At 44.9% G+C, this 72,089-nt stretch overlaps 6 non-coding genes and 4 pseudogenes across 6 annotated transcripts; all 10 read right to left on the bottom strand.

The window, feature by feature from the left end:
- Positions 1 to 19,461: 19,461 nt before the first annotated feature.
- On the bottom strand, positions 19,462 to 19,652 carry LOC141274516 (U2 spliceosomal RNA). The gene has a single exon (XR_012322790.1). It is a non-coding gene; the product is annotated as a U2 spliceosomal RNA (small nuclear RNA).
- A 1,115-nt stretch (positions 19,653 to 20,767) lies between these two features.
- Positions 20,768 to 20,940, bottom strand: LOC141150561 (U2 spliceosomal RNA; annotated as a pseudogene).
- A 6,842-nt stretch (positions 20,941 to 27,782) lies between these two features.
- LOC141150508 (U2 spliceosomal RNA) lies at positions 27,783 to 27,972 on the bottom strand. Its single transcript, XR_012246696.1, has one exon. It is a non-coding gene; the product is annotated as a U2 spliceosomal RNA (small nuclear RNA).
- A 15,941-nt stretch (positions 27,973 to 43,913) lies between these two features.
- Positions 43,914 to 44,101, bottom strand: LOC141150409 (U2 spliceosomal RNA). Its single transcript, XR_012246619.1, has one exon. It is a non-coding gene; the product is annotated as a U2 spliceosomal RNA (small nuclear RNA).
- A 6,390-nt stretch (positions 44,102 to 50,491) lies between these two features.
- Positions 50,492 to 50,682, bottom strand: LOC141149954 (U2 spliceosomal RNA). The gene has a single exon (XR_012246230.1). It is a non-coding gene; the product is annotated as a U2 spliceosomal RNA (small nuclear RNA).
- A 1,109-nt stretch (positions 50,683 to 51,791) lies between these two features.
- On the bottom strand, positions 51,792 to 51,969 carry LOC141150615 (U2 spliceosomal RNA; annotated as a pseudogene).
- Positions 51,970 to 52,758: 789 nt separating this feature from the next.
- On the bottom strand, positions 52,759 to 52,850 carry LOC141151230 (U2 spliceosomal RNA; annotated as a pseudogene).
- A 1,105-nt stretch (positions 52,851 to 53,955) lies between these two features.
- Positions 53,956 to 54,146, bottom strand: LOC141150564 (U2 spliceosomal RNA). Its single transcript, XR_012246731.1, has one exon. It is a non-coding gene; the product is annotated as a U2 spliceosomal RNA (small nuclear RNA).
- Positions 54,147 to 60,609: 6,463 nt separating this feature from the next.
- On the bottom strand, positions 60,610 to 60,796 carry LOC141150574 (U2 spliceosomal RNA). Its single transcript, XR_012246738.1, has one exon. It is a non-coding gene; the product is annotated as a U2 spliceosomal RNA (small nuclear RNA).
- Positions 60,797 to 69,119: 8,323 nt separating this feature from the next.
- On the bottom strand, positions 69,120 to 69,290 carry LOC141150294 (U2 spliceosomal RNA; annotated as a pseudogene).
- Positions 69,291 to 72,089: the final 2,799 nt, after the last annotated feature.

Raw genomic sequence — 72,089 nt, 5'->3', positions numbered from 1 at the left:
ACAGTCCTTTGTTTATTCTCTGCTCTCCTTGGTATTCTAACTGTAATTTTAACATTTTGTGATCGGAAAATAAATTAGACATTAGATCAAACATCACCGGCTTAAAATCCACAGATAAAAACATAAAATCGATCCTAGAGGCCACTCCCCGACCGGACCATGTAAATCCACGGTCCGTCGGTGAAAGAGACCTCCAGGCATCGCATAGCTTAAAATCAGTTTGAAATTTTTTTAGCAGAAAACATGACTTATCCAACTTACGGAGAGGGTCCCCTCCTACTCGTTGTTCGCCGACACTAAGGCAGCTGAAATCCCCACCTATCAGGAGGGGAGAAGACCCAACACAAAATACAGGCAAAATTTCAAACAATTGGATGCGCTCTTGCTTGTCGGGAGGAGCATACACATTAATTATGCGAAAACTAAAATTATTAATATGCAAATGTACTAACATTGCCCTGCCTGGTGTAATCTCTGTAACAGAGGAAAACACGATGTTATTACCACGACAGAGCAAACCCACTCCAGCAGACCTATTCACATTTGAGCCGGACCACACTGACGGTCCCGACTTCCAATCCTTTTTAAGCTCGTCATAATTAATTGAGAGTTGTAGTCCACATTCCTGCAATAAACACACGTCAAAGTCTAAAGTCTCTAAATATTGAAAAAGAGCAGCCCTGCGAACAGGGCTCTTTAAAGATCTCACATTCAGTGAGAGGCATTTTATGGACGGCATTTAAGTCAAGGTGGGAGGGAGTCATCCAGAATCATCTTGACCTGTTCAGGACTATGATCCAACAGTGCCTCCAAGATCCCTGACTCCGGGGAAAAGGAAATGTTCATTGGATCCGAGGCAGTGACCGGGTATCCAGCTCCTGCTCCCTGCAGCCACAAATCACCGACACCCAAGGAAACATCCGGAGAATCTGGACAGACATCCGCACGCATCTTTTTCCCGCTGGGTTCAGGTAGGTCACTAGTGCAATCTTCTCCCACTACTGCCTCATGGTCTCTCTTCTCGAGGTCGTCACCTAGGGAAAAACACACTGCGTCCTGCTGGCTCGACACTTGAATAGCATCTGGGGCCTTCGCAGCAGGGCCCACCAGTGCCAACATACTGGGGGCACCCTGCTCCAGCACACCAGAAACACACACATCTTCAGGGGCCATCGACACAGAGACACCCTCCCGAACAGAAGAGCGTCCCTGCTCCGGTCCCTGGACGGACCGCCCATAGTCCCCTTTTTGCGGGGGCTTCTTCTTTGCCACCTCCACTACAGAGGGGCCAGTAGAGCTTAGCTCAGTCCTGTCAAGGGGATCCTCCCCGACGGACACTGAGGGGCGAGCTAGAGATTGTCTTCGCCAGGGTCCCCCAGTTGCCTCTGCGTATGTCCGTACCTTGGTTCTCTGGGGGCAACTCCGGAATACATGTCCATCCTCCCCGCACAGATTACACTGTTTCTTGTGAGGACAGTCTTTCGTCAAGTGTCCATACTGGCTGCAATTATTACAACGGGCAGCCCTCCTCTCCTGGCAAGTGTCTTGGGTATGCCCCATTGTGCCACAATTCCTACAATGCAAGGGCATACCTTGATAGAAGAGGTATCCTCGGCTCTTCCCGATTGTGAAGGTGGAGGGAGGGTGCTGTGTTCCTCCGACTCCCGTTGGATCCTTCTTTAATCGTGCCAGGAACCTCCGCTTCCCACACCAAAAATTAACTGCATTTTTAATGTTTCCTAAAAAGGACACGTCATCGCAATTAGTGTTGAGCCACCCCCGTAGTGTTCGAGTTCGGTTCGGTTCGTTGAACACCCGTGTGTTCGCCGAACTGTTCGTCGAACTGTTCGACGAACACCTTCGAACACCGTTAAAACCAATGGCAAGCAAACAAAAACACATAGAAACACATAGAAAACACCTTCAAAGGTGTCCAAAAGCTGACAAACTGCTCAGAAGACATAACTAACACATGGAAAAGTGACAAGTACATATAGTCATGCGAAAATAAAAGAGGTGGAGGAGTAAAAGGAGGGGGAGACACAGATATAGGCATGTCATGCCCTTCTAAAATCCAAAAAGTGAGAAGCCGACACGGCCAGTCTGCTCCTGCCCGTGCCACCTCCATGTCGCCGGGTTTGTGCCAGAGCTGCGGTGAACCCTGATGGCCAGCCCCCCTCTCCCAATACTGGTGCCTGTCCGCTGGTGGGTCGAGCGAGCCCCCCTGTGTTGGAGGCAGCTCTAAGCTTTTTAATTTAAATTGTCTCTCTAATTTGAATAAATACACTTTAAATCCATTTACAAGGATCTATTGGAGGGCAAGTCTCATGCCAGCAGCCGCATAATTCCAGCTCCAGTAGCGTCCACTAAAGCTGCTGCAGTTAAAAAGCTTTTATAAGGATCGAGCTCGGCTGTCCACCGCAAGGCATCCTACTGCCAGTCCCAGCCCCTATGCCTTGGGGTGCCTCCTGATGCTCTTCACTGAGTATCCCATGGTCCCGAAGCATTTCCTTTGAAAAAATTAAGTGTCTAAACTACAGGTGGTGTAGCTTGCTTAACAGCCGGGATAATCCGCTGACTAGCAGACACTGCTACTAGGCACAAAGTATTTCCTGGGCTAGATGCAGTTAAAAATTTGTAATTAGATACTCTCGTTGGATGCTGAGAAAGCATTCCATAGAGTCTCCTGGCACGCCATATATGATTCTCTTAAAAAGCTTGGGGTAGGGGTCTAGGGGACCCTTTTATAGCCAAAATCACGGCCCTGTATCACAATACGTCACCTAGGCTGAAGATAAATGGAACTGTAGCACCCTGAGGGCTCGGTTGCTACAGAGGTATTGCACCTCACCCAGAGGTGTGATATCTCACTCTCAGGTAAGGATGGAGTGTGGATCAGGACCCGACACTAGAGATGAGCGGTGTTCGACTAGAACTGTTCGCCAATCTCAAATTCGAGCTGTTTTGGGCGGTGTTCGAGTTGTTCGACGAACCCGAACGATTTGCAAAAAATTCGGCTGTTCGAGGTTATGTTCGATAACTGTTCGTGCACCAAAAGCGTGTCCTGCATGTCTGGTGCTATTTAGAGCACCAATCATGCAGGGATTGTCTGACACTCACTGTAATGCCACAGCCATGGTGGTTGTGGCATTACAGTGATTGCCCAAATCGATGGGAACAGTGCCAACAGTGAAACATGAAAAGCCGGCAATTCAGCAGCGGCATACACCGGTACCCGACAATTTAGAACCGAAAGAATAGAGCTTCACACATAGATTAGATAGATATAAACATGTCAGCCACATATATACGAAGTACAGTGAAAGTGCTGCTTACTGTACTTGTCATTTAGCGTAAAGGATTTATCAAAAAAAATAATAGTGTTTTCATGCACCGTCTCTTTAAGAAAGCCGGCCGGCAATTCAGCATCTGTACCCGACAATTTAGAATAGAAGGAATAGAGAATCACACATAGATTAGATAGATAGAAACATGTCAGTCACATATATATGAAGTACAGTGATAGTGTTGGTTACTGTACTTGTCATTTAGTATTAAAATAAAGGATTTATTATTAAAAAAATTGGCGTGGGGTTCCCCTTAATTTTAGTCTCTAGCGGAGGTTAAGCAGACGGCTGGGGCAGATGTTTGAAGCCTGGGAAGGGGGTAATACCCACGGAGCTTCCCAGGCTACTAATATGAGCCCCCAGCTGAATACATAGCCTTTACTAGCTATTAAAATGGGGGACCCCCCCAAAAAAATGACGTGGGGTCCCCCCTAATTTAATAGCTAGCAAAGGCTAGGCAGACAGCTGGGGGCTGATATTAATAGCCCAGGAAGGGAGCCATGAATATTGGCCCCCTCCCAGGCTAGAAAAACCAGCCGTCAGCCGCCCCAGAAATGGCGCATTCATAGGATGCGCCAATTCTGGCACTTAGCCTCGCTCTTCCACGCTGCCCTGGTGCGGTGGCAGGGGGTAATAGGGCTGGGGTTGATGTCAGCTTATAATGCCAGCTGACATCAAGCCCAGGTTAGTAATGGAGAGGCGTCTATAAGACACCCCCATTACTAACCCCATAGTCAAAGTTAAAAAAAACACAAACACCCAGAATAAAGTCCTTTAATTGAAATAAAGACACAATTCTTTATTGTTCTAAATTAAACCATACTTACCATCACGCCCATTCCAGCTGAAGCCAACGATCTCCTGTAATAAAAATAAAATAATAAAGCAACCTCATCCTTACCTTTCCATGGTTCCCACGACAGCTTCAGCTCTGCTACATCGAGATGACAGGCTGGACCGCAGCAGAACGCTGCCATCCAGCCTGTCATCCCGCAGACACTGAGAAGAGCAGGCATGCTTGTGCTCCTCAGTGTCTCTCTGTGACGGCATAAAGATGAGCCGAGTTCATGTCCAATGAACTCGGCGCACCTCATGCACGTCACTGACAGCGTGGGAAAATTCTCACGCTGAAGCGCTGAGTGCAGGAGAATTTTCCCACACTGTCAGTGACGTGCATGAGGTGAGCTGAGTTCATTGGACATGACCTCGGCTCATCTTTATGCCGTCACAGCGAGACAGTGAGGAGCGCAAGCATGCCTGCTCTTCTCAGTGTCTGCGGGATGACAGGCTGGATGGCGGCGTTCTGCTGCGCTCCAGCCTGTCATCTCGATGTAGCAGAGCTGAAGCTGTCGTGGGAACCATGGAAAGGTAAGGATGAGGTTGCTTTATTATTTTATTTTTATTACAGGAGATCGTTCGTTTCAGCTGGAATGGGCGTGACGGTAAGTATGGTTTAATTTAGAACAATAAAGGATTGTGTCTTTATTTCAATTAAAGGACTTTATTCTGGGTGTTTGTGTTTTTTTTAAATACTTTACTAGAAATTCATGGCAGTCATGTCTAATACTGGCGTGACCCCATGAATTTTGGGCTTGGGGCCAGCTGATAATACCAAGCTGGCCCTAACCCCTTTATTACCCAGTGAGCCACCGCACCAGGGCCCTGGATGAGTTGGGTACAGCGCCAGAAGATGGCGCTTCTATGAACGCGCCATTTTCCGGGGTGGCTGCGGACTGCAATTTGCAGCGGGGGGGGCCCAGAAAGCTTGGGCCTCCCTGCGCTGCAGATTCCAGCCCCCAGCTGCCTAGTTGTACCTGGCTGGACACAAATATAGTGCGAAGCCCCACTTCAATTTTTTTTAATTATTTCATGAAATTCATGAAATAATTAAGAAAAAAAGGCCTTCCCTATATTGTTGTGTCAGGCCAGGTACAAATAGGCAGCTGGTGGTTGGGGGCAGCCCATTCCTGCCTGCTGTACCTGGCTGGACACAAATATAGTGCGAAGCCCCACTTCAATTTTTTTAAATTATTTCATGAAATTCATGAAATAATTAAGAAAAAAAGGCCTTCCCTATATTGTTGTGTCCGGCCAGGTACAAATAGGCAGCTGGTGGTTGGGGGCAGCCCATTCCTGCCTGCTGTACCTGGCTGGACACAAATATAGTGCGAAGCCCCACTTCAATTTTTTTAAATTATTTCAGGAAATTCATGAAATAATTAAGAAAAAAAGGCCTTCCCTATATTGTTGTGTCCGGCCAGGTACAAATAGGCAGCTGGTGGTTGGGGGCAGCCCATTCCTGCCTGCTGTACCTGGCTGGACACAAATATAGTGCGAAGCCCCACTTCAATTTTTTTAAATTATTTCAGGAAATTAATGAAATTATTAAAAAAAAATTGACGTGGGGCTTCGCACTATATTTGTGTCCAGTCAGGTGCAGCAGGCAGGAACGGGCTGCCCCCAACCACCAGCTGCCTATTTGTACCTGGCCGGACACAACAATATAGGGAAGCCCTTTTTTTCTTAATTATTTCATGAAATAATTTAAAGAAAATTGACGTGGGGCTTCGCCCTGTTTTTGTGTCCAGCCAGGTACAACTAGGCAGCTGGGGGCTGGAATCCGCAGCGCAGGGAGGCCCAAGCTTTCTGGGCCACCCCCGCTGCAAATTGCAGTCCGCTGCCACCCCGGAAAATGGCGCGTTCATAGAAGCGCCATCTTCTGGCGCTGTACCCAACTCATCCAGGGCCCTGATGCGGTGGCTCACTGGGTAATAAAGGGGTTAGGGCCAGCTTGGCATTATCAGCTGGCCCTAAGCCCAAAATTCATGGGGTCACGCCAATATTAGACATGACCACCATGAATTTCTAGTAAAGTATTTAAAAAAAACACAAACACCCAGAAAAAAGTCCTTTAATTGAAATAAACACACAATTCTTTATTGTTCTAAATTAAACCATACTTACCATCACGCCCATTCCAGCTGAAGCCAACGATCTCCTGAAATAAAAGAAAAATAATAAACCAACATCATCCTTACCTTTCCATGGTTCCCATGACAGCTTCAGCTCTGCTACATCGAGATGACAGGATGGACCGCAGCAGAACGCTGCCATCCAGCCTGTCATCCCGCAGACACTGAGAAGCGCAGGCTTGCTTGCGCTCCACAGTGTCTCTCTGTGAGGGCATCCAGATGAGCCGAGTTAATGTCCAATGAACTCAGCTCACCTCATGCACGTCACTGACAGCGTGGGAAAATTCTCCTGCACTCAGCGCTTCAGCGTGGGAGAATTCTCACACTGAAGCGCTGAGTGCAGGAGAATTCTCCCACGCTGTCAGTGACGTGCAGGAGGTGAGCTGAGTTCATTGGACATGAGCTTACCTTATGCACGTCACTGACAGCGTGGGAAAATTCTCCTGCACTCAGCGCTTTAGCGTGGGAGAATTCTCACGCTGAAGCGCTGAGTGCAGGAGAATTCTCCCACGCTGTCAGTGACGTGCAGGAGGTGAGCTGAGTTCATTGGACATGAGCTCACCTTATGCACGTCACTGACAGCGTGGGAGAATTCTCCTGCACTCAGCGCTTCAGCGTGAGAATTTTCCCACGCTGTCAGTGACGTGCATGAGGTGCGCCGAGTTCATTGGACATGAACTTGTCTCATCTTTATGCCGTCACAGAGAGACACTGAGGAGCACAAGCAAGCCTGCGCTTCTCAGTATCTGCGGGATGACAGGCTGGATGGCGGCGTTCTGCTGCGGTCCAGCCTGTCATCTCGATGTAGCAGAGCTGAAGCTGTCGTGGGAACCATGGAAAGGTAAGGATGATGTTGCTTTATTATTTTTCTTTTATGCAGGAGATCGTTGGCTTCAGCTGGAATGGGCGTGATGGTAAGTATGGTTTAATTTAGAACAATAAAGGATTGTGTCTTTATTTCAATTAAAGGACTTTATTCTGGGTGTTTGTGTTCTCTTTTAACTTTGACTATGGGGTTAGTATTGGGGGTGTCTTATAGACGCCTCTCCATTACTAACCTGGGCTTGATGTCAGCTGGCATTATAAGCTGACATCAACCCCAGCCCTATTACCCCCTGCCACCGCTACAGGGCAGCATGGAAGAGCGAGGCTAAGTGCCAGAATTGGCGCATCCTATGAATGCGCCATTTCTGGGGCGGCTGACGGCTGGTGTTTCTAGCCTGGGAGGGGGCCAATATTCATGGCTCCCTTCCTGGGCTATTAATATCAGCCCCCAGCTGTCTGCCTAGCCTTTGCTAGCTATTAAATTAGGGGGGACCCCACGTCATTTTTTTTGGGGGGTCCCCCATTTTAATAGCTAGTAAAGGCTATGTATTCAGCTGGGGGCTCATATTAGTAGCCTGGGAAGCTCCGTGGGTATTACCCCCTTCCCAGGCTTCAAACATCTGCCCCAGCTGTCTGCTTAACCTCCGCTAGAGACTAAAATTAAGGGGAACCCCACGCCAATTTTTTTTAATAATAAATCCTTTATTTTAATACTAAATGACAAGTACAGTAACCAACACTATCACTGTACTTCATATATATGTGACTGACATGTTTCTATCTATCTAATCTATGTGTGAAGCTCTATTCTGTCTGTTATAAATTGTCGGGTACAGATGCTGAATTGCCGGCCGGCTTTTTTAAAGAGACGGTGCATGAAAACACTATTATTTTTTTTAATAAATCCTTTACACTAAATGACAAGTACAGTAAGCAACACTGTCACAGTACTTCATATATATGTGACTGACATGTTTCTATCTATCTAATCTATGTGTGAAGCTCTATTCTGTCTGTTATAAATTGTCGGGTACAGATGCTGAATTGCCGGCCGGCTTTTTTAAAGAGACGGTGCATGAAAACACTATTATTTTTTTTAATAAATCCTTTACACTAAATGACAAGTACAGTAAGCAACACTGTCACAGTACTTCATATATATGTGACTGACATGTTTCTATCTATCTAATCTATGTGTGAAGCTCTATTCTGTCTGTTATAAATTGTCGGGTACAGATGCTGAAATGCCGGCCGGCTTTTTTAAAGAGACGGTGAATGAAAACACTATTATATTTTTTAATAAATCCTTTACGCTAAATGACAAGTACAGTAAGCAACACTGTCACTGTGCTTCATATATATGTGACTGACATGTTTCTATCTATCTAATCTATGTGTGAGGCTCTATTCCTTCTTGTCTAAATTGTCGGGTACCGGTGTATGCCGCTGCTGAATTGCCGGCCGGCTTTTTTAAAGAAAGCGTCTTCTGAGCAGTTTGTCAGCTTTTGGACACCTTTGAAGGTGTTTTCTATGTGTTTCTATGTGTTTTTGTTTGCCTGCCATTGGTTTTAACGGTGTTCGACGGTGTTCTAAGGTGTTCGACGAACAGTTTGACGAACAGTTCCTCGAACATCCCGGTGTTCGACGAACCGAACCGAACCCGAACACTACGGGGGTGGCTCAACACTACCCGACACCTGCATGCATTACACCACATTGCCGTGGGGCAGGGCGACCAATATGCCTCTGAGATGGGCACCACAGTCCCTGTCCCTGGCTGGAGTGGGGGGAGGGAACACTGAGGAAGAGGAACCCTGTAGTGCAGGAGCAGGGAGGAAGCAGTTCCTGGGTGCATTGAGAAGGGAATATAAAAGGTGGGCACCATCTTAGTTCAGTGCAGAGAAGTCTGAGCAGAAGTGGCAAGGAGTAGGGGCTCTGCATGAGCTCTGCTCCGGAGGCGGGCCTAGTAACAGAGGCCCAGGCCTGGAAGAGGGAGAAGGAAGGAAGAGGAGCGGAGAAGGCTCCAGGAACGAGGAATGAAGGGATCCCAGGGGTGCGGACGGGCGAGTCGCCACCGCACGCCCGAATCCACCTGCGTGGAGGGGTCAGGCCAAAGGGGGAGACCGGTCCCCGAAACTATTGGAGGCAGGAAACGACCCTCAGCTAGAAACCGGAGGCTGTGACATTTTATGTGGCGCAGCCCCTCGCTACACCCGCTAGGAAGGCAACACATAGGGTCAGGGAAACTGGCGCCAAGTTTACCAAGAGGAGGCCCGAGGCAGCCGGACAGAAGGGTTGGTAAGAAAGGCCAGACAAAGGACACACAAAGGGGGTCCTGTGAAGCGCTCCAAAGTTATCTGGGAGTTGTCTGAGCCCCTCACCTGGTGAGCACAGTACGACGTGGGCAGCCGTTACCTGCAGACGTGGTCTGGATAATAAGAACTGTGAGTAAAGGCCCTGGACTGCATCACTGACTCCGTGTCGTTACTGCTGCTGCCCTGCACCATCACCCCCATCCTCCGCATACACTGCCCTGAGGCTATACTCCTCCCGTGGGGAGTTATGCTACGCTCTGCTGCACCCACAACACCAGCCTCAGCGGTCTGCCCTGCAGCGGCGGTTCACTCTGACCGCAATCCACGGGTGGCGTAGTCGGACATTTAAACATCAAAACCACATAAATAGTTCCGCCACTGGTTTGAACACCCTGAGCCACGGAACCGGGTCGCCGCCACGAAGACTACAACCACCAGCATCCACCAAAAAGGGTCCGGCTCCGGGTGTCCCAAGGCCCAGGGGGTGCATCAGAACATTTTCATCACCTTTCACAATCACCAATGGGACAAGGCAGGGATGTCCTCTGTCCCCTCTCTTATACATCCTAGTGACGGAGCACCTGCTCTCATCAATTCGCCATAACCCCAATATTAGGTGGATTGAGGTGGGAGGCACCGAGTACAAGTGCTCTCTATTTGCTGATGATGTCCTAGTATATATCACTCAATCACATATATCCATCCATGCTGTTATGGCTGAAATAGATCACTTTGTTACATGGTCAAATTTTAAAATCAATGCAGCGAAGTCTGAGGCCCTCGATGTCTCCCTCCCCAAATCCATATAGGATTCCATCCAGTCCAACTTTCCCTTTCCTGGCCCTCACAGGGTATCAAATACTTAGGAATTCCTATTCATAGAGACCTCTCCCATCTATGTTATCTTAATTTTGGGCCCTTTATTGAACAACTCCATACAGACCACGGTTGGCAAGTTAGAACTGTAAGATTCACTACGTGAACCACTGGTGTTTTGTGGAAAAGCACATGTACACTGCGTTCCAAATTATTATGCAAAAAGTGTTTAGGAGTGATAAGGGAAGAATTTGTTTGTTTGTCAGTTAAACTCATTGATAGTGATGTGTGTCAGGGCTCTTTATATCACTGTAAGCAATTGCAGACACCTGTGCTAATTAGTTTGGCAGGTGTGTCCAATGAAAGGCAAGACTACTTAAGAAGGCTGTCTCACATTATTAAGCAGCCTACATTTTCTGCCAAAATGGGAAAGAAAAAGGATGTGTCGGCTGCTGAGAAGCAACAAATTGTGGAGTGTTTAGGTCAAGGCATGACTACAATCAACATTGTGCGATGATCAGGATGAAGTGTCTTGGCAATCAAGAAGTATGTAGCTGATTCACAGTACACACGTGTGCGTGCTGATAAGGGCAAATTGAGGACTCTTTCCTACAGGCAATTACGTCAGGTTGAAAGAGCAGCGGCAAAAAAGCCTTGTCATAGCAGCAGACAAGTTTTTGAAGCTGCTTGTGCCTCCAACGTCCCCCGAACAACAAGATGCAGGGTCCTTCAGAGGTTTGCAGCTGTGCATACGCCATCCTGTCGACCTCCTCTATCCACTTCACACAAGCAGAAACGGCTCCAGTGGGCCAAACATTACATGAAGACTGATTTCAAAACTGTTTTGTTCACGGATGAGTGCCGTGCAGCGCTCGATGGTCCAGATGGATGGAGTGGAGGATGGCTGGTTGATGGACACCCCACGCAAACACGGCTACAGCGCCAACAAGGAGGAGGTGGAGTAATGTTTTGGGCTGGAATCATGGGGAGAGAGATTGTCGGCCCCTTTAGGATCCCTGAAGGCGCTAAAGATGAACTCCATAATGTATGTGGATTTTCTCAAACAGCACTTCCTGCCATGGTTCAAGAAGAAGAACCATGTATTTCACAGCAAGATCATTTTTCTGCATGATAATGCACCATCTCATGCTGCACATAAAACATCTGCATCTCTGGCTGATATGGGCATAAAAGGGGACAAACTTATGGTGTGACCCCCATGCTCCCCTGACCTCTACCCCATTCAGAACCTTTGGAGCATCATTAAAAGGAGTGTCTATGATGGCGGGAGGCAGTTCACATCTAAGCAACAGCTCTGGGAGGGTATTCTGTCCTCATGCAAAGCAATTGAAGCAGAAACCATCCAAAACCTGACAAATTCAATGGACGAGAGAGTTCAGAAGCTCCTTTCGAACAAGGGGTCCTATGTGAAAATGTAACATCACCTAGAATAAAGTTTTGAGTTGAAAACTCTTTGATTTCAGTTTCTAACAACCTGCTAATGCTTATAATTTCAAAAATGACCATTTTTTTGGTCTTTATTAAAATGAAAAGGTTGATCGAAAAGTTTGGGGGATCTAAGAGTGTGGCAACCCAGTAGTCATGATTACTTCGAATTCTGACAATATGAGGGTCATGCTGCAGGTAGTGCAGCAAGAAGGCACTTATGTGTCTTGCGCATCTCGGAGCCCCAAAATTATTTTCCGGGCTAGATGCAGCTAAAAATTATTATTAATTTTAAATCTGGTGAAGCTTTAGTATAGATGGCCTAATAGGATCAGTGCTGCACACTGCTACAAAGCCCAAATTATTTTCCAGTCAAGATACAGATATACATGATTAGTAATTTTAAATCTGGTGGAGCTTATTATAGATGGCCTAATAGAATCAGTGCTGCACACTGCTACAAAGCCCAAATTATTTTCCAGCCAAGATACAGATAAACATGATTAGTAATTTGAAAGCTTAAAACGGTTGGTAGGGTGATTTTAACCAATCATCAAGCTTTTACTCTCCCCAGGATGACACAGGGGTAGAAAAGTCGTTTCGGATCCATGATTTGTTCATCTTTATGAACTTGAGTCTGTCTACATTATCAGTGGAGAGCCGCGTGCGCTTATCTGTCAGCACACCACCAGCAGCGCTGAACACACGTTCAGACAGAACGCTGGCTGCGGGGCATGACAAGATCTCCAAGGCGTAAGTGGCTAGCTCCGGCCATTTATCCAGATTGGAAGCCCAAAAAGAGCAAGGGTCCAGTGACACAGTCGTGGCTTCAATGTTTACTTGGAGATACTCCTGTACCATCGTCTCTAGGCGTTGACTATGTGTCAGACTTCTTGTCTCCTGTGGCCTTGCAAAGGATGGGCTAAAAAAGTGGTGAAATGATTCCGCAAAATTGATGTTACCAGCAGATACTGTGGTTCTGTTACGGTTTGAGTGCTGAACACTTGACGGTCCCACGGTTGGCAAGTTGGAACTGTGAGATTCACTACGTGCACCACTGGTATTTTGTGGAAAAGCACATGTAAGATTCTGCAACAGTCTCTGCTGATACTCCTGCATGCGTGCATCCCTTTCTATGGCAGGAATAATTTCTGCAAATTTACTTTTGTACCAGGGATCTAACAGTGTGGCAACCCAGTAGTCAGGATTATTTCTAATTCTCACAATTCGAGGGTCATGTTGCAGGTAGTGCAGCAAGAAGGCACTCATGTATGTTGCGCATCCAGGAGCACCAAGTCCCTGTTGTGTTGGTGGCGAGGTAACAATCATGCTTCCTTCCTCTGTCCTCTCCCCCCAACCTCGCACAACAGAAATGTGATCAAGGTCTCCCTCATCTGATGAGTCTTCCATCAGTTCGTCCTCCACTTCTTCCTGGGCTCCTGCACCTTCCTCACTAGTTTGGCTGCTACCATGCGCCCTGGTAAAACCATCTCCCCCACCCTCACATGCCTGCCGCCTTGGTGCTGCCGACCGTCTGGACCTTGCAGATGTTAGCCCTTCCGCATATAACTCCTCCTCCTCTACTTCCTCCACCTCCTCTTGTGCCACCACCTGACTCCGAATTCTGTTTAACATGTGCTCCAGCATGTAAATCACCGGAATAGTCATGCTGATAATGGCATCGTCAGCACTAAACATCTTCGTCGCCATTTCAAAACTGTGCAGAAGGGTGCATAGGTCCCTGATCTGAGACCACTCCTCCAGTGTGATTTGCCCCACCTCTGAATCTCGTTGGCCCAGGCTATACGTCAGAACGTATTGCACCAGGGCTTGTCGGTGCTGCCACAGTCGCTGCAACATGTGCAGAGTTGAATTCCACCAGGTAGGCACATCGCATTTTAGCCGGTGAAGTGGCAGGCCCAACGACTTCTGTAGAGATGTAAGTCGCTGAGCTGCGGGATGCGAACGGCGGAAGTGAGCACACAGCGACCGTGCCCTCTGCAGAAGGCCATCTAGTCTGGGATAGTGGGCTAAAAATTGCTGGACAACCAGGTTCAACACGTGAGCCATACAAGGCACGTGTGTGACATTGCCCCGGCTAAGGGCCGCACCCAGGTTTGCAGCATTGTCGCACACGGCCTTCCCTGGTTTCAGGTCCAGTGGAGACAACCATTCATGAAATTGGTTCTCCAGAGCTGACCACAACTCCTCAGCTGTGTGACTCACATTTCCCAGACATTTCAATGTAAAAACCGCCTGATGACGTTGAGCCCTACTGCCAGCATAGTAAGGAGGTGTGCAGGATCCCTTCTGCGCAGTTAGAAAGCTTGTGGCATGACCAGACAGGCTTTGGGTGCAGGTGGAAGACCGAGAGGAGGTTGAGGAGGCAGAAGCAGTGGAGGAACTTTGACATAAAGAGGATTGACGCACAACTCGTGGGGACGGCAAGACTTGGACAGCAGCCCCTTGTCCTGCTGTCACCATAGTTACCCAGTGCCCAGTCAGCGACATGTAACGCCCCTGTCCATGCCTACTCGTCCAAGTGTCTGTGGTGAAATGCACCCTGTCACACACAGAGTTTCTCAAAGAAGCGGTGATGTTGTGTGCGACATGCTGGTGGAGCGCAGGCACACCTTTCTTTGAGAAGTAGTGCCGACTGGGCATCTGGTACTGGGGCACTGCGACGGACATAAGGTCTCGAAAATCCTCTGTGTCCACCAGGCGGAAAGGCAGCATTTCTGTAGCCAAGAGCTTGCAGATGGTGAAATTCAACCTCTTAGCTTTCTCATGGCTAGGAGGAAATGGTCTTTTACTTGTCCACATCTGAGGGACCGAGGGCTGGCTATTGTGCTTAGACGGGGTTGATAAGGGTGTCCCCGGCAAACTGCCGGTCTGTGAGGAAGATGCAGGCGGACATGTTAGGTTGCCTTGATCCAAAGGTAGTGCTATCGATGTCGGACAGCGCTCAACACCAGCTGGTGTTACCACCTCCAAAGAAAATGATGACCTGCCAATCACGCTGGCTGTTGCGGGTAAAGAGGTGGCAGGTCTGCGCCCCAAAACAGGTGTGACTGCTGTCCCCCCAGTCACAGAGGATGAAGAGGCCGCGGATGCACAAGATATGGCAGACAGTGGTTAGCCCGGCCGGCTAGGCCGCATTGTAGCACACTGAGCTTCCCACTGCAACTTATGCTTCATGTCCATGTGCCGGTTCATGCATGAAGTACTGAAACTATGTATTTTTTGGCCTCTACTTAGCTTTTGCTGACAAATGTTACAGATAACACGAGTTGGGTCATCTTTATCGATCTGAAAAAATGCCCAGGCTATGCAAGGCTTAGCACCCATGCGACCTGAAGAGCCACCATGACTTGTGGTGAGAGGCAGAGTTGTGTTTGAGGATGCAGTTGTTGACGTGCTTCCAGTACTACGTCTCTGTCCAGGAAGGCGCAACCTGACCTCGTCGTCACTAGCATCTTCCTCCACCTCCTCTGCTGACCTCATCTCTTGGCTGACTGTGGGTTGACAGTAAGTGGGATCTCCAACCTCATCATCATCACCCTGTGCGTTATCACACCCGTCGTCCTCAGAGCCAACCTGTTCCTGCCCTGACAAAAAACTAAAGTTGTCGCTCCAATCAGGTATTTGAGTCTTATCATCGTCTTCCTCATTGTCTCCACCAACAGGAGTTACAGTTTGGGAATGAGGGTCTACATTATGGTCAGAACCTTCTGCGTCTGGTCCTGGATCCGACTCATAAAGATTCTGGGCATCAGTGCAGATCATTTCCTCGTCTGGATTCACAGAAGCGCTGGAGTCGACCTCTGATTCCCAGGCTATAGTATGAGTAAACAGCTCTGCAGACTCAACCATCTGTTCTACCTCATACTCAGACGGGCAGCTGGAGATTTGGGAGCTGTGAGGAAGCAAGTGCGATTGGGGTGACACCTTTGAGGACTGGAGTATTTGTGATGTTGAAGTTGATGTGGAGGAGAGCCCACTTAAAGGAGCACTTGATATCCGTTGAAGCACCTGCTGTTTTTGTGCCTCATCTGGAATTCGTAGCGATTGGCGTGGCCGTAAGAAAGGGATCTTATCACATTGTCCGCTAAAAGAAGTAGACATTTTAGTTTGGCTGGAAGATGGTCTTTCTTCTGCAGATGTTACTGTTGCTTTAACACCTACCCCACGGACACAACCTTTTTTCCCCTTCCCAACACGCCTATTCCCCTTTCCACCAGCAGCAGGCCTTTTTCCACTCATTTTGGTGGTTAACTAATTCACAACTCTGGAGTTGTTTGCACAAAAAAACAATGGATGGGAACCGAGCAGAGCTGAGTGGCCAAACTGTGGTATTAGGCCAAAACTATTGGCTGGGTTAGATGCAGAAAAAAATTATATTCAATTTGCAACCTGATGGAGGTCTGTATAGATGGATTAATAGAACAAGTCCCACACACAGCTAGAAGCCCAATATTTTTTCAGAGGTAGATGCAGAAAAAAATATATTCAGTTTGCAACCTGATGGAGGTCTGTATAGATGGATTAATAGAACAAGTCCCACACACAGCTAGAAGCCCAATATTTTTTCAGAGGTAGATGCAGAAAAAAATATATTCAGTTTGCCACCTGATGGAGGTCTGTATAGATGGATTAATAGAACAAGTCCCACACACAGCTAGAAGCCCAATATTTTTTCAGAGGTAGATGCAGAAAAAAATATATTCAGTTTGCAACCTGATGGAGGTCTGTATAGATGGATTAATAGAACAAGTCCCACACACAGCTAGAAGCCCAATATTTTTTCAGAGGTAGATGCAGAAAAAAATATATTCAGTTTGCAACCTGATGGAGGTCTGTATAGATGGATTAATAGAACAAGTCCCACACACAGCTAGAAGCCCAATATTTTTTCAGAGGTAGATGCAGAAAAAAATATATTCAGTTTGCAACCTGATGGAGGTCTGTATAGATGGATTAATAGAACAAGTCCCACACACAGCTAGAAGCCCAATATTTTTTCAGAGCTAGATGCAGAAAAAAATTATATTCAATTTGCAACCTGATGGAGGTCAGTATAGATGGACTAATAGAATGATGCTATGCCCAAAAGATTTTACTTCACTAGGTGCAGTAAAAAAATTAGTATTCTATACACAGGTGGTATATCTTGCAACACAGATAGGCTACTCCACTGACTAACACACTCTGCAATAGGCCAAAAAAAAATAGCTTTGCTAGATTCAGCCAAATGCTGTGAAAAAAACTTGCACAGCACTGGCACAGACCTGCCTGGCAAAAACTGATAGGAACTGATGTAACCTAGTCCTGAAAAGGACTCCAATTACAATTAGTCTTTACTCCCACAATCTATCTATTTAAGAGCACAGACCTGCCTGATAAAAGTCGTAAGAAATGCTGTAACCTAGTCCTTAAAAGGACTGCAATCACAACTATTCCCTACTCCCAAGTTATCTGTAGATTTGTGCGAAAATTGGCTTGAAATTAACAAGGTATAGCGCACACAGCAACAGCGGTGCCGTCTAACACGCAGCTGCAGCAGTGAGAAAATGGTGGCGACGGGGAAAATGGCTGGGTCTTATAGGGCAAGGACATGTGACATACACTGCCAATGACACATGCACTTGCTTGTGTGAAAAAAAGCACTTCGCTCCGTGTGTGCGCTGCTGATAGGCTGACAGATTGCACCTCCCCACTGCAAATGCGGGAAAGAGAAAAAAAAATGGAGATCTTCATTGTTCCTGCAGAGATCCATCCCCTGCCCCTCCCCCCACCCCGCTGTACACTCAAACTGCGTATTAACATTAATTTTCATCATTACTGAGAAAAAATCCAGTTATGATTTTGGTGCACGAACAGTTATCGAACATAACCTCGAACAGCCGAATTTTTCTCAAATTGTTCGTGTTCGCCGAACGGCTCGAACACCGCCCAAAACAGCTCGAATTTGAGATTGGCGAACAGTTCGAGTAGAACAACGCTCCTCTCTAATCGCAATAGCGACGCAAGAAAGTCAAAATATCCAGCACTTCCACAAAAGGGTTAGGGAAGTGAACCACAATCTGGACTTCTTCATAAACAAATAATAAGAAAAAAATCAAACCTTCCATTTCGTCCATGTGGCTATTTTCGTTCACTTTCTGGACCAATTGTTGGCAGCACCCTTGACTCCTAAAAGTGATGGTGTAGGTACCTTTCGATTCATTGTCCTGGAAGCAGAAGATGTCCTCTCTACTAAATCCCAGAAGTCCAAGCAGGATGATGTTGCAAACATACTGGATGTTTTTCTCACAGCGAAACTTCTCCAAAACGTCAATTCGCACTGTATTTCTCATCCGGGGTTCACCTGATGCATATGACAGCACAGCCGGCATCTCTTCCAAAAAAAGTACGCCAACTACGGAAAGAAAAAAAAAGGCATATGCCTTTTTAGGGGATCACTTCCCGTTGCTCCCGGACTAAGCCTCTCTCCCTATAGCAGCAGGGGGGTGAAGTCCCTCCGAAGAGGAACGATCCCCCCAGGCCGAGAGAGAGGGTACCGGAAGCACCCAGATAGACAACAACTCAACAGACAAGCTGTAAGATCGAAGCCAAAAGGCCGAGAAGCGATAACCAGAATTGGTTTCGGACTACGGTGCCACCCAAGGATCCTGAAAAGTCCATTTGTGGAGATGGGCTCCTGGACTCCCGTTAAGAAGACATGTTGTCAACCTCTAGATCCCTTACATGCCTGCACTTTTCGGCTTGCTGCTGCTGCAATCCACACGTTTTAGATCTGCATAACTCCACCTCTTTAAACACAGCACCCTCACCCCCTGCTGTTCCCACCCGCCTCAACACCGTTGGAAGGGAGGAGAACCAATTAAGGCGGGGGGGGGGGTGGAACGAGCAGCTGTCTACCCTTAGCAGGAGGGCTGCTGATTACTTACCTTTCCTGCTGCTGCTGGCTGTCCAGCAGCAGACTGAAGGTGGCTGCTGCTGTGCGCAGGTATATAAAGGCTCAGAGCCTATTATGACACGCGCAGCCAGCGTTCCATTGCCACATTCCATCTACTGCAGGCAGGATACCTGGCTGGCTGAATGTCGCTGAGAAGCTCACAGAGACCGCCATAAGCAACAGTTTAACAGAATGCCACAGACTAATCAACCAAACTTTTTGGGTTGGGTTCTCTTTTATAGTCTGCAGGCATTAAATGAAAGAAGTCAGTGTTCCAGCAGAAGGAGACAACGTTTCAGAAAAGGCATTGTAGCAAACCAAAAAAGAAATTTTAAGCGCAGCAGAGTAACCAGCGCACATACCTGTTAGCTCAGGTGAGTTTAAAAGGCTGCTGTTGATAACAAGGGCATTTGCTAAATAGATGGTGTGTGTGCAACAATATACTGAAAGGTCAATTATATTGTGCAGCTTATCTCACCACCTGTAGTTATTTAGGTGAAAGCTCCAAAATGCTTGCCTAATATGTCTGTTTATCCAAAAGGAAGTAAAAAGGGAGAGCTAGAAAGATAGCATTGCATCACATTACATGGCAATGCAATGCACAGTTGCTGAAGTTGAACCAAAATGAGCTTGTAATCTGGCTTCTGCAACTTTGAACATGAAAAATCCAATGAGGAGAAGAAAAGCAAAGCCAAAGAGTCCATCCCAAAATCCGACAAACAAGCAAAATGAACAAAAAACATTGAATTCAATTCTTTCTGATTTTAGAAACTGCATTAAAGAAGGGGTGCACCGGTCCTGGAGATACTGCAATACCAGGTCAATGCGTGGAGTGGACAGAGCAAGCTCTTTTTCCATCTCCCTGTTCTAAAAATCCATTTAATATATGGTCCCCAGATAGGGGACGTATCAGATATTAAACTGATAAGAACAGATACTACACTTGATCTTAGCCAAAAGGCCGAGAAGCGATAACCAGAATTCGTTTCAAACTACGGAGCCACCCAAGGATCCTGAAAAGTCCATTTGTGGAGATGAGCTCCTGGACTCCCGTTAAGAAGACATGTTGTCAACCTCTAGATCCCTTACATGCCTGCACTTTTCGGCTTGCTGCTGCTGCAATCCACGCGTTTTAGATCTGCATAACTCCACCTCTTTAAACACAGCACCTTCACCCCCTGCTGTTCCCACCCGCCTCAACACCGTTGGAAGGGAGGAGAACCAATTAAGGCGGGGGGTGGGGTGGAACGAGCAGCTGTCTACCCTTAGCAGGAGGGCTCCTGATTACATACCTCTCCTGCTGCTGCTGCTGCTGGCTGTCCAGCAGCAGACTGAAGGTGGCTGCTGCTGTGCACAGGTATATAAAGGCTCAGAGCCTATTATGACACGCGCAGCCAGCGTTCCATTGCCACATTCCATCTACTGCAGGCAGGATACCTGGCTGGCTGAATGTCGCTGAGAAGCTCACAGAGACCGCCATAAGCAACAGTTTAACAGAATGCCACAGACTAATCAACCAAACTTTTTGGGTTGGGTTCTCTTTTATAGTCTGCAGGCATTAAATGAAAGAAGTCAGTGTTCCAGCAGAAGGAGACAACGTTTCAGAAAAGGCATTGTAGCAAACCAAAAAAGAAATTTTAAGCGCAGCAGAGTAACCAGCGCACATACCTGTTAGCTCAGGTGAGTTTAAAAGGCTGCTGTTGATAACAAGGGCATTTGCTAAATAGATGGTGTGTGTGCAACAATATACTGAAAGGTCAATTATATTGTGCAGCTTATCTCACCACCTGTAGTTATTTAGGTGAAAGCTCCAAAATGCTTGCCTAATATGTCTGTTTATCCAAAAGGAAGTAAAAAGGGAGAGCTAGAAAGATAGCATTGCATCACATTACATGGCAATGCAATGCACAGTTGCTGAAGTTGAACCAAAATGAGCTTGTAATCTGGCTTCTGCAACTTTGAACATGAAAAATCCAATGAGGAGAAGAAAAGCAAAGCCAAAGAGTCCATCCCAAAATCCGACAAACAAGCAAAATGAACAAAAAACATTGAATTCAATTCTTTCTGATTTTAGAAACTGCATTAAAGAAGGGGTGCACCGGTCCTGGAGATACTGCAATACCAGGTCAATGCGTGGAGTGGACAGAGCAAGCTCTTTTTCCATCTCCCTGTTCTAAAAATCCATTTAATATATGGTCCCCAGATAGGGGACGTATCAGATATTAAACTGATAAGAACAGATCCGTTTTCAAACAAGCTTTATTTAAATCAGACATACATCATAAATTACAAACAAATCACAAAGACTTGAATAAAATATGACATAAAACAAATACAAGGTCAGATTTAAAAAGCGCATAAAAGCATAAAAAGCATAAAACACAGTTTTGCATATAATTTGCATAAATAAATACATATGTCAAATGCAAACACCATAGCTTTTTAACTTTATGTTTTTACAATCAGGTAGTATGAAAACTTTTCACAAAGAACATATCCGATACAATATTTGAAACAAATCACAAATACTGGAATAAAATATGACATAAAACTAATACAGAGTCAGAATTAAAATGCACTTAAAAGCATAAAAAGCATAAAACACAGTTTTGCATATAATTTACATAAATAAATACATATTCCAAATTTGCAAACACCATAGCTTTTTTGCTTCATTGATTCCCATCTTTTTACAATCTCTCAGATAGTATGTAAACATTTCACAAAGAGCAAGCCCAATACAATCTTTGACAGGAATAAATTCACGTTTAAACAATAATATATTGCGCACTTTCCATAAAGCTTCTTTTAAGCAGTTTATTATAAGCCCTGCGACTCGTGCTTGTTTCATGGTTGGGCAATTAATTATCCCATATATTATAATGTCACAATTAAGGGTTTGTATACCACATATCCATTTTAGGAGGGTGCCCACCATCTGCCATAGCTCTTGTGCGTAGGGGCAATCCCACAGTAAATGAAACACTGACTCGTTTGGGGCGCATCTTTCTCTGGGACATCTAGCACTAGCCACCAGCCCCCTATGATGCTGAAAAGCTCTCGTAGGGAGACATTGGTGAACAACCTGCCAAGCTAAATTCTTTTGTGAGTTGCTAAGTGCAGGACAGGCCACGTTGTTCCACACCAGGCGGCACCTGGAGATGGAAAAATTAGACACATCCTCCATCTCCTCATGTCCCTTACAAATAACTGTTAACTTACGTTGATCAAATAAAAGCTGACGATCAACTTGGGTCAGATCATATTCTGAAATGACCTTCTCCAAGATCTTGTAATGCTTAGGGGGAGATAAGAGAAAAGGACAATTAACAGTCATGCTGAAGTTCAACTTTCGGAAAAGAAACCCAGTTGTATATCTAAGAAAACAAGAGAAAGCCCCAACATTATTCAAGCTTTTGCAACAAAATACAAAAAACTTGATAAATAAAAACAATTTTAAATCAGGGAACCCTTTACCCCCATTTTTCTTGCTTTTACATACCACCTCCCTCCTCAATTTCTCCATTTTGGATCCCCACAGAAAATAAAACATGGGCTTCATAAGTCTTTTAAGATACAGAGAATTAGGGGGAAAAACCATAGCGGCATACAAAATGATAGGAAGCAAAACCATTTTAATTACAAGAATCTTGCCCTCCATTGTTAGTTTTCGAGTTTGCCATAAAGAGATCTTCTGATTTAATTTATTCAAAACCAAATCCCAGTTTTCAATACCATCATTAGCAGGATTAAACAAGACACCCAGGATCTTGATTCCTACTGTTTGTGTGGGAACCCTAGGCAGATCTGACTCCCATTGACCCATAATCATACAGTCACATTTATTTATATTCAACTTAAACCCAGACCCAGCACTAAAAATTTCAGTAATTAGAATTGCTCTGTTAATAGATGCTGAGCTAGTGCCATATACAGATATGTCATCCATATATCCAATGGCTTTAACTTGTTGTCCACCCCCACCCGGAATAAAAATGCCCCTAACCACCTTGTCCCGACGCAGCAGGCACAACAGTGGCTCAATGGAGCAGACAAATAAAAGTGGGGACATGGGGCAACCTTGTTTAACACCGGAAAGAAGCTCCACCTCTCTAGTTAAAAAACCATTGACTAAAATCCGGGCAGATGACTGTTTGTATAAAAGCGCAATTTTCTGAATAAAAGAATCAGGGAACCCCATCTTTCCCATAACTTTAAAAAGATAAAAGTGGGAGACCCTATCAAACGCTTTCATAAAATCCAAAGATAAAATAGCTAGTGGCTGTTTTCTATCTTTTTGAAACCAGATAAGATCACGAATTAGGTTTAGATGCTCCCAGATTGATCTCCCGGGGACACCACACACCTGATCTGGATGAATTACATTTTTAATAACTGCTTTAAGACGACCAGCAACAACTTTAGCTAAAATCTTGTAGTCTGTATTTAATAGTGAAATAGGCCTCCAATTCTCCAACTTTGATTTATCACCTTTCTTAAAAATTAATGTAATCATACTTTTACGCCATGAATATGGTAATAAATCAGCCTTAGAGGCTTCACAAACTACTTGTATAAAATCCTCCTTAATTAGATCCCAAAAGCAAAGATAAAATTCAATAGGAAGGCCATCTGATCCAGGAGCCTTACCTTTATTAAAACTCTTAAGGGTCTCTTCAATTTCACTGGGTAAAAGTTCTTTAGCTAAAAAAATCTGGTCATCTTTATTTAAAAACTGGGATAAAACATTAAGATTCTCTGTAAAAGCAGGTTCATCAACATTTTTAATACTAAAAAGATCTCTATAAAAATTAGCAGTATGCTCTAAAATGCCCTCAGTGGAAGATTGTCCTTCTAGCTCAGTAATCACTTGTTTTTTGTCACTCATTTTTTTAAAGAAAAACCTTGAGCAGGTCTCACCCTCTTCCAAATATTTCACACGGGCATTAAATATAATTTCTTTACCCTTTTGTTCCAGGAATTTTTGGATTTCTGTCTGGATCTTGGCAATCTCACCATCCACACCAGGCACTCCCCACCCCTTAAGCTTATGGAGAGTTTGCATCCTGACATTAAAATCTTTAAAACATTTCCTTTTTTCACGTGCCTTCCTTTTACCAATTTTAATAAAAAATTCTTTAATACGGGTTTTAACACACTCCCACCACCCCAACATACTCTGATTTGGGTGTTTCCGTCTTCTCCAACTCTCATACTTTGCATAAAACTCTGCCCTTACCAGTTCGTCTTCTAATAAGAGCACATTCAATTTCCACATACCTTTTCCAACTTTTGCTTCCTGTGGAGTTTGCAATACATTGTATAGTAATACATGATCAGAAAAAATATTTTCTATTAGACCAGCATTCCTAGGTTTAAAAACATCAGAAGAGGAAAAAATAAAATCAATACGAGATGACATCCCTCTACCCCTCCATGTATGCCCAGGGTCAGTAGGGTAGGACTTTCTCCAAGCATCTAATAATTTGAGGTCCGTTGTCAAATGTTTTAACAGACTGGATGTTTTGTCTGTTCTTCCATTAGTATCACCTCCACTCCTCCCCTCCCCCAACATGACACAGTTAAAATCCCCTCCCACTATCACAGGGGACGGACCTGATAAAAACAAAGGGATGACATTAAAAAGGGAAGCATGCTCATTTTTCTCTGGGGATGCATAAACATTAATAAGACGACAGGTAAAACCATTTAAAATAACATGAGTTGATAAGGCACGACCTGGAACTATTTCAGTGATGGATAAAACATTAACATTTTGACATTTGAATAAAATCCCAACCCCGGCAGCTTTATTTTCATTGGACCCTGACCAAATAGAGGGTCCTGCTGACCAGTCCATTTTTAAGTTGGGGTATGACAAATCGTGATCAATACCGCATTCTTGCAGGAAAAAAATGTCAAAGTTCAGAGTCATTAACCAAGCAAACAAAGCAGCCTGTCTAACAGGGCTCTTTAGGCTTCTCACATTTAGTGAGGCAACACGGATTTCTGCCATGTTAGGTGTTTTTTATTGATTCATTATACTCTGAATCTGAATCAATAATTTGTGACAGAGAAGGTGAAGGAAGGGATGACACAGTTCGTAAACTGTCCGTTTCATCTGAGTCCGTGAAATCCTCAATTAAGTTAGTCCCCTCTGGGCTGAGAATTTTTGCAGCACTAGATAGAAAGACTTTACGGGACATCTGAGGCAGGTTATGCTCCTCCTGCGCCTCTTCACGACTTCTCTTACCACTGGCGCTGAGATCCACCCGATCCTCCGAATCCATCCGATCCTCACCAGGCACTGCAGCAGGTGGAATACCTGCAGACCCTCCAGGAGCACCAAGGGACATCATCTCCGGAGCAGGATGACCATCAGGACCAGCAACAGGTTCACCAACCACTGCACGACCTCTATCATCCAGGCAGGCAACAGGACATCCATCAGGAATGGTTCCAGGACATCCATCTGGACTGGCATCAGGACATCCATCTGGACTGGCATCAGGACATCCATCTGGACTGGCATCAGGGCATCCGTCTGGGTTGGCATCAGGACATCCATCTGGATTGGCATCAGGGCATCCGTCTGGATTGGCATCAGGGCATCCATCTGGATTGGCATCAGGGCATCCGTCTGGACTGGCATCAGGGCAGACATCTGGTCCAACATCTGTGCTGGCATCAGCAGGGGCATCTGGATGGACATCTGGATTGGTACCAACAGCTCCAGATTTTCGCCTCTTTTTTGGTTCCCTCTCATTTCCGCTCTGAGAAGGTGCCATCTCCCCACCAGGTGAAACCTGGACTCCTGCAGGAGTAGGCAAAGGCGTGACCTCGGCTACAGAGGCCGGGTTTTTCCGCAAAGGTACTGACTGAGCATCGACTGAGTCAGACTGTTTTTGACCTTTAGTAATGTCCACAAAGCTTTTTCTGGGGTCACCCGGGCTGACCCTGCTGGCATCAGCAGGAACTCCTGCGGAACTAGCCGCAGGCGCCCGAGAGCCACCACGAGACCTTGTCCGCATCGGACAATTACTGAACAGGTGAGTAGACATTCCGCACCCACTGCAGGTCTTACTGTTCTTACAGTCCTTTGAGGCATGACCCCATTGTCCAAAATTGTGGCACTGACTCATCCACTCGTTCTTACAATCGCTCTGCATGTGACCAAGGTCACCACACCTACGACACCTGAATGGTTGTCCATCATAGAAGAGGTAGCCATGGTCTCTTCCCAGCACCACTGTGGAGGGGGGGTGCATAAGGCCTTCTACATCCCCAGGGTCAAGTCTGAAGCGTACCATAAAGCGTCGTTTCCCATTCCAGAAACCGCTCCGACCTTTGACGTTCCCCGTAAATCTGACAGATGTACAATATCTGCTCAGAAAAAGCTCAATATCATCTGTGGACACATGGGGGTTAAACATGTATACCACAAGGGGAACGTCAACTCCGCCATAGAGACCCGTAAAAATCACTCCGTCCAACAGCTTGCTGTTACGGTGGCCCTTAACGCATTCTTAAAAGTGCTGGCAGGCAACCTTGGTCGAGAACGTGAGAATATATGTACTCTGCCCCTTCTCCTGCAGGCAGTAAACATCATGATCTTTCACGTTCAACAGATCTCTCAAAATCTGTACATAGAACTCACGGGGGTTGTCATATCCGACGTGGTTTGCTGGAACCTCGATACGCACCGAGTTCCTGATCTGGCCGGAGCCAGTGGAAAATTGAAATGAACAAGGCATCTCAACAAAGTGGCAAAGGCTTACCGTCACTACGGGCTCGGCCTTTCGCCTGGGGATCGCAACTTGTTGCCCGGGGACTAAGCCAGCTCCCTAATAGCAGCAGGGGGGTGAAGTCCCACCAAAAGGTGAGACGATCCCTCCAGGCCAAGGAGCCGGGTACCCCGGGCACCTCTCAGCCAAGACCAAGGCAGCAACCGTTAGATCACTGCACCTGATCTCAGCCAAAAGGCCGAGAAGCGATAACAAGAATTGGTTTCGGACTACGGTGCCACCCAAGGATCCTGAAAAGTCCATTTGTGGAGATGGGCTCCTGGACTCCCGTTAAGAAGACATGTTGTCAACCTCTAGATCCCTTACATGCCTGCACTTTTCGGCTTGCTGCTGCGGCAATCCACGCGTTTTAGATCTGCATAACTCCACCTCTTTAAACACAGCACCCTCACCCCCTGCTGTTCCCACCCGCCTCAACACCGTTGGAAGGGAGGAGAACCAATTAAGGCGGGGGGGGGGTGGAACGAGCAGCTGTCTACCCTTAGCAGGAGGGCTGCTGATTACTTACCTTTCCTGCTGCTGCTGGCTGTCCAGCAGCAGACTGAAGGTGGCTGCTGCTGTGCGCAGGTATATAAAGGCTCAGAGCCTATTATGACACGCGCAGCCAGCGTTCCATTGCCACATTCCATCTACTGCAGGCAGGATACCTGGCTGGCTGAATGTCACTGAGAAGCTCACAGAGACCGCCATAAGCAACAGTTTAAAAGAATGCCACAGACTAATCAACCAAACTTTTTGGGTTGGGTTCTCTTTTATAGTCTGCAGGCATTAAATGAAAGAAGTCAGTGTTCCAGCAGAGGGAGACAACGTTTCAGAAAAGGCATTGTAGCAAACCAAAAAAGAAATTTTAAGCGCAGCAGAGTAACCAGCGCACATACCTGTTAGCTCAGGTGAGTTTAAAAGGCTGCTGTTGATAACAAGGGCATTTGCTAAATAGATGGTGTGTGTGCAACAATATACTGAAAGGTCAATTATATTGTGCAGCTTATCTCACCACCTGTAGTTATTTAGGTGAAAGCTCCAAAATGCTTGCCTAATATGTCTGTTTATCCAAAAGGAAGTAAAGAGGGAGAGCTAGATAGATAGCATTGCATTACATTACATGGCAATGCAATGCACAGTTGCTGAAGTTGAACCAAAATGAGCTTGTCATCTGGCTTCTGCAACTTTGAACATGAAAAATCCAATGAGGAGAAGAAAAGCAAAGCCAAAGAGTCCATCCCAAAATCCGACAAACAAGCAAAATGAACAAAAAACATTGAATTCAATTCTTTCTGATTTTAGAAACTGCATTAAAGAAGGGGTGCACCGGTCCTGGAGATACTGCAATACCAGGTCAATGCGTGGAGTGGACAGAGCAAGCTCTTTTTCCATCTCCCTGTTCTAAAAATCCATTTAATATATGGTCCCCAGATAGGGGACGTATCAGATATTAAACTGATAAGAACAGATCAGGTTTCAACATATTTTATTAAGTGCGTAAAAGATGGTTTACAATCAAAAACAACAACACAAACAGTACATTATTAAAACACAGAATTCCACCCATAAAAACCCCATATACGATTGGCATCCCTTCTCCCAATACATTTGACATCCCTCAAGTAATAAATATACATCTGGCTAAAAGCAATTTTAAGACAATCCTTCACAGAAATAGCGTCACGTTTAAAAAGTAAAATATTGCGTGCCTTCCAAAGGGCGTCTTTAAAACAGTTAATCATACACCAACATATACAATACTGTTGAGGGGTCGGACATTTAAAAAGGCCATATAAAACATATTCATGGTTAAAATCTCTTAAACCGCAAGTCCATTTTAAAAGAATCCCAACTTTGTGCCAAAGTTCCTGTGCAAATGGGCAATTCCACATAAGGTGCAAGGTGGTTTCGTCATAAACACATGAGTCTCTGGGGCATTTTGCTCTGGCCACCAGGCCTCTCCTGTGTTGAAACTCTCTGGTGGGGAGGCACTGGTGGACCACCATCCATGCGATGTCCTTATGTCCATTTGCTAAGAATTTCCCGAAGACATTCTTCCAAACTTGCTTCGATCTCTCTTCTGAGAAATTTACTATGGGGCTCACATCTTCATTCCTCCTCAGAAAAGATAAAAGCTTCTTGCGGTCTTTAAAAATGTCCATATTAAAATCACCAAGGCTATAAAATCGAACAGTCTTTTCTAAGATTGCTTGGTGTTTGGGGGGGCATAGTAAAACAGGGGAATTCAACGACAACTTAAACCATCTTTTAAAAATCATCCCACAAGTATATTTTAAAAAATAACTTAGCGCACTATTACCATTAAAATGTTTGAAACAAAAGCAGAAATAATTTAAATACAAATAAATATGTAAGTCGGGGACATCCCTTCCGCCGTTCATTTTATTCTTCCTCATTATTTCTCGCCTTAATTTTTCCATTTTGGAGTTCCATAAAAACATAAAGATCATCCTAGTCATTTTTTTAATTAAAACATCAGAGGGGGGGTACACCATAGCTATATACAGTATGAGGGGTAACAACACTGATTTTATAATTAAAATTTTCCCCTCCATTGTTAGGGACCTCAAACCCCAAAATGATATTTTATTTTGACATTTTTTCTATGACATTCTCCCAGCTTTGAGTTCCCACATTCTCCTCGTTAAAAACAACTCCAAGAATTTTTACATTGTCTCGTTTTATAGTGAGCTGCGGGAGTTGGGCGGTGTCCCAGGATCCCAAAGTCAGACATTCAGATTTATTTAAATTAAGTTTAAAACCGGATGCCTGGGAAAAAAAATCAATGCGCAACACCGCCCTCCGGAGGGAAGCAGGGTCCACGCACACAACCGTTACGTCATCCATGTAGCCAAAGACTCTCACATCACTGCCACCTCCGCCAGGAACAGGAACCCCTCTAATCACTTTGTCTTTTCTTATTGCGCTCAGCAGGGGCTCCATGGCGCAGATGAACAGGATGGGCGACAAGGGGCATCCCTGCTTCACTCCGGACTCAAGGGGAACTCCATCTGTTAAAAAGCCATTAAGAGAAATTTGACTAAAACAATTTTTATATAAAATCTTAATACAATTTAAAAGCATATTAGGGATACCCATTCTTTTTAAAACTCTAAAAAGAAATCTATGAGAGACTCTATCGAAAGCTTTTTCAAAATCTAGGGCTAAAAGAGCTACATTTTGACCCCGGTCTCTGGAATACCAAATTACATCCCTTAATACGTTTAAAACCTCTGAAATACTTCTGCCTGGTACACTACATACCTGCTGAGGCCGGATCAGTTTGGCAATGACACTCCTGAGCCGGTCAGCAACCACCTTAGCAAGTACCTTGTAATCAACATTTAGGAGAGTTATGGGTCTCCAATTCGCTAGAGCACTGCGGTCAACTTTTTTATATACCAAAGACACCACTCCTCTCCTCCACGAAAATGGCAACTGTTCACAAATAAAAACATCTTTAAAAAGCATAAAAAGGTCCTCTTTTAAAATGTCCCAAAAAGTAAGGTAAAATTCTACAGGTAGTCCGTCACACCCAGGTGCTTTACCCTTAGAGAAACTTTTAAAAACATAAAATAATTCCTCTAAAACAATATCGCGTTCTAAAAACTCCTGGTCTGTAAAATTTAACTTAAAATCAAGATCATTAAGAGCATCAGATAAAAAGGACTCATCTATACACTATTTACTAAAAAGATGCTTATAAAAGTTAAAAGTAGCATTCAACATTCCCTGCATAGATGTTTCACCCTCTAGATTTGTGATCACTTCTCTTTTATCCATGACTTTTTTGAAGAAGAAGCGAGAGCACTTCTCCCCCTCCTCCAAGTGCTGCACTCTAGAGTTAAAAATAATCTCTTTCCCCTTTGTGTCTATGCAGTTCTGGATTTCAGTTTTTAGGCTAGCAATATCATCTCCCACCTCCACCCCTAGCTCTTTGAATTTAAAAAGTGTTTGCAGTTTGGTGTTAAGATCACTAATACATCTTTTTTTCTCTCTAGCTTTACGTCTCCCTGCTTTTATAAAAAACATTCTGACTTTTTTTTTCAAATTTTCCCACCAGGTTACCATAGGGGCATCAGAAGGTTTTTGTCGCCGCCAGGCTTGATAGGCTTTACCAAAGTCTTGTGGAATCAGAGGGTCCTCCAGCAGGTAAGTACTTAGATGCCAGAGGCCCCTGTTGACCCTCTGTTCATCCCGGTATTCTAGGTGCACCTCCAAGCCCTTATGGTCAGAAAATATATTTGATGTTAAAACACATTTTACAGGGTTAAAATTATCTGATAGGAAAATAAAATCGATCCTGGAAGACACCCCTCTTCCGGACCACGTATAACCAGGGTCCGTCGGCAGAAGTGACCTCCACGCATCGCATAATTTAAAATCGTTATAAAATCTTTCAATAGATGACATGATTTATCCAATTTGCGTAAAGGGTCACCCCCCGCTCGTTGTTCACTAGCACAAAGACAATTAAAATCACCCCCTACGATCAGGGGAGATGACCCAGTACAGTACAATGGCAATATCCCAAATAAATTAATTCTCTCTTGCTTATCAGGGGAAGCATAAACATTCATTACACGTAGGGTAAAACCATTAAATTTAAAATGCACTAAAACCACTCTGCCTGGTACTATTTCTGTGACAGTATTTATAATAATATTTCTCCCACGACAAAGGAAGCCCACCCCCGCTGACTTGTTGTCATTGGAGCCAGATGGAGGGCCCCAGTCTCCAATCTGTCTTGATGTCATTATAATTTAGTGCATGTTGTATCCCGCATTCCTGTAATAAACATATGTCAAAGTCAGTGGTTTCTAAGTACTTAAATAGAGCAGCCCTACGAACTGGGCTCTTTAATGACCTCACATTCAGTGAGACAAGTCTTAATGTGGGCATTCATAGGTCAGGGTGGTGGATCTTCCATGAGGACACCTGACTCAAAGCCCTGTATGTCAAATTGCTCCAGGACATCCGGGCTAGAGGACCCAAACGACTCGATATTCTGTGAGCCGGCGGTTGCCCCCTCGTAGGTCACGGTTCCCAGCCACATTCCAGGAGACGCTGGGGCTTCGACATTCCGTCTCTTTTTCGGGGCAGACTCCACTAGGTCACTGGTGCAGTCCTCCTCTTCCTCCACCTCCTCCAGGGGGAGAGACTGGTCCATCAGGATAAGATTACCAACACAGATTCCCTGATGTTCGCCACCTAGAAGCAAAGCCCCCTCATCTGGCTGGCTAATCGCCCTGGAAGATCCTGAGGCCATCGCTGCATGGTCCCCTGTAACCAACCGCACAGGGGCACCACCCTCCAGCCCAACAGGATCGGTATCGGGAACCATCGACACGGAGGATACCCTCCCAGAAGGAGGACCCCTCCGCTCCGGTCCATGCGAGGTCCGCCCATCGTTAAGGGACTTCGATGCAGGGGCCGCCCCAGAGGGGCCTCCGGCTCCCTGCTCCATCCCAGCCTTCTCGCCCTTTGAACCGCCCTCTGACGCCGGCCCACCAGTGAAGACCGGCGGGCGCATCGGCTCAGCTGCAGAAGATGCAGCTTCTGCGTAGGTCCTGGTCCTGGTCCTGTTGGGGCATCCTCGGAACATGTGCCCCGCCTCACCACAGAGATTGCATTTCCTCCCAGCGGGACAGTAGAGATGAGCGTTGTTCTACTCGAACTGTTCGCCAATCTCAAATTCGAGCTGTTTTGGGCGGTGTTCGAGCCGGTCGGCGAACACGAACAATTTGAGAAAAATTCGGCTGTTCGAGGTTATGTTCGATAACTGTTCGTGCACCAAAATCATAACTGGATTTTTTCTCAGTAATGATGAAAATTAATGTTAATACGCAGTTTGAGTGTACAGCGGGGCGGGGGGAGGGGCAGGGGATGGATCTCTGCAGGAACAATGAAGATCTCCATTTTTTTTTCTCTTTCCCGCATTTGCAGTGGGGAGGTGCAATCTGTCAGCCTATCAGCAGCGCACACACGGAGCGAAGTGCTTTTTTTCACACAAGCAAGGGCATGTGTGATTGGCAGTGTATGTCACATGTCCTTGCCCTATAAGACCAAGCCATTTTCCCCGTCGCCACCATTTTCTCACTGCTGCAGCTGCGTGTTAGACGGCACCGCTGTTGCTGTGTGCGCTATACCTTGTTAATTTCAAGCCAATTTTCGCACAAATATACAGATAGCTTGGGAGTAGGGAATAGTTGTGATTGCAGTCCTTTTAAGGACTAGGTTACAGCATTTCCTACGACTTTTATCAGGCAGGTCTGTGCTCTTAAATAGATAGATTGTGGGAGTAAAGACTAATTGTAATTGGAGTCCTTTTCAGGACTAGGTTACATCAGTTCCTATCAGTTTTTGCCAGGCAGGTCTGTGCCAGTGCTGTGCAAGTTTTTTTCACAGCATTTGGCTGAATCTAGCAAAGCTAATCCTTTTTGGCCTATTGCAGAGTGTGTTAGTCAGTGGAGTAGCCTATCTGTGTTGCAAGATATACCACATCTAGCTCTGAAAAAATATTTGGGCTTCTAGCAGTGTGTGGGACTTGGTCTATTAGTCCATCTATACTGACCTCCATCAGGTTGCAAATTAAAAATAATTTTTTTCTTCATTTAGCTCTGAAAAAATATTTGGGCTTCTAGCAGTGTGTGGGACTTGTTCTATTAGTCCTTCTATACTGACCTCCAGCAGGTTGCAAATTGAATATAATTTTTTTCTGCATCTAGCTCTGAAAAAATATTTGGGCTTCTAGCGGTGTGTGGGACTTGGTCTATTAGTCCATCTATACTGACCTCCATCAGGTTGCAAATTAAAAATAATTTTTTTCTGCATCTAGCTCTGAAAAAATATTTGGGCTTCTAACAGTGTGTGGGACTTGGTCTATTAGTCCATCTATACTGACCTCCATCAGGTTGCAAATTAAAAATAATTTTTTTCTTCATTTATCTCTGAAAAAATATTTGGGCTTCTAGCAGTGTGTGGGACTTGTTCTATTAGTCCTTCTATACTGACCTCCAGCAGGTTGCAAATTGAATATAATTTTTTTCTGCATCTAGCTCTGAAAAAATATTTGGGCTTCTAGCGGTGTGTGGGACTTGGTCTATTAGTCCATCTATACTGACCTCCATCAGGTTGCAAATTAAAAATAATTTTTTTCTGCATCTAACCCAGCCAATAGTTTTGGCCTAATACCACAGTTTGGCCACTCAGCTCTGCTCAGTTACCATCCATTGTTTTTTTGTGCAAACAACTCCAGAGTTGTGAATTAGTTAACCACCAAAATGAGTGGAAAAAGGCCTGCTGCTGGTGGAAAGGGGAATAGGCGTGTTGGGAAGGGGAAAAAAGGTTGTGTCCGTGGGGTAGGTGCAGAAGAAAGACCATCTTCCAGCCAAACTAAAATGTCTACTTCTTTTAGCGGACAATGTGATAAGATCCCTTTCTTACGGCCACGCCAATCGCTACAAATTCCAGATGAGGCACAAAAACAGCAGGTGCTTCAACGGATATCAAGTGCTCCTTTAAGTGGGCTCTCCTCCACATCAACTTCAACATCACAAATACTCCAGTCCTCAAAGGTGTCACCCAAATCGCACTTGCTTCCTCACAGCTCCCAAATCTCCAGCTGCCCGTCTGAGTATGAGGTAGAACAGATGGTTGAGTCTGCAGAGCTGTTTACTCATACTATAGCCTGGGAATCAGAGGTCGACTCCAGCGCTTCTGTGAATCCAGACGAGGAAATGATCTGCACTGATGCCCAGAATCTTTATGAGTCGGATCCAGGACCAGACGCAGAAGGTTCTGACCATAATGTAGACCCTCATTCCCAAACTGTAACTCCTGTTGGTGGAGACAATGAGGAAGACGATGATAAGACTCAAATACCTGATTGGAGCGACAACTTTAGTTTTTTGTCAGGGCAGGAACAGGTTGGCTCTGAGGACGACGGGTGTGATAACGCACAGGGTGATGATGATGAGGTCGGAGATCCCACTTACTGTCAACCCACAGTCAGCCAAGAGATGAGGTCAGCAGAGGAGGTGGAGGAAGATGCTAGTGACGACGAGGTCAGGTTGCGCCTTCCTGGACAGAGACGTAGTACTGGAAGCACGTCAACAACTGCATCCTCAAACACAACTCTGCCTCTCACCACAAGTCGTGGTGGCTCTTCAGGTCGCATGGGTGCTAAGCCTTGCATAGCCTGGGCATTTTTTCAGATCGATAAAGATGACCCAACTCGTGTTATCTGTAACATTTGTCAGCAAAAGCTAAGTAGAGGCCAAAAAATACATAGTTTGAGTACTTCATGCATGAACCGGCACATGGACATGAAGCATAAGTTGCAGTGGGAAGCTCAGTGTGCTACAATGCGGCCTAGCCGGCCGGGCCAATCACCGTCTGCCATATCTTGTGCATCCGCGGCCTCTTCATCCTCTGTGACTGGGGGGACAGCAGTCACACCTGTTTTGGGGCGCAGACCTGCCACCTCTTTACCCGCAACAGCCAGCGTGATTGGCAGGTCATCATTTTCTTTGGAGGTGGTAACACCAGCTGGTGTTGAGCGCTGTCCGAGATCGATAGCACCACCTTTGGATCAAGGCAACCTAACATGTCTGCCTGCATCTTCCTCACAGACCGGCAGTTTGCCGGGGACACCCTTATCAACCCCGTCTAAGCACAATAGCCAGCCCTCGGTCCCTCAGATGTGGACAAGTAAAAGACCATTTCCTCCTAGCCATGAGAAAGCTAAGAGGTTGAATTTCACCATCTGCAAGCTCTTGGCTACAGAAATGCTGCCTTTCCGCCTGGTGGACACAGAGGATTTTCGAGACCTTATGTCCGTCGCAGTGCCCCAGTACCAGATGCCCAGTCGGCACTACTTCTCAAAGAAAGGTGTGCCTGCGCTCCACCAGCATGTCGCACACAACATCACCGCTTCTTTGAGAAACTCTGTGTGTGACAGGGTGCATTTCACCACAGACACTTGGACGAGTAGGCATGGACAGGGGCGTTACATGTCGCTGACTGGGCACTGGGTAACTATGGTGACAGCAGGACAAGGGGCTGCTGTCCAAGTCTTGCCGTCCCCACGAGTTGTGCGTCAATCCTCTTTATGTCAAAGTTCCTCCACTGCTTCTGCCTCCTCAACCTCCTCTCGGTCTTCCACCTGCACCCAAAGCCTGTCTGGTCATGCCACAAGCTTTCTAACTGCGCAGAAGGGATCCTGCACACCTCCTTACTATGCTGGCAGTAGGGCTCAACGTCATCAGGCGGTTTTTACATTGAAATGTCTGGGAAATGTGAGTCACACAGCTGAGGAGTTGTGGTCAGCTGTGGAGAACCAATTTCATGAATGGTTGTCTCCACTGGACCTGAAACCAGGGAAGGCCGTGTGCGACAATGCTGCAAACCTGGGTGCGGCCCTTCGCCGGGGCAATGTCACACACGTGCCTTGTATGGCTCACGTGTTGAACCTGGTTGTCCAGCAATTTTTAGCCCACTATCCCAGACTAGATGGCCTTCTGCAGAGGGCACGGTCGCTGTGTGCTCACTTCCGCCGTTCGCATCCCGCAGCTCAGCGACTTACATCTCTACAGAAGTCGTTGGGCCTGCCACTTCACCGGCTAAAATGCGATGTGCCTACCTGGTGGAATTCAACTCTGCACATGTTGCAGCGACTGTGGCAGCACCGACAAGCCCTGGTGCAATACGTTCTGACGTATAGCCTGGGCCAACGAGATTCAGAGGTGGGGCAAATCACGCTGGAGGAGTGGTCTCAGATCAGGAACCTATGCACCCTTCTGCACAGTTTTGAAATGGCGACGAAGATGTTTAGTGCTGACGATGCCATTATCAGCATGACTATTCCGGTGATTTACATGCTGGAGCACATGTTAAACAGAATTCGGAGTCAGGTGGTGGCACAAGAGGAGGTGGAGGAAGTAGAGGAGGAGGAGTTGTATGCGGAAGGGCTAACATCTGCAAGGTCCAGACGGTCGGCAGCACCAAGGCGGCAGGCATGTGAGGGTGGGGGAGATGGTTTTACCAGGGCGCATGGTAGCAGCCAAACTAGTGAGGAAGGTGCAGGAGCCCAGGAAGAAGTGGAGGACGAACTGATGGAAGACTCATCAGATGAGGGAGACCTTGATCACATTTCTGTTGTGCGAGGTTGGGGGGAGAGGACAGAGGAAGGAAGCATGATTGTTACCTCGCCACCAACACAACAGGGACTTGGTGCTCCTGGATGCGCAACACACATGAGTGCCTTCTTGCTGCACTACCTGCAACATGACCCTCGAATTGTGAGAATTAGAAATAATCCTGACTACTGGGTTGCCACACTGTTAGATCCCCGGTACAAAAGTAAATTTGCAGAAATTATTCCTGCCATAGAAAGGGATGCACGCATGCAGGAGTATCAGCAGAGACTGTTGCAGAATCTTACATGTGCTTTTCCACAAAATACCAGTGGTGCACGTAGTGAATCTCACAGTTCCAACTTGCCAACCGTGGGACCGTCAAGTGTTCAGCACTCAAACCGTAACAGAACCACAGTATCTGCTGGTAACATCAATTTTGCGGAATCATTTCACCACTTTTTTAGCCCATCCTTTGCAAGGCCACAGGAGACAAGAAGTCTGACACATAGTCAACGCCTAGAGACGATGGTACAGGAGTATCTCCAAGTAAACATTGAAGCCACGACTGTGTCACTGGACCCTTGCTCTTTTTGGGCTTCCAATCTGGATAAATGGCCGGAGCTAGCCACTTACGCCTTGGAGATCTTGTCATGCCCCGCAGCCAGCGTTCTGTCTGAACGTGTGTTCAGCGCTGCTGGTGGTGTGCTGACAGATAAGCGCACGCGGCTCTCCACTGATAATGTAGACAGACTCACGTTCATAAAGATGAACAAATCATGGATCCGAAACGACTTTTCTACCCCTGTGTCATCCTGGGGAGAGTAAAAGCTTGATGATTGGTTAAAATCACCCTACCAACCGTTTTAAGCTTTCAAATTACTAATCATGTTTATCTGTATCTTGACTGGAAAATAATTTGGGCTTTGTAGCAGTGTGCAGCACTGATCCTATTAGGCCATCTATAATAAGCTTCACCAGATTTAAAATTAAAAATAATTTTTAGCTGCATCTAGCCCGGAAAATAATTTTGGGGCTCCGAGATGCGCAAGACACATAAGTGCCTTCTTGCTGCACTACCTGCAGCATGACCCTCATATTGTCAGAATTCGAAGTAATCATGACTACTGGGTTGCCACACTCTTAGATCCCCCAAACTTTTCGATCAACCTTTTCATTTTAATAAAGACCAAAAAAATGGTCATTTTTGAAATTATAAGCATTAGCAGGTTGTTAGAAACTGAAATCAAACAGTTTTCAACTCAAAACTTTATTCTAGGTGATGTTACATTTTCACATAGGACCCCTTGTTCGAAAGGAGCTTCTGAACTCTCCCGTCCATTGAATTTGTCAGGTTTTGGATGGTTTCTGCTTCAATTGTTTTGCATGAGGACAGAATACCCTCCCAGAGCTGTTGCTTAGATGTGAACTGCCTCCCGCCATCATAGACACTCCTTTTAATGATGCTCCAAAGGTTCTGAATGGGGTAGAGGTCAGGGGAGCATGGGGGTCACACCATAAGTTTGTCCCCTTTTATGCCCATATCAGCCAGAGATGCAGATGTTTTATGTGCAGCATGAGATGGTGCATTATCATGCAGAAAAATGATCTTGCTGTGAAATACACGGTTCTTCTTCTTGAACCATGGCAGGAAGTGCTGTTTGAGAAAATCCACATACATTATGGAGTTCATCTTTAGCGCCTTCAGGGATCCTAAAGGGGCCGACAATCTCTCTCCCCATGATTCCAGCCCAAAACATTACTCCACCTCCTCCTTGTTGGCGCTGTAGCCGTGTTTGCGTGGGGTGTCCATCAACCAGCCATCCTCCACTCCATTCATCTGGACCATCGAGCGCTGCACGGCACTCATCCGTGAACAAAACAGTTTTGAAATCAGTCTTCATGTAATGTTTGGCCCACTGGAGCCGTTTCTGCTTGTGTGAAGTGGATAGAGGAGGTCGACAGGATGGCATATGCACAGCTGCAAACCTCTGAAGGACCCTGCATCTTGTTGTTCGGGGGACGTTGTAGGCACAAGCAGCTTCAAAAACTTGTCTGCTGCTATGACAAGGCTTTTTTGCCGCTGCTGTTTCAACCTGACGTAATTGCCTGTAGGAAAGAGTCCTCAATTTGCCCTTATCAGCACGCACACGTGTGTACTGTGAATCAGCTACATACTTCTTGATTGCCAAGACACTTCATCCTGATCATCGCACAATGTTGATTGTAGTCATGCCTTGACCTAAACACTCCACAATTTGTTGCTTCTCAGCAGCCGACACATCCTTTTTCTTTCCCATTTTGGCAGAAAATGTAGGCTGCTTAATAATGTGAGAGAGCCTTCTTAAGTAGTCTTGCCTTTCATTGGACACACCTGCCAAACTAATTAGCACAGGTGTCTGCAATTGCTTACAGTGATATAAAGAGCCCTGACACACATCACCATCAATGAGTTTAACTGACAAACAAACAAATTCTTCCCTTATCACTCCTAAACACTTTTTGCATAATAATTTGGAACGCGGTGTACATGTGCTTTTCCACAAAACACCAGTGGTTCACGTAGTGAATCTTACAGTTCTAACTTGCCAACCGTGGTCTGTATGGAATTGTTCAATAAAGGGCCCAAAATTAAGATAACATAGATGGCAGAGGTCTCTATGAATAGGAATTCCTAAGTATTTGAGGGCCAAGGCAAAGGGAAAGTTGGACTGGATGGAATCCTATATGGATTTAGGGAGGGAGACATCGAGGGCCTCAGACTTCGCTGCATTGATTTTAAAATTTTACCATGTAACAAAGTGATCTATTTCAGCCATAACAGCAGGGATGGATATATGTGATTGAGTGATATATACTAGGACATCATCAGCAAATAGAGAGCACTTGTACTCGGTGCCTCCCACCTCAATCCACCTAATATTGGGGTTATGGCGAATTGATGAGAGCAGGTGCTCCGTCACTAGGATGTATAAGAGAGGGGACAGAGGACATCCCTGCCTTGTCCCATTGGTGATTGTGAAAGGTGATGAAAATGTTCTGACGCACCTCCTGGGCCTTGGGACACCCGGAGCCGGACCCTTTTTGGTGGATGCTGGTGGTTGTAGTCTTCGTGGCGGCGATCCGGTTCCGTGGCTCAGGGCGGTCAAACCAGTGGCGGAACTATTTATGTGGTTTTGATGTTTAAATGTCCGACTACGCCACCCGTGGATTGCGGTCAGAGTGAACCGCCGCTACAGGGCAGACCGCTAAGGCTGGTGTTGTGGGTGCAGCAGAGCGTAGCATAACTCCCCACGGGAGGAGTATAGCCTCAGGGCAGTGTATGCGGAGGATGGGGGTGATGGTGCAGGGCAGCAGCAGTAACGACACGGAGTCAGTGATGCAGTTCAGGGCCTTTACTCACAGTTCTTATTATCCAGACCACGTCTGCAGGTAACGGCTGCCCACGTCATACTGTGCTCACCAGGTGAGGGGCTCAGACAACTCCCAGATAACTTTGGAGCGCTTCACAGGACCCCCTTTGTGTGTCCTTTGTCTGGCCTTTCTTACCAACACTTCTGTCCGGCTGCCTCGGGCCTCCTCTTGGTAAACTTGGCGCCAGTTTCCCTGACCCTATGTGGTGCCTTCCTAGCGGGTGGAGCAAGGGGCTGCGCCACATAAAATGTCAGAGCCTCCGGTTTCTAGCTGAGGGTCGTTTCCTGCCTCCACTAGTTCGGGGACCGGTCTCCCCCTTTGGCCTGACCCCTCCACGCAGGTGGATTCGGGCGTGCGGTGGCGACTCGCCCGTCCGCACCCCTGGGATCCCTTCATTCCTCGTTCCTGGAGCCTTCTCCGCTCCTCTTCCTTCCTTCTCCCTCTTGCAGGCCTGGGCCTCTGTTACTAGGCCCGCCTCCGGAGCAGAGCTCATGCAGAGCCCCTGCTCCCTGCCACTTCTGCTCAGACTTCTCTGCACTGAACTAAGATGGTGCCCACCTTTTATACTCCCTTCTCAATGCACCCAGGAACTGCTTCCTCCCTGCTCCTGCACTGCAGGGTTCCCCTTCCTCAGTGTTCCCTCCCCCCACTCCAGCCAGGGACAGGGACTGTCGTGCCCATCTCAGGGGCATATTGGTCGCCCTGCCCCACGGCAATGTGGTGTAATGCATGCAGGTGTCGGGTCCTGATCCACACTCCATCCTTATCTGAGAGTGAGATATCACACCTCTGGGTGAGGTGCAATACGTCTGTAGCAACCGAGCCCTCGGTGCTACAGTTCCATTTATCTTCAGCCTAGGTGACGTATTGTGATACAGGGCCGTGATTTTGGCTATAAAAGGGTCCCCTAGACCCCTACCCCAAGCTTTTTAAGAGAATCATATATGGCGTGCCAGGAGACTCTATGGAATGCTTTCTCAGCATCCAACGAGAGTATCTACTTACAAATTTTTAACTGCATCTAGCCCAGGAAATACTTTGTGCCTAGTAGCAGTGTCTGCTAGTCAGCGGATTATCCCGGCTGTTAAGCAAGCTACACCACCTGTAGTTTGGACACTTAATTTTTTCAAAGGAAACGCTTCGGGACCACGGGATACTTAGTGAAGAGCATCAGGAGGCACCCCAAGGCATAGGGGCTGGGACTGGCACTAGGATGCCTTGCGGTGGACAGCCGAGCTCGATCCTTATAAAAGCTTTTTAACTGCAGCAGCTTTAGTGGACGCTACTGGAGCTGGAATTACGCGGCTGCTGGCATGAGACTTGCCCTCCAATAGATCCTTGTAAATGGATTTAAAGTGTATTCATTCAAATTAGAGGGACAATTTAAATTAAAAAGCTTAGAGCTGCCTCCACCACAGGGGGGCTCTCTCGACCCACCAGCGGACAGGCACCAGTATTGGGAGAGGGGGGCTGGCCGTCAGGGTTCACCGCAGCTCTGGCACAAACCCGGCGACACGGAGGTGGCACGGGCAGGAGCGGACTGGCCGTCTCGGCTTCTCACTTTTTGGATTTTAGAAGGGCATGACATGCCTATATCTGTGTCTCCCCCTCCTTTTACTCCTCCACCTCTTTTCTTTTCGCATGACTATATGTACTTGTCACTTTTCCATGTGTTAGTTGTGTCTTCTTAGCAGTTTGTCAGCTTTTGGACACCTTTGAAGGTGTTTTCTATGTGTTTCTATGTGTTTTTGTTTGCCTGCCATTGGTTTTACCGGTGTTCGAAGGTGTTCGACGAACAGTTCGACGAACAGTTCGGCGAACACACGGGTGTTCGACGAACCGAACCGAACTCGAACACTACGGGGGTGGCTCAACACTACGGGACAGTCCTTCATTAAATGTCTGTAACAGCTGCAATTATTGCAGCGGTCTACTTTCCTGCCCGTGCAGGACGTTTGGGTATGACCCATTTGTCCACAGTTCCTGCAACATACCGGCATTCCAGGGTAAAATAAGTAGCCTCTGCTCTTACCGATCACAAATGTTGAGGGAGGGTGTAGCATTCCTCCCACTCCGCTTGGGTCCCTCTTTAGACGGGCCATGTACCTCCTCTTGCCGCACCAGAAGCCTACCGCGTTCTTCACAGTGCCCAGGTATCTCAGATCGTCACAATAACGGATAAGGTAGGTCGAGATGTCTGCAGCTTCCACAAAGGGGTTCGGGAAATGCACCACGATAGGGATCTCGTCATAGGCATACAAGAGACAAAAGGTTAGTCCATCCAATTCATCTAAGTAGTTTTTCTCATTTACCTTTTGTACGAGTTGGTGACAGCATCCCTGGCTCTTGAAGGTGATGGTGTAAGTCCCCTTGTACTCATTGTCCTGGAAGCAGAATATGTCTTCCCGCCGAAACTCCAGAACTCCAAGCAGAATCCTATGGCAGATGTAGTCCAAATTCTTCTCCATCCTCGATCCTGCTCCAACTTCAATCCTCACGGTGTTCCGCATCCGGGCATCACCCGATGAATATGTGAACGTTGCCGGCATCCTTCACTCAGGAACGTACCGACTCTTCTCTCTGAAAGGCGCAAGCCTTCATGGGATCCCTTCCCGTTGCTCCCGGACTAATCCTTCCTCCCAATAGCAGCAGGGGGGTTAAGTCCCTCCGAAGAGGAACGATCCCCCCAGGCCGAGAGAAAGGGTAGCAAGAGCACCTCACAGGCAAGACCACACAGGTAAACCTGATAGATCTTGCCAAAAGGCCGAGAAGCGATAACCAGAATTGGTTTCGGACTACGGTGCCACCCAAGGATCCTGAAAAGTCCATTTGTGGAGATGGGCTCCTGGACTCCCGTTAAGAAGACATGTTGTCAACCTCTAGATCCCTTACATGCCTGCACTTTTCGGCTTGCTGCTGCTGCAATCCACGCGTTTTAGATCTGCATAACTCCACCTCTTTAAACACAGCACCCTCACCCCCTGCTGTTCCCACCCGCCTCAACACCGTTGGAAGAACCAATTAAGGCGGGGGGGGGTGGAACGAGCAGCTGTCTACCCTTAGCAGGAGGGCTGCTGATTACTTACCTTTCCTGCTGCTGCTGGCTGTCCAGCAGCAGACTGAAGGTGGCTGCTGCTGTGCGCAGGTATATAAAGGCTCAGAGCCTATTATAACACGCGCAGCCAGCGTTCCATTGCCACATTCCATCTACTGCAGGCAGGAGACCTGGCTGGCTGAATGTCACTGAGAAGCTCACAGAGACCGCCATAAGCAACAGTTTAAAAGAATGCCACAGACTAATCAACCAAACTTTTTGGGTTGGGTTCTCTTTTATAGTCTGCAGGCATTAAATGAAAGAAGTCAGTGTTCCAGCAGAGGGAGACAACGTTTCAGAAAAGGCATTGCAGCAAACCAAAAAAGAAATTTTAAGCGCAGCAGAGTAACCAGCGCACATACCTGTTAGCTCAGGTGAGTTTAAAAGGCTGCTGTTGATAACAAGGGCATTTGCTAAATAGATGGTGTGTGTGCAACAATATACTGAAAGGTCAATTATATTGTGCAGCTTATCTCACCACCTGTAGTTATTTAGGTGAAAGCTCCAAAATGCTTGCCTAATATGTCTGTTTATCCAAAAGGAAGTAAAGAGGGAGAGCTAGATAGATAGCATTGCATTACATTACATGGCAATGCAATACACAGTTGCTGAAGTTGAACCAAAATGAGCTTGTCATCTGGCTTCTGCAACTTTGAACATGAAAAATCCAATGAGGAGAAGAAAAGCAAAGCCAAAGAGTCCATCCCAAAATCCGACAAACAAGCAAAATGAACAAAAAACATTGAATTCAATTCTTTCTGATTTTAGAAACTGCATTAAAGAAGGGGTGCACCGGTCCTGGAGATACTGCAATACCAGGTCAATGCGTGGAGTGGACAGAGCAAGCTCTTTTTCCATCTCCCTGTTCTAAAAATCCATTTAATATATGGTCCCCAGATAGGGGACGTATCAGATATTAAACTGATAAGAACAGATTTTTTTTTGATTTGGCTATCCCATTCGCAGGGATAAAACCGTTTATTTAAAACTTAAATAAATTTACATACATTTGCATAAAATTAAATATATTCACAAAAAATTACAATATTTTATAAAACAAACCATAAATTATATAGACTTTTAGGAGATAATAAAACCATCAAAGATTCATATTATTGTATTCCACAAATTTACATGCCATTTGTTTGCTAAAACCACATTCTTTTTCCTATCCAATAAATAATAAATATACATCTCACTTAGACAGAATCCCAAAACATCATCCACTGATAACACATCATTTTTAAAAAAACCAATATGTTTCGGGCCTTCCAGAGAGCAAGTTTGGCGCAATTCAGTGTCTTCCATGCTATTATTTTTTGATCCCCTGTCGGGCATCCCATAAGTCCATAAATGACAGCAGTATAGTCCAAGTCCTGGAGATCTGCCACTCTGCCCAGCAGGGGGAATAATCTTCGCCAGAATGTCTTCGCAAAGTCACAAGTCCATAATAAATGTCTCACTGTCTCCTCTTCTTGGCATCTGTTTCTTGGGCAGATGGCAGATCCCACAAATCCTCTTCTGTACTGGAATGCCCGACAAGGAAGACACTGATGCGCACAGCTCCAGGCCATATCTTTCTGCACATTGAAAAGATAATTTACATTAATCATTTTCCATATATTTACAGTTTGTTCATCATCATAATTCCCAATATCACATAAAACCTCCTGTTTACAAAATTCTTTAATCAATTTTTTACTATTTCTTATTTTTTCAACACTTTTTCCCTCTAGATTAAAATTTTTTACTATTTTCTCTAAAATAACATAATGCTTTGGCAGGTTAAAAGCGTATGGGGAAGATAAAACAGTCTTAAACCACCCAAACCTTCTCATAAAAAACCCAGCATTAAAGCGCATAAAAAAGGACCAATAGTTATCTTTAAAAAGGGAATTAAAACAGAAACAGAAAAATTTTATTAAAAGGAACCTGTTAAAATCTGGAAAGTCTTTGCCTCCTTTGTATTTTGGTTTTATCACGGTCTCTCTCTTTAGTTTCTCCATTTTTGAGCTCCAGAAAAAGGTAAAACAAGCTTTAGTAATTTTTTTCAACATATTCTTTGGGGGAGGGAATACCAGACTAAGATATAAAAGGAGGGGTAAAATCACCATTTTTATAATCAACACTTTACCATCCATGGTTAATTTCCTCAAGTTCCACATGCTTATTTTTGTGTTCACCTTCTGGGCTACTGATTCCCAATTATTAAGACCATCATTTAATTCATTAAAAGAAACACCTAAAATAGTAATAGAACTTGTTACCGGAATGTTTACATCGTATAAAACCATATCACCAATATTTAAGATATTACATTTATTAAAATTAACCTTAAAACCAGATCCTATGCAGAAAGACTGAATCTGTTTAAGAGACAATTGCAAAGATGGTGAATTACGACATAAAATTGCTACATCATCCATATAACCAATTATTTTTGCTTCTAGATTTTTCCCACCAGGTAGAGGTACACCACAAATTTTATTATCATCACGGATTGTACATAAAAGAGGTTCCAAGGCACAGATAAAAAGTAATGGTGATAAGGGGCACCCCTGCTTCACCCCAGATTTTAAAAGAACATCCTGCGTTTTAAAACCATTAACAACAATTTTGCTTGTACAATCTTTATAAAAGGCTTTAAGAGACAATAAAAAACATTCCGGTATACCCAATTTCTCTAAAACCTTAAAAAGATAAAAATGAGAGACCCGGTCGAAAGCTTTTTCAAAATCAATAGATAAAATGGCCATCTTCCCTTTTCTGTGTTTAACATCCTCAATACAATCTTTAACTAAATTTAAATTATCCCAAATACTGCGTTCCGGTATCCCACACACTTGATTTGGGTGAATTATTTTTCCAATTACCTTCTTTAGACGATTTGCACAAATTTTTGCCATGATTTTATAATTGCTATTTAAAAGTGTTATTGGTCTCCAATTCTTTAGATCTGTTTTATCTCCTTTCTTATACAGTAAAGAGACTTCACCTTTTTTCCAAGAAGTTAATAAAACCTTTTTTTTAAAAACTTCAGTAAAAAGATAAAACAAATCGTCTTTTAAAACATCATAAAAGGTCACATAAAATTCTATGGGGATACCGTCAGAACCAGGTACTTTTCCGCTTTTAAAACTCTTTATGGTCTCTAAAATTTCCTGTTCTGTTACATCCTGGGATAAAAACTCTTGTGAATCAAGGTCTAAATAGGAGGTTATTTTTTCCAGGGAATTGTGCATTATTTTTTGATCGATTATTTTATTATTAAAAAGATTTGAAAAATATCCATGGACTTTATCTAAAATGTCTTTCATATTTTTTTCACCATCTATATTTTCAATACAAGTTTTCTTATCTCTAATTTTTTTAAAAAAATACCTGGAGCATTTTTCATCCTCTTCCACATGTCTGACTCTGGAACGGAATATCAGCTCTTTCCCTTTTTGCTCTAGACATCTTGTAATCTCCTCTTTTAACTTTAAAATATCTCTTTCTACGTCCAATTCATTTGCTTTAAGTTTATATAAGGTTTGGAGACGGATATTTAAATTATTATAAAAATCTAATTTTTCTTTGGCTTTATTTATACTTTTTTTAATAAAAAAATCCTTAATTTTTATTTTCATTTTTTCCCACCAAATGCTCATTGACATATTAGGTTTTTTGTTTTTTTTACATTTTTTATAAAAACTAATAAAATCTGATAAAACCTGGGGATCATTTAAAAGAGATGTATTCATTTTCCAAGACTTTTTACCACTTCTCTTATCTACGTTTGTTTTTATATTAAAATACAGCATTTTATGGTCAGAGAAAATATTAGTTTGGGCATCACATTTAACAGGCAATATATGTTCTGAACCAAAAATAAAATCTATCCTCGAGCTACAATTTGCATTGCTCCAGGTGAAGCCGGCCTCCTCTGGACTAGATTTATTACAATGCTTATAAATGTCTGTTAACCTGTAATCATGGATAATATCACTTAACATGCCAGAAGTCTTATCATAATTTCTACTTACAGACTTGGTGCGCCGACTTTCACCTTTTAAAATACAGTTAAAATCACCAGCTAGGATAAAAGGTTCAGATGTATTAATAAAAAGTGGTAAAATCTCCAACATTTCTGCCCTTTCATTTTTATCCGGAGACCCATAAAAATTTAAAAACTGCCATTTTATATCATTAATAAAAGCTTTAACCAATAAAATACGCCCTGGTAAAATTTCTTGAATAAAATCAATACGAACATCACCTTTAAAAAGCATAGCTACCCCTGCCGATCCCACAGCATTAGACCCGGACCAGACAGATGGGCCATGCTTCCAAGCTTCCTCATATTTTTTATAGGACAAGGTATGTGGGATATTGCACTCCTGAAGAAAAAACACAGATGCCGTTAAACATGAAAGAAAATTAAAAAGCGTTATCCTTCTATTTCTGGATTTTATACCCCTCACATTTAGGGAAAAACCAAGTAGTTCAGCCATCACACAGAATAGGTTAGGATGTTATATCACAGGGACAAAAACTTTAAAACCTATCCGTTGAACCGGCCAGACCACTTGTACTCGTACCGCTCTCATCTCCTGATTGCACTGTAAGAAGTGAATCTTCGGAGGAGGAACAAGACTCTTCAAGTAAATGACCCGCAGCTCTGTATGAGAAGCTCGGGAGGCTACAGATTGGTGCAATTCCCTGGGTCTCCATGGGTTGAGCATTTAGGTCCTTGTCAGGTGGGTCCCCAACGGGCCTTGCCGACCCTGTCTGACCTACGGGAGGCCGACATCTGGGAGTAGGTTGTGCACAGGGTAGAGACCCTGAGTCCTCTGAGACAGCAGGGACCGGAGCCCCACTGGGAACAGCGGGGTCCGGAACCCCCAGGGGCCCAAACTCCACCTCCCCGCAAGGAGAAGTGTCCATTTGTTCTCCCCTAACTACACCATCAGGACAAACCTTTTTCCCCCTTTTTTTCTTATTCTTGGAACCCACCTTGCACCACTCCTCACCTTCAGACTCTGAACCCTGATTAGGAGACCCTTTTGCACCTTCCTTTTGTCTGCCCTCGCTTCTGTTAGCCAATTTTTAATTACGTCAGAGTCATCCTTCATTGCCTCAGAAAGCACCTCCTCCTCTGGCACGCCCTTTTTGGCTCCTGAGGCTCCAGATTGTTCCTCCTCCTGCGGAGCGGTCTGGCCTTTTGGTTCAGGTTCGGATGTCTTGGTCCTTCCTTCTTGTCCCTGTTCCTCCTCTCTACACCTGTGTGGACAAGAAACATAAAAATGACCTGGGGTTTTACAAAAACTGCACTTTTTTTCATGCATACACTCTTTTGTGCTATGTTCACAACTGGCACAGTTTCTACAGGTCACCGCACAACTTTCTTTAGAGTGACCATATTTGCCGCAATTCCTGCAAAAGACAGGCATCCCAGAAAAAAAAAAGTCAGCATTAGTATGCCCTATTTTGAAACGGGCCAGGGGAAGTTTAATACCATTAGGAAACTCTGCATCCCTTATACAAGTCACCAGAAATTTCCATTTAGATGTCCAAATATGAAATTCATTTAGCACCTTTCCAATACATTTAATATTTTTGAAATAAGGTGCTAGAAAACATGTTAGTTCGACAGAGCTTATGAAAGGAGAAAAGACTTTCACTACCACCATTTTTACCTCATCCAGGACGTGCTCAATAATCTGTATTCCCTTTAATACTGGGCTATCCTTTTCCCGACTTGCTCTAATCAGAACATCCTGAAAAATACCTTGTCCTGTAAAGGTGATGTCGTAGTCTCCACATTTCGGGTAGTCTTGGATGGATAGAATTTCGCTTATCTGGACATGGAATAAGCCCTCGAGCACGTCCTGGACTACATACCGCAGCTTCCTCTCGTCAGCGCCACCATCTGAAAAATGAATACGAATTGTATTCTTAAGCCTCGCATACTGAGGCACGAGGTTGGGGTCAACCTCCATCTCACTCGCCACAAAGGAGCAAATTCACAATCGCTTGTAAATCTGCACTTCCCAGGGTCTTGTAGTAAAGAACACCTGAGAACCTAGGGGGATCGCAGCCCGTTGCTCAGGGACTAAGCCCACCTCCCAATAGCAACAAGGGATTAGATCCCACTACAAGAGTGGGACCCGCACCCAAGGCCGAGAGGCGGGGTACCCCGAGCACCTAGAGAACCCAAACCTGATGACAGATAAACAACCACTAGATCTGAGCCAAAAGGCCAAGAAGCGATAACCAGAATTGGTTTCGGACTACGGTGCCACCCAAGGATCCTGAAAAGTCCATTTGTGGAGATGGGCTCCTGGACTCCCGTTAAGAAGACATGTTGTTAACCTCTAGATCCCTTACATGCCTGCACTTTTCGGCTTGCTGCTGCTGCAATCCACGCGTTTTAGATCAGCATAACTCCACCTCTTTAAACACAGCACCCTCACCCCCTGCTGTTCCCACCCGCCTCAACACCGTTGGAAGGGAGGAGAACCAATTAAGGCGGGGTGGGGTGGAACGAGCAGCTGTCTACCCTTAGCAGGAGGGCTGCTGATTACTTACCTTTCCTGCTGCTGCTGGCTGTCCAGCAGCAGACTGAAGGTGGCTGCTGCTGTGCGCAGGTATATAAAGGCTCAGAGCCTATTATGACACGCGCAGCCAGCGTTCCATTGCCACATTCCATCTACTGCAGGCAGGATACCTGGCTGGCTGAATGTCACTGAGAAGCTCACAGAGACCGCCATAAGCAACAGTTTAAAAGAATGCCACAGACTAATCAACCAAACTTTTTGGGTTGGGTTCTCTTTTATAGTCTGCAGGCATTAAATGAAAGAAGTCAGTGTTCCAGCAGAGGGAGACAACGTTTCAGAAAAGGCATTGTAGCGAACCAAAAAAGAAATTTTAAGCGCAGCAGAGTAACCAGCGCACATACCTGTTAGCTCAGGTGAGTTTAAAAGGCTGCTGTTGATAACAAGGGCATTTGCTAAATAGATGGTGTGTGTGCAACAATATACTGAAAGGTCAATTATATTGTGCAGCTTATCTCACCACCTGTAGTTATTTAGGTGAAAGCTCCAAAATGCTTGCCTAATATGTCTGTTTATCCAAAAGGAAGTAAAGAGGGAGAGCTAGCTAGATAGCATTGCATTACATTACATGGCAATGCAATGCACAGTTGCTGAAGTTGAACCAAAATGAGCTTGTCATCTGGCTTCTGCAACTTTGAACATGAAAAATCCAATGAGGAGAAGAAAAGCAAAGCCAAAGAGTCCATCCCAAAATCCGACAAACAAGCAAAATGAACAAAAAACATTGAATTCAATTCTTTCTGATTTTAGAAACTGCATTAAAGAAGGGGTGCACCGGTCCTGGAGATACTGCAATACCAGGTCAATGCGTGGAGTGGACAGAGCAAGCTCTTTTTCCATCTCCCTGTTCTAAAAATCCATTTAATATATGGTCCCCAGATAGTGGACGTATCAGATATTAAACTGATAAGAACAGATACTACACTTGATCTTAGCCAAAAGGCCAAGAAGCGATAACCAGAATTGGTTTCGGACTAAGGTGCCACCCAAGGATCCTGAAAAGTCCATTTGTGGAGATGGGCTCCTGGACTCCCGTTAAGAAGACATGTTGTCAACCTCTAGATCCCTTACATGCCTGCACTTTTCGGCTTGCTGCTGCTACAATCCACGCGTTTTAGATCTGCATAACTCCACCTCTTTAAGCACAGCACCCTCACCCCCTGCTGTTCCCACCCGCCTCAACACCGTTGGAAGGGAGGAGAACCAATTAAGGCGGGGGGGGGGGTGGAACGAGCAGCTGTCTACCCTTAGCAGGAGGGCTGCTGATTACTTACCTTTCCTGCTGCTGCTGGCTGTCCAGCAGCAGACTGAAGGTGGCTGCTGCTGTGCGCAGGTATATAAAGGCTCAGAGCCTATTATGACACGCGCAGCCAGCGTTTCATTGCCACATTCCATCTACTGCAGGCAGGATACCTGGCTGGCTGAATGTCACTGAGAAGCTCACAGAGACCGCCATAAGCAACAGTTTAAAAGAATGCCACAGACTAATCAACCAAACTTTTTGGGTTGGGTTCTCTTTTATAGTCTGCAGACATTAAATGAAAGAAGTCAGTGTTCCAGCAGAGGGAGACAACGTTTCAGAAAAGGCATTGTAGCAAACCAAAAAAGAAATTTTAAGCGCAGCAGAGTAACCAGCGCACATACCTGTTAGCTCAGGTGAGTTTAAAAGGCTGCTGTTGATAACAAGGGCATTTGCTAAATAGATGGTGTGTGTGCAACAATATACTGAAAGGTCAATTATATTGTGCAGCTTATCTCACCACCTGTAGTTATTTAGGTGAAAGCTCCAAAATGCTTGCCTAATATGTCTGTTTATCCAAAAGGAAGTAAAGAGGGAGAGCTAGATAGATAGCATTGCATTACATTACATGGCAATGCAATGCACAGTTGCTGAAGTTGAACCAAAATGAGCTTGTCATCTGGCTTCTGCAACTTTGAACATGAAAAATCCAATGAGGAGAAGAAAAGCAAAGCCAAAGAGTCCATCCCAAAATCCGACAAACAAGCAAAATGAACAAAAAACATTGAATTCAATTCTTTCTGATTTTAGAAACTGCATTAAAGAAGGGGTGCACCGGTCCTGGAGATACTGCAATACCAGGTCAATGCGTGGAGTGGACAGAGCAAGCTCTTTTTCCATCTCCCTGTTCTAAAAATCCATTTAATATATGGTCCCCAGATAGGGGACTATCAGATATTAAACTGATAAGAACAGATTTTTTCTTCGAAAGCCCGAATTCGTGTACAAAACCCGAGTGCGCTTAAAAAAGTGACAAGTGCCACAAAAGAAGTGCACTAGGATGCTGGTCTTCTTGAAACCCTCTCCAAAAGGAGAAGGGTCCCCCAAACCATTCCCCGTCCCTCCGAGCCAAAAGGCCACAACGAGGAACACCGACAAAAAGCCACCTCCAGCCGAAGCCAGAGGCGACCCAATCTTACCCCCAGCACCTGCCCGAGTTCTCACCCGAGCAAGGCACTGGGAGCCAAAGACTGTGCTCCCCTCCCGGAAGAGGGGAGCCAACAACGCTCTCCTCCCAAAAGAGGAGAGCCAGGGGGGTTCAGGGGGGAGCGGAACCTGATGGCCACACACTCCCCCCCTAGACCTGCCAAGAGAGGAACCCGTAAGGGAACCGCATCCCGACAAAATCCTAGTAGGACGTGACACACGTGAATAAGTGGTCACACAGTGACAAAGAAATTAAATAAATAGTGAAGGTTTCACAGTATAATACTGCCCGGACCTTCGACCGGGAATTGAAAAATTCCCCATCCTAAGGCCAGAAGGCCCGGAATAAGGGTGTGTGCGAAGAAAGAAAATTTGAAGTGCTTGTGCAAATGTGCCATAAACTCAAGTGGGGTTCCCAATCCCAGTGAGTTAAGGCACCCCAGGGTCACCACTCCTGGGGCACTTCACACTTCGGGCTTTCGATCTTCCCCGGCCCAATGGCGTCGATCCTGGGGGGCCATGCTTTCCACCAGATGACTATATTAGCCACCTGGCGTACTAACAAGCGCCTAAACCCCAGTGTGCATAATGTATCAATCTACTAGGGCGGCCAACATCCAAAACCGCCTTTTCGAAAGATACTACACTTGATCTTAGCCAAAAGGCCGAGAAGCGATAACCAGAATTGGTTTCGGACTACGGTGCCACCCAAGGATCCTGAAAAGTCCATTTGTGGAGATGGGTTCCTGGACTCCCATTAAGAAGACATGTTGTCAACCTCTAGATCCCTTACATGCCTGCACTTTTCGGCTTGCTGCTGCTGCAATCCACGCGTTTTAGATCTGCATAACTCCACCTCTTTAAACACAGCACCCTCACCCCCTGCTGTTCCCACCCGCCTCAACACCGTTGGGAGGGAGGAGAACCAATTAAGGCGGGGGGGTGGAACGAGCAGCTGTCTACCCTTAGCAGGAGGGCTGCTGATTACTTACCTTTCCTGCTGCTGCTGGCTGTCCAGCAGCAGACTGAAGGTGGCTGCTGCTGTGCGCAGGTATATAAAGGCTCAGAGCCTATTATGACACGCGCAGCCAGCGTTCCATTGCCACATTCCATCTACTGCAGGCAGGATACCTGGCTGGCTGAATGTCACTGAGAAGCTCACAGAGACCGCCATAAGCAACAGTTTAAAAGAATGCCACAGACTAATCAACCAAACTTTTTGGGTTGGGTTCTCTTTTATAGTCTGCAGGCATTAAATGAAAGAAGTCAGTGTTCCAGCAGAGGGAGACAACGTTTCAGAAAAGGCATTGTAGCAAACCAAAAAAGAAATTTTAAGCGCAGCAGAGTAACCAGCGCACATACCTGTTAGCTCAGGTGAGTTTAAAAGGCTGCTGTTGATAACAAGGGCATTTGCTAAATAGATGGTGTGTGTGCAACAATATACTGAAAGGTCAAATATATTGTGCAGCTTATCTCACCACCTGTAGTTATTTAGGTGAAAGCTCCAAAATGCTTGCCTAATATGTCTGTTTATCCAAAAGGAAGTAAAGAGGGAGAGCTAGATAGATAGCATTGCATTACATTACATGGCAATGCAATGCACAGTTGCTGAAGTTGAACCAAAATGAGCTTGTCATCTGGCTTCTGCAACTTTGAATATGAAAAATCCAATGAGGAGAAGAAAAGCAAAGCCAAAGAGTCCATCCCAAAATCCGACAAACAAGCAAAATGAACAAAAAACATTGAATTCAATTCTTTCTGATTTTAGAAACTGCATTAAAGAAGGGGTGCATCGGTCCTGGAGATACTGCAATACCAGGTCAATGCGTGGAGTGGACAGAGCAAGCTCTTTTTCCATCTCCCTGTTCTAAAAATCCATTTAATATATGGTCCCCAGATAGGGGACGTATCAGATATTAAACTGATAAGAACAGATTTTTTTTTTTTTAATTTGGCTATCCCCTCACAGGGATAAAACCAGTTTTATTTAAAAATTACACAGATGTACAGAAATAAAAGCAACATTTTACATCATTACAAATTTTTATACATTGTCTCGAAACATACGAGACTTAAAAACATAAATTATTCAAATAGGATAAAAATTTGCTTATATTCAAATTAATAAAATGTTACAAAAATTCAAAATGTGTTCCATACATTGACATCCCATTTTAGGGAGATATTTGGATTATTTTTTTATCTAATAAAAAATATACATACATTTCACTTAAACAAAAACTAAAAACATCATTTAAAGACAATTCATCATGATTAAAAATTAAAATATTTCGGGCTTTCCAGAGAGCTATTTTGGCGCAATTTATTGTCTTCCATGCCATAATTTTTTGGTCTTTTGTTGGGCATTCCATAAGTCCATAAAGTATTGTGGCGTAGTTAAAGTCTTTGAGGTCTGCCACTTTTTCCATCAGAGGGAGCAATTTTCTCCAGAACGCTTTTGCAAAAGGACAAGTCCATAGTAGATGTTTCACTGATTCCTCCTCTTGACATCCGCTTCTTGGGCAAATGGCAGACCTCACGAGTCCTCTTCTATGTTGGAATGCCCGGCAATGAAGACATTGGTGTGCGCAGCTCCAAGCCAAATCTTTCTGTATATTAAAAAGATATTTTGCATTAATGACTTTCCATATATTCAATATTTGTTCATCATCATAGCGCTCAATGTTACATAACTCTTCATTTTTACAAAGACTTTTAATTAATTTCTTACTATTTTGTAGATCTCCCGCTTCTTTACCCCCTGAATTAAAATGAATCACTATTTTTTCTAAAATTAAATAATGCGTTGGCAGTTTAAAAGCATATGGAGATGATAAAACCGTTTCAAACCACCCAAACTTTCTCATAAAAAAACCAGTGTTATAACGCATAAAAAAGGACCAATAGTGATTTTTAAAAAGGGCATTAAAACAGAAGCAAAAAAATTTAATTAAAAGAAATCTACTAAAATCTGGAAAGTCTTTCCCACCTTTGAGCTTTGGTTTTGTTACAATTTCTCTTTTTAATTTCTCCATCTTAGAACTCCAGAAAAAAGTAAAACATGCTTTAGTGATCTTTTTTAAAATATTTACAGGGGGAGGGAAAACCAAACTCAAATACAATAAAAGAGGCAAAATGACCATTTTTATAATTAATACTTTACCCTCCATCGTTAATTTTCTCATATTCCACATACATATTTTCGTATTCACTTTCTGAGCTACCGCCTCCCAGTTATTTAGACCATTATTGGATTCACAGAAAGAAATACCTAAAATATTAATAGATTCAGTTATTGGAATAAAAACATCGTGTAAAATCATCTCCCCAATATTTAAAATACTACTCTTATTAAAATTAACCTTAAAACCAGAAGCTGTACAAAAGGATTGGATCTGTTTGAGTGAGTTTTGTAGTGATGGTGCATCTCGGCAAAGGACCGCCACATCGTCCATGTAACCCACCACTTTTGCTTCTGTTCCTTTGCTTCCAGGTAGAGGGATACCACATATTTGTCTATCTCTACGGATTGCACATAAAAGTGGCTCAAGAGCACAAATAAAAAGTAGTGGGGACAGGGGGCACCCCTGTTTTACCCCTGATTTTAAAAAAACATCTTGTGTCTTAAAACCATTTACTAAAATCTTACTTGTGCAGTCCTTATAAAACGCTTTAAGAGATAATAAAAACCTTTCTGGTATGCCCATTTTTTCTAAAACCTTAAAAAGATAAAAATGAGAAATCTGATCAAAAGCTTTTTCGAAGTCAATTGATAAAATTGCCATCTTCCCTTTTCTGTTTTTAATGTCTTCAATACAGTCTTTAACAAGGTTTAGATTGTCCCAGATACTGCGCTCAGGCACACCACATACTTGGTTTGAGTGGATTATTTTTCCTATAATTTTTTTAAGGCGGTTTGCACAAATTTTTGCCATTATTTTATAGTCACAGTTTAGTAGGGTTATAGGTCTCCAGTTTTTTAAGTCTGTCTTATCACCTTTCTTATATAATAATGAGACCTCCCCTTTTTTCCAGGATTTTAATAAAACCTTATCATTAAAAACTTCAGTAAAAACATAAAACAGATCCTCTTTTAAAATATCATCAAATTTTACATAAAACTCTATAGGAATACCGTCTGATCCAGGGACTTTTCCAATTTTAAAACTTTTTATGGTTTGTAAAATTTCTTCTTCTGTTATGTTTTGTGATAAAAACTCTTGGGAGGCGGTATCTAAAACAGATGTTATTTCTTCTAGAGAATTTTGCATTATATTTTCATCTATTGTTTTATCATTAAAAAGATTAAAATAGTAACCATGTACCTTTTCCAAAATTTTTCCCATATTTTTCTCTCCATCTATATCTTCAATTACTTTTTTTTTCTCTCTAATTTTTTTAAAAAAATATCTAGAACATTTTTCGTCTTCCTCCACGTGTTTTATTCTGGAGCGGAAAATTAGCTCTTTCCCTTTTTGTTCTAGTGATTTTGTTATTTCTTCTTTCAGTATTTTAATATCTTTTTCTACTTCTAGACTATTTTCTCTAAGTTTATATAAGGTCTGTAACCGGGTATTTAAATTATTATATAATTCTAGCTTTTCTTTTGCTTTATATATGCTTTTCTTAATAAAAAAATCTTTTATTTTTTTTTTCATTTTATCCCACCAGGCACTTATAGGGACATTTACATCTTTCTTCCTCCTGCAGTTTTTATAAAATTCAATAAAATCCGATAAAATCTTAGAATCATTTAAAAGGGATACATTCATTTTCCAAGTTTTTTTCCCACATTTTTTATTAGCATTAATTTTTACACTAAAAGATAAAAATTTATGATCTGAGAAGATATTATTGTGGGTTTCACATTTATCAGGTAAAATTTGTTCTGAACCGAATATAAAATCTATTCTTGAACTGCAATTTAAATTGCTCCAGGTAAAGCCGGCCTCTACTGAACTAGTCTTGTTGCATTCTTTATAAATATCAACAAGTCTAAAATCACTTAAAATATTACTTAACATACCGGAAGTTTTGTCATAGTTTCTACTTACGGCTGTAGAGCGCCGACTTTCACCCTTTAAAATACAATTAAAATCACCTGCCAAGATAAAAGGTTCAGAGGTATTAATAAATAATGGTAAAATCTCTAACATGTCAGCTCTTTCATTTTTATCTGGGGACCCATAAAAATTTAAAAATTGCCATTTTACACCATTAATAAAAGCTTTAACTAATAACATACAACCTGGTAAAATCTCTTGGATAAAATCAATTTGAACGTTTCCCTTAAAAAGTATAGCTATCCCTGCTGATCCGGTAACATTTGACCCGGACCACACTGATGGGCCACATTTCCAATCCTCTTTGTATTTTTTGCAGGATACTGTGTGCGGGATATTGTATTCCTGTAAAAAGAAGACGGAAGCCGTAAGACAAGTTAAAAAATTAAATAATGTTACTCTTCTGGTTTTTGATTTTAGACCCCTCACATTGAGGGAAATGCCCTTAAGTTCTGCCATTGGAGGAAAGTAAAAAAATTATATAAAACAGAAATACGGAACTTACTTCCTATCCGCTGAACCGGCCAGACCACTTACGCTCGAGCTACTTCCCTCGTCCAAATTTATCGTAAGTAAGGACTCCATGGAGGAGGAACTTGACTCACCAAGACAATGACCCAACGCTACATGTGAGTAGCTTGGGAGACAACTAAGAGGAACAGCACCCTGGGTCTCCACGGGCTGGCCATTCAGATCCTTATCAGGTGGGTCCCCAGGTGGCTCCCCTGCACCCAGTGGAGGCCGACACACAGGGGAAGGTTGTGTACAAGGCAATGTACCCGAGCTCACGGAGCTGGCAAGGCCCGGCTCCCCACCGGGGTCAGCAGGGTCCGGGACCTTTGGGGGACCAACGTCCACCTCCCCACCAGGAGATGTGTCCATCTGATCCCCATCAGCCGCTCCATTCAAACCATCTTTCTTCCCTCTTTTCTTTTTATGGGGACCCACCGTAGTCCAGTTAGCCTCAGACTCAGGCCCAGGAAACCCAGTTTTTGCCTCGGGCTCGGTGTCAACCTTCTGCCGGTCTCTTTTGGTTTTACCGATCATGCCCTTTTGTTCCTTTTCTGCCTTTCTTTTAGCCTCCCTGTTGTCTTGGTGCCAACTTTTCCTTACTGCTTGGGAGTTACCCTTCATTACCTCTGAGCTTTCCTCATCACTCGAATCGCCCTCTTTGCTCGCTGAGGCTCCAGGTTGTTGTTCCTCCTCCTGAGGGGTGGTCTGACCTGTTGGTTCATTTTCGGATGTCCTGGCCTTTTCCTTCCGTCTCTGTTCGGCCTCCCAGAACCTATGTGGGCATGAAAAATAAAAATGACCAGGTTTTTGGCAGAAATTACATTTTTTATCATGAGGACATTCTTTGGTGTCATGTTCTGTACTAGCACAGTTTCTACAGGTTGCCTCACAGTCATCCTTAAAATGGCCATATTTTCCACAGTTTCTACAAAAGGGTGGCATACCAGAAAAAAAGAAGTCTCCATTTGAGGAACCTATTTTAAAACGTGCAGGAGGGAGTTTCACACCGCCTGGTAAATTAGGGTCTCTTTCACATGTTACTAGAAATTTCCATTTGGACGTCCATATGTGAAACTCATTAAGTACTTTCCCTATACATTTTACACTTTTAAAGTACATTGAAAGAAAACATGTTAGTTCCACTGAAGTAACGAAAGGAGAAAATACTTTAAGGATTACCATTTTTACCTCATCCAGGACGTGCTCGATAACTTGTATTCCTTTTAGAATAGGATTGTTTTTTGCCTTTCTGGCTCTTACCAGGACATCCTGAAAAATGCCTTCCCCGGTGAAGGTGATGTCATAATCGCCACGCCTTGGATAATCCTGGATAGAGAGAATCTCGTTCTTCTGCACATGAAAGAGCCCTTCAAGCACGTTCTGGACTACGTACCGCAATTTCCTTTCATCACTTCCGCCCTCTGTGAAATGAATACGGATAGTGTTTTTAAGCCTCGCATAGTGAGGCACGAGGTTGGGGTCAACCTCCATGGTAACGCAACAAGAAAAAGCAAATCGCAAACCGCTTGCAATCTGCGCCTTTCAGAGTTCTGTAAACAGAAACACCTGAGAGGCTGGGGGGGATCGCAACCCGTTACCCTGGGACTAAGCCCTCTCCCAATAGCAGCAGGCAGGGGAGCCCACCGAAGTGGGTCACCCTGCAAGGCCGAGGAGAGGGGTACCCGAGTACCTTCTGGACCACCGTCGCCTGTACAAGACACTTGACCGCAGCCAAAAGGCCGAGAAGCGATAACCAGAATTGGTTTCGGACTACGGTGCCACCCAAGGATCCTGAAAAGTCCATTTGTGGAGATGGGCTCCTGGACTCCCGTTAAGAAGACATGTTGTCAACCTCTAGATCCCTTACATGCCTGCACTTTTCGGCTTGCTGCTGCTGCAATCCACGCGTTTTAGATCTGCATAACTCCACCTCTTTAAACACAGCACCCTCACCCCCTGCTGTTCCCACCCGCCTCAACACCTTTGGAAGGGAGGAGAAACAATTAAGGCGGGGGGGGGGGTGGAACGAGCAGCTGTCTACCCTTAGCAGGAGGGCTGCTGATTACTTACCTTTCCTGCTGCTGCTGGCTGTCCAGCAGCAGACTGAAGGTGGCTGCTGCTGTGCGCAGGTATATAAAGGCTCAGAGCCTATTATGACACGCGCAGCCAGCGTTCCATTGCCACATTCCATCTACTGCAGGCAGGATACCTGGCTGGCTGAATGTCACTGAGAAGCTCACAGAGACCGCCATAAGCAACAGTTTAAAAGAATGCCACAGACTAATCAACCAAACTTTTTGGGTTGGGTTCTCTTTTATAGTCTGCAGGCATTAAATGAAAGAAGTCAGTGTTCCAGCAGAGGGAGACAACGTTTCAGAAAAGGCATTGTAGCAAACCAAAAAAGAAATTTTAAGCGCAGCAGAGTAACCAGCGCACATACCTGTTAGCTCAGGTGAGTTTAAAAGGCTGCTGTTGATAACAAGGGCATTTGCTAAATAGATGGTGTGTGTGCAACAATATACTGAAAGGTCAATTATATTGTGCAGCTTATCTCACCACCTGTAGTTATTTAGGTGAAAGCTCCAAAATGCTTGCCTAATATGTCTGTTTATCCAAAAGGAAGTAAAGAGGGAGAGCTAGATAGATAGCATTGCATTACATTACATGGCAATGCAATGCACAGTTGCTGAAGTTGAACCAAAATGAGCTTGTCATCTGGCTTCTGCAACTTTGAACATGAAAAATCCAATGAGGAGAAGAAAAGCAAAGCCAAAGAGTCCATCCCAAAATCCGACAAACAAGCAAAATGATCAAAAAACATTGAATTCAATTCTTTCTGATTTTAGAAACTGCATTAAAGAAGGGGTGCACCGGTCCTGGAGATACTGCAATACCAGGTCAATGCGTGGAGTGGACAGAGCAAGCTCTTTTTCCATCTCCCTGTTCTAAAAATCCATTTAATATATGGTCCCCAGATAGGGGACGTATCAGATATTAAACTGATAAGAACAGATTTTTTTTTTTTTTTTTTTTTTACCAAATCAGATAGGCCGGAGCATAAGCTCAATCAAATCGACTTACAAAAGCATTTCATTGACACTTAGCCTTTCATCACACTTGGTATATAATCAAAATTAAAACCAATCCTTATCATCAGGTACATTATACACTACTAATTAAACTTTACCAAAAACCTCCACTTTTTAAACTTCCAGATCCCTTCAGCATCTATAATACTTCCACGTTCCTTATCCCAGAGGTATATTACATACATACGTGACAGAATCAATCTCAAACATTCATTAACTGACATTTTCTTCCTTTTAAAAACTAACAAATTCCTCGCATCCCACAAACTTTCAATTACACACACCACCAACAACCATAAAATCCTATCCTTAATTCTACTACATGCACCCATCCCAAACATAGCAAGTTTCCAATTAACATACTTTACACCCACCAATTCCTTACAAAGTCCCCCTATACCCTTCCATACATCATATGCAAAATCACAATCCCATACCATATGTCTAACATGCTCTCTCAAACCACATCCATCCCTCGGGCATACCTCAGATTTAACTAAATCCCTCTTCTTTTGCACATCCCTAACAGGCAAAATGTCATGCAATATCATCCAAGCGATATCTCTCTGTCTGTTAATCACACCATCTATACTTAATTTTCTCCACATCTCGGTTACTTCCTCCCCTCTCAACCCATTGATATTACATATCACCTCACGCTCACGCACCATCCTAATGACTTTCTTCTTTTGCCTAAAATCACTCATATTAACGGACAACAAATCATACTTCCTTACAAATTTCTCAACACAACCATACCATACAGGACACCTAAAAGCAACAGGCACTCTAGCATCCCTTTTGACCCACTTTAAGCCATAAAGCATCCATCCAGCCGAATACTTCATCATATAAGCACACTTATTACTTTTCCCTAGAACCACCACCACCATTTTCACGTAACTAATCCCTAAAAAGAAATCAATATTTGGAAAATCCAAACCACCATTTACGCATAACTTATAGACATATTCCCGTTTCAATTTCTCCATGCGACTTCCCCAAAGAAAATTAAAGATGAATTTCTCAGTTTTCCTAATTTTCTTAAAAGCAGCTGGATATACATTCGCAACAAACAACAAAATAGGCAAAATAACCGCCTTAATAATCAGAACTTTCCCAGTCAGAGTTAATTCTCTCATTCGCCAAAAATTCAACTTGCGCACCACTCTCACCCCACAATCTTCCCAACTCTCATTTCCTTTCAAATCATCATTAAACTTAATCCCAAGCACCTTTATTGCACCATCCTCACACCTCACACCATCCATCGGTACATTCCTCTCACCAAAACATTTAAAGGAACTCTTAGTCCAATTGACCTTAAAAGCTGAGACACTACAAAACAAACTTAATATCAACCTTGCCCTACTCATCGCAGCCATATTCCCACTCACAATCACTACATCATCCATGTAACCTAGAATTCTCACATCCTTTCCATTACTCCCAGGAATCATCACACCTCTCATAACCTTATCCTTCCTAACCATACACATCAACACTTCAATCACACTAATAAACAAAAAAGGGGACATAGGGCACCCCTGACGCACTCCTGATTTAATTCTCACTTTCTCACTCAACCACCCATTCACCAAAAATTCACTTGAAACATTACAATACAAACTCCTAACACAGTTTTCAAAATTCCTGGAATAACCCATCTTAGACAAAACCTTAAACATAAAGCTATGTGACACACGGTCAAAAGCTTTTTCAAAATCAACCGAAAACAACAAACATTTCTGCTTACGACTCATACAATCCCCAATCACATCACGCAACAACACCAAATTTTCAGTCATACTTCTCCCAGGCACTGCACACACTTGATCTTCATCCACCACACCGCCAATCACTTCCCGCATCCGGCTAGCCAACAATTTACTAAACACCTTATAGTCTGCATTCAAAAGGGTGATTGGCCTCCAATTCCCCAAATCCTTTTTATCACCTTTCTTATGAACCAAAACCACCACCCCATCTCTCATAGATTCACTCAACATATTCTCCGTGAACATATACTGGCACACCTCCAATAAGTCATTTCCCATCGTGTCCCATTCCTTAACATATAACTCCACGGGCAGTCCATCCTTCCCAGGTGTTTTATTCTTACTCGCAGACATCACCACTTTTTTAACTTCATCCAACACAAATACATCATCCAATATTTCACGTTCATCCTCACCCAAACAACCTTCTAAACACCCCAAAGCATCAGTCAACATCCTATCATCAACCCATTTTTCCCCATACAACTCCTTATAAAACAACACCACCTCCTGCATCACATCCTTCCCACTCACACACACCCCATCACCATTCACCACCTCATCCATATCCACTTTCTTCCCATAAACTTTTTTGAAAAAAAACCTTGTGCATTTCTCATTTTTCTCCAAATGTTCAATCTTAGAACTGTTAGAACCTTGCTCTTAGGTTTTTTCCTTTGCTGGTCACATGACCTTGTTGGCCTATTTAATCCTGCTCCGCCCTTCTGGCTTTGCTGGACTTCATTGTATAACTACTTTCTAGCTAGCCTGTGCTCTGTATCCAACTCTGTTAGTTTGCTTGGTCTACGGACCTCTATGTTCTATATATTTTGTTTGTTCGTCTGTCTGCTACTATTTCTGTTAGGAGGTGTCCATTTTCCTCCCAGTCCTTAGTACTTGTAGGGATTCCATCCCCACATCTATAGGTCTCCGTACAGACTAGCTTAGGACTTTAGCAGGTCTGATCGCAGGATCAGGTCCCCTGTTACATCGTAGGGATTCAGCTGAGTTCTATCGTAGGGACAGATCTCCTCTCTTTCCTTAGCTCTGGTAGCAGAACATAACAGTAAGTCCAGCCTGCAAATTCTCTAAGGAAAGATTTTTCTGTTCCATCATGGTGTCGGTTCAGGATTTGGCTCATCGCCTGCAGGGACTCTATCTGGAGGTGGCCGAGCTCCGTCAGCACGTGAGTAACTGTCCTGGAGCACATTTCTTGGAGCCTAAGGTATGTTTGCCGGATTTATTTTTTGGTGAACACCGAGAATTTTTTTCATTTAAAAATGCTTGCTTATTATATTTTCGTTTGAGACCCAAGTCCTCTGGGGATGAATCCCAGCGCATAGGGTTCATAATGTCACTTTTGCGCAAAGAGCCTCAGGAGTGGGCCTTTTCTTTGCAAACTAGTGATACATGCTTCAGATCAGTGGATAGTTTTTTTTCTGCTTTGGGGCTATTATATGATGATCCTGACCGTGTCGCATCAGCTGAGACTGAGTTAAGACGTTTGAGACAGGGATCAGGTAATGTGGAAAAATATTGTACTCATTTCCGTCGATGGTCTACTCAAACAGGGTGGAACGATTCTGCTCTGAAAAGTCTATTTCTTGCTGGGCTCAATGAAAGGGTTAAAGACCTGCTAATTGCTTATCCTACACCTGAAGATTTGCAACAGGCTATGCAATTAGCTATACGGGTGGATAGAAGACTGCGTGCAAGGGTTAATGAGAGCAAATCCTCTGCTATGTCAGTTTTTGGTTATGAGAATGTGTGTACTAACAGTGGTGAACCAATGGAGATTGGATCGGTGGCACCTCGCTCTCAAGAAAAAGACCGTAGACTTTTTGAAGGCTTGTGTTTCTATTGCAGAAAATCTAAAGACTACTTTGATAGGAAACGACAGGAGGTTTTGTTCACTGTTGGTGACATGGTTTGGTTGTCCTCTAGGAATCTGCGGTTGAGGATTCCTTCTAAGAAATTGGGTTCCAAGTTTGTAGGACCCTTTAAGGTGCTTCAGGTTGTCAACCAATCTGCTGTTAGGTTGGAGGTTCCTACCTCCTGGAGAATTAATCCGGTATTTCATGTCTCTCTGTTAAAAAAAGCTGTTGTGTCGGATGGTGACGCCTCTGCCTCTGTTCCTCCGGTGGTGGAGGACGGGGAATATGAAATTTCTCGCATCCTTAACTCTAGACGGTATAGAGGTAGTTTGCAGTATCTTGTGGCCTGGAAAGGTTTCGGACCCGAGGATAACTCTTGGGTGAGGTCAGATGATGTTTCCGCGTCCAGACTTATCAGAGCGTTTCACAGGAGATTTCCTGATAAGCCTGGTCCTAGGGGATCCGGAGGATCCTCTTAGAAGGGGGGGTACTGTTAGAACCTTGCTCTTAGGTTTTTTCCTTTGCTGGTCACATGACCTTGTTGGCCTATTTAATCCTGCTCCGCCCTTCTGGCTTTGCTGGACTTCATTGTATAACTACTTTCTAGCTAGCCTGTGCTCTGTATCCAACTCTGTTAGTTTGCTTGGTCTACGGACCTCTATGTTCTATATATTTTGTTTGTTCGTCTGTCTGCTACTATTTCTGTTAGGAGGTGTCCATTTTCCTCCCAGTCCTTAGTACTTGTAGGGATTCCATCCCCACATCTATAGGTCTCCGTACAGACTAGCTTAGGACTTTAGCAGGTCTGATCGCAGGATCAGGTCCCCTGTTACATCGTAGGGATTCAGCTGAGTTCTATCGTAGGGACAGATCTCCTCTCTTTCCTTAGCTCTGGTAGCAGAACATAACAAGAACGGTAAATAATTTCTTTCCCTTTACCCTCAATATATTTCTTAATCTCTTCTTTCACTTGACACATCAAAACATCCACATCCACTCCAATCATCCTTAACTTCCTCAGCCACTCCAGTCTAGAGCTTAAATCATTAAATTTTGCTCTATTCATTGCTGCTTTCCTCCTGCCCCTTTTTCTAAAGAAAAAAACCAATCTCACTCTTCATCCAGTCCCACCACTCAAGCACATTCCTGAAATCACTTTTTTTATCCCTCCACCTAACATACATTCGCCTAAAATCACGCATGATCCTATTATCTTCCAGCAAACGCACATTAAGTTTCCACACGCCACCACCATATACAAAGGAAATCTTACCTTCTAGACGTGCTCTCAAACACACATGGTCAGAGAAGGGAACATCTTCCTGCTGGAAATTCCTACAAATAACATTTTGTGAAGAAAAGAAGATACGGTCTATTCTAGACTCTATGCCTCCCCTGTCGGCCTTATAGGTCGCAGGAGGTGGACTACCTAAACAAACTTCCGCAGCATCCTGTAAGGAAAAATCCGCCACAAGACTCTTGAGTCTTTTACCTGTAACATCCATCTTATCCCCCTCCGTCACACAATTGAAATCTCCAACAAAAATTATTGGCATTTTGCCAGATAAAAAAAAACATAATTTCTCAAAAATTTCCAGCCTCTCCCCTTTATCTATTGGTGCATACATATTTACCACCCTAACCCTCCACCCCCTACAATTTAACTCACATATTACACACCTCCCCGCCTCCACCACAATGTAACTTTCTATCTTAACACTATAACCCTTCACCAAAACACCTACCCCACAATTTTTATTACATACAGAACCAGACCACACACTTTGACCTAAAGGCCATGCATTTTCACTTAAGGGATCGGAGATCCCACACTCCTGGACACAGTATACGTCCGCATCCAAGTTGCTCAAGTAGTCCAAAATTGCCACTCTTCTCGACTCAGATTTAATCAGCCGAACATTTAGCGACAAGATGCTGAGAGCAACTTGGGCACCCATCTATTAATTTGATGTGGCAGGTCACGACAACATGCCCACCTGTACATCATCCTAACCCTTCTGGGGGTAGGACGCTGGACGTGCAGATATCGTAGTTTGTGCCTTCCCCCAAAAAAGACACATCTTGGGGATCAGATGCAGTAGGGTACACCCGGGCTGGACTCACACTGCAGTCACTTAAAGGGGAAAAGGATGGTTCAGTTTTCTTCTTTTTCTTCACTGAAGCTCCTCCATCTTCATCTGAACTATAATCCCGCCGCTGGGGGTCAAAGTCCCCCTGACCTCCCTCCTCCTCAAGGTCAGAAACGACATCGCTCCAGGCCACATGCGGTGTTCTGGTCAGATCAGACTCCTCTTCCTCTTGTAATGTAACCATCATGTCTGGAATTTCAGCCTCCAGATCCTCCACCGGGGCCACTTCCATGCCTATACGATCATCAGTTATCGTCTCAGACTCACTGACATCCGAAGCCACAGACGCGGCCCTCTGCACCGGTGGCTCAGGTGCCAGCTCCATATTTCCTCTTACATTCACACGAACCAGTTCTGGAAAAGCAACCCGAGCCTCCTCCTCATCCAAGAAAGCCAGAGTAGATATCGAAGCAGTCGGAGTTGGAGCAGTCGGAGTTGTAGCTGTGGGTGCAGGAGATTCATTTCTTCTCCTTCCCCTTCCCCCTGCCCCCGCATATGAACCAGGATGGAATATACAGTCTCTGAAGGCATGCCCCTTCTCTCCGCAGAGGTTACAGACTATTTCATTTTTGCAATTATTGGAAGAATGACCCACCTCATTGCACTTCCTGCAAATAATCTGTCTGATGTCGCATGCTTCCTGAGTATGGCCATACCTCCTACAATGACAACAAAACCTGGGCGCATTGGGGAAGAACAGGTAACCCCGCTCACTCCCAATGGAAAAAATTGATGGAGGATAATGTATACCCCCTGGTTCATCAGGACTTTCCCGGAACTTGACCATGAAACGATATTTACCGGTCCATAGTTCCTCCTCATTCATGACTTTTACTGCCACCTTGGTAATATAGCAGTGCCTATTTAGAAAGGCATAAATCAAAGCCAAGTCCACATGTGGGTTGTACATGAAAACAGTCAGAGGTACCTCTTTGGAGCAATACAAGATGACAAAAGTCAGCCCATCCAAATATTGATTGTCCAGATTCTTTTTCAAACAATCATAGAAATTGTTGCAAACAGCCATAGAAGTAAATACAAGATTATACTTGCTTTTGAACTGCTGGAGGCACAAGATTTCTTCCTTCTTCACTTCAAGGAGTCCAAACAAAATCTCCTTCACCACGAAGCTGAGGGTAAAGATTCCTTCTTTGCCTTCTTCCACATCAATTTGGATTCCAAACTTCACTCGAGCCTCACCGGGCCCAGCGTATCAAATGCGTCCCATTATCGCTAGTCGTGTCTACTGGCCAACTCCTTATAGCAGCAAGTGGCTTAAGCCATAAAATGCGATGCCACAGGGCCAAGAGTTAACGCACAGACAGCCAAATGACTAGACCCATTACAGATCTGAGCCAAAAGGCCGAGAAGCGATAACCAGAATTGGTTTCGGACTACGGTGCCACCCAAGGATCCTGAAAAGTCCATTTGTGGAGATGGGCTCCTGGACTCCCGTTAAGAAGACATGTTGTCAACCTCTAGATCCCTTACATGCCTGCACTTTTCGGCTTGCTGCTGCTGCAATCCACGCGTTTTAGATCTGCATAACTCCACCTCTTTAAACACAGCACCCTCACCCCCTGCTGTTCCCACCCACCTCAACACCGTTGGAAGGGAGGAGAACCAATTAAGGCGGGGGGGGGGTGGAACGAGCAGCTGTCTACCCTTAGCAGGAGGGCTGCTGATTACTTACCTTTCCTGCTGCTGCTGGCTGTCCAGCAGCAGACTGAAGGTGGCTGCTGCTGTGCGCAGGTATATAAAGGCTCAGAGCCTATTATGACACGCGCAGCCAGCGTTCCATTGCCACATTCCATCTACTGCAGGCAGGATACCTGGCTGGCTGAATGTCACTGAGAAGCTCACAGAGACCGCCATAAGCAACAGTTTAAAAGAATGCCACAGACTAATCAACCAAACTTTTTGGGTTGGGTTCTCTTTTATAGTCTGCAGGCATTAAATGAAAGAAGTCAGTGTCCCAGCAGAGGGAGACAACGTTTCAGAAAAGGCATTGTAGCAAACCAAAAAAGAAATTTTAAGCGCAGCAGAGTAACCAGCGCACATACCTGTTAGCTCAGGTGAGTTTAAAAGGCTGCTGTTGATAACAAGGGCATTTGCTAAATAGATGGTGTGTGTGCAACAATATACTGAAAGGTCAATTATATTGTGCAGCTTATCTCACCACCTGTAGTTATTTAGGTGAAAGCTCCAAAATGCTTGCCTAATATGTCTGTTTATCCAAAAGTAAGTAAAGAGGGAGAGCTAGATAGCATTGCATTACATTACATGGCAATGCAATGCACAGTTGCTGAAGTTGAACCAAAATGAGCTTGTCATCTGGCTTCTGCAACTTTGAACATGAAAAATCCAATGAGGAGAAGAAAAGCAAAGCCAAAGAGTCCATCCCAAAATCCGACAAACAAGCAAAATGAACAAAAAACATTGAATTCAATTCTTTCTGATTTTAGAAACTGCATTAAAGAAGGGGTGCACCGGTCCTGGAGATACTGCAATACCAGGTCAATGCGTGGAGTGGACAGAGCAAGCTCTTTTTCCATCTCCCTGTTCTAAAAATCCATTTAATATATGGTCCCCAGATAGGGGACGTATCAGATATTAAACTGATAAGAACAGATTTTTTGATTGAATATATCTTTTATTAGCACAGAAAATAAGTTAACAGACAGTGTACAGTGCCGCAGCCCAGTACACACAGAATTCTACATCATATTTACATAGCATGAGGATACGACGCACTAACTACACACATCACACCCCTATGCTACACAAAACACTCAATCTGAAAGAAAAAGCATGTCAATCAATACAGTACGACGAACCGTGATAAGGGATGGGGATTGGGAAAAAGGGGATGGAGAGGGGAAAATCACAGGCCCGAAGCTTTATTGAAAGACAAGACACATAAGGGGAGAGGGGGAGGAGGGGTTTAGTCCTCATCCTCGTCCTCCGAACCGTCCACGATGGAATAGTCTCTGAGCAGGCTGTGGATCATCCTGCGGCAGTCGTGGATGGACATCCTCTCCCTCCTCAAGATGAGCCGGTTCCTGGCGACCCAAACGGCATCCTTGAAGCAGTTCATAAGGCGCCAAGCCTCCTGGATGGCTCCGACGGTATGAACCCCAGGGAAGAGTCCGTAAAGCACAGAGTGGTGCGATAGGCTCGCCCTGGGGACAGAGTTCCTCAGGTCGTCCTCAAGGGCAGTCAACAGGCGCTGTGCAAATCGGCAGTCCCAAAAAGTGTGCAAAGATGTTTCCTCCACGAAGGGGCACCTTGGGCAGTACCGGGTCTTGCACAGGTTCCGGGCATGCATGAATGACCGGACGGGCAGTCCGCCCTGAATCGCCATCCACGACAAGTCCTTGTGCCCGTTGGTCAGCCTGTCAGACGACACATTTGTCCACACAGTCTCCAGCGTGTCCTGGTGAAGTCCTGTGATGTTCTCCACGTCATCCTTGGCTCTGATGAGCTTGTGGATAGTTTTGGGCTTCCACAAGTCGGGCTTGAGTCCCTCCAGTTGATGTTCCCCCACAAATCGAACGACGTCTCCGTAGAACCATGGCGTCGTCCAGTTGTAGGGGAAGGAGCTGTCCCACTTGTCCCAGCCGAGTCGCCTCCAAAGAGGAAGCAGGAAGAAGCGAGACATGGACCTGCCCGCGGAGCCATTCTTGACTTGCAAAGTCCGGCGGACACAATCACACACAAAAGAGGATCGCAGGAGGGTGGGGATATCTGGAACGCCCTTCCCACCCTTGCGAGGCTCCTTGTACATGACGGCCCGCCTGACTCTGTCCATCTTGGATCCCCAGACATAGTGAAACACTGTCCTGGTAATGGCCCTGCACACAGTGACGTGTAGGGGCCAGGCCTGCGCCGTGTACTGCAAGACGGGCAGGACCTCATTACGCAGGACGAGTGCCTTACCCTCACAAGTGAGGTGTCTGAGGCTCCAGAGTCCGATCCGTTGCTTCACCTTGGCCAAGCGTTCTTGCCAGGACTTGAGGGCCGCTCCTTCCTTCCCGAACCAGACTCCCAGCACCTTGAGGAAATCCGGTTGAATGTTGAAGGGGAAGGGGGCGGAGGAGGCCGGCTGCCAATCCCCGAAGAGCATGGCTTCCGACTTCCTGCAGTTGACTTTGGCCCCTGAAGCCCGGCCGAACCTCTCACACGTCTGGACGAGGGCGTCGACTGAACCACGATCAGCGCAGAAGACGGTGACGTCGTCCATGTAGAGCGAGCACTTGACCTCGTGTCGTCCCAGACCCGGTGCGGTGATCCCTCTGATCTCTCCATTCTGCCGGATAGCCTCTGCGAAGAGTTCTATAACACAAACAAAAAGAAGAGGTGATAGCGGGCAGCCTTGTCTGACCCCAGAGAGAACAGGGAAGGGGTCAGTCTTCCAGCCGTTCACCAACACCGAGCTGTGGATATCAAAATACATCAGACGGACATACGAACAAAACATGTTACCCAAACCTAACCGGTGCAGAGCTCGGCCCATGAACTCGTGGGAAACCCGGTCGAAGGCCTTCTCCTGATCCAAGGAGACCAGGGCCGCGTGTGCGCGGCGGACCTTGATGTACTCGACCGTGTCCCGCACGAGAGCGAGGCTGTCTGCGATGCGACGTCCAGGGATGCCGCAGGTCTGGTCCGGGTGGATGATCCGTCCGATGACCGTCTTAAGTCGTGTCGCCATCGTCTTGGCCAGGATCTTGTAGTCCACGTTGAGCAGAGTGATGGGACGCCAATTCCTCAGGTCGCACCTCTCTCCCTTCCACTTGTACAGGATCGTGACCATTCCTTCCCTCAAAGATGGAGGCATTCTACCCTCCACCACCATCTCCTCGTACAGGTCAAACAGGTCCGGACAGATGAGGTCTCCCAGCGCTACATAGAGCTCCGCTGGAAGACCATCACTGCCCGGGGTCCTGCCGGTCCTAAAGGATTTAGCGGCAGAGAGCAATTCGCCCACCATCAGAGGTTTGTCCAAGGCTGCCGTGCCTGCAGGATCAAGATGGTTAGTGATACCTGACAGGAACTTATCAGCAGCGTCGGGGTCGGTAGTCTTGTGGGAGTAGAGTTCGCTGTAGAAGTCGCTGACAACCCTCATCACGTCCTCCTTCCCACGTCGCATGTTTCCGCTCTCGTCTCGCAGCTCGTTCAGGGGCGTGTGACCGGCATGAAGTTTCCTGAAAAAGAATGAGTTACATTTCTCACCCTTCTCCAGATTCTCCACTTTGGAACGGAAGACGATTCGCTTGGACTCCTCCTCAAAGTGCCTTTTCAGGCTCTTCTTGGTCTCCTCCAGCTCCTCCCTCACGTCCCAGCCGCAGTGAAGAAGGTCCTGCAGCGACCGCAGCTCGCGCTGCAGCCCTCTGAAGTCCCTCCTCTTCTCACATGCCTGTTGTCGACCCTTGGCCTGAAAGAAACAGCG

This window comes from Phyllobates terribilis, unplaced genomic scaffold (assembly GCF_046119375.1).
Source record: "Phyllobates terribilis strain yellow unplaced genomic scaffold, ASM4611937v1 Scaffold_5__5_contigs__length_657084704, whole genome shotgun sequence".
In the NCBI taxonomy this organism is placed as follows: Eukaryota; Metazoa; Chordata; class Amphibia; order Anura; family Dendrobatidae; genus Phyllobates; species Phyllobates terribilis.
This window is presented reverse-complemented; position numbering and strand designations above follow the sequence as displayed.